The sequence below is a fragment of the Tachypleus tridentatus genome, chromosome 13 (assembly GCF_004210375.1).
Source record: "Tachypleus tridentatus isolate NWPU-2018 chromosome 13, ASM421037v1, whole genome shotgun sequence".
Taxonomy (NCBI): domain Eukaryota; kingdom Metazoa; phylum Arthropoda; class Merostomata; order Xiphosura; family Limulidae; genus Tachypleus; species Tachypleus tridentatus.
The window spans coordinates 183,082,406-183,154,494 of NC_134837.1; the positions used below are offsets into that span (position 1 = coordinate 183,082,406).

Sequence of the window (72,089 nt, forward strand, 5' to 3'; positions counted from 1 at the left end):
GTTCAGAATTCTAAGTTTAGAGAAAATACAATCCCTAATCTGTCTTGACTATATCAGATTCTACTTGGATTTAATTTAACTGTTCTGAGGAACCAAACTCTGGATATGAATGATGTTTTCCAGGAGGATGGAGGTCTAAACAATTAGATGTAGGCCAGCATTTGATGATATCAGCAGTATAGTCCGTAATTAATACAAACACTGTTGTAGGCGACAAAACTTATTTTTTCCTATTAGTATAGTGTCTAAATATACAATTTTGACAATACAGTGTGTGGTACAACATTATATATACTTGAACTAGTAAACATCAAAATAATTAACCTCTGAACAAAGCAGCTACTTACTTGTATCAGAAGTTAAAAACTTCCCACTCGTTAGCACGACCTACGAAAGTCAAGTAACTAGTACTCGAATTGTGGACGAAGATATCTAAGTCGCACAGCAATAGGTTTATCACTCGTTTGTTTTTTTATTCGTCATATTTTTATCTCCTTCTGTAGGAGCAGGAGAATCCGGGAAGAGTACTATCGTCAAACAGATGAAGTGAGTATCGTCCTATATGAATCATGTGCATGATGTTAGCTTAAATACAGAATGGTGTATGCTAGATACAAGTTACGTAGCTTTTTTTTGGCGTACAAAATGTTTTATGTAGACATTAACAATTCAGCTCCTCAGTGAATTGTAAATCGATCTTGAACGGTGTTTTGTATGGTAATGATGCTTTAAGATACATAAATATGGTATATTATAATATGGTTCTGTAGTTTGATTTTTTTTTTTATCTGTCAATGATATAAAATTTTGATTCAGACTGGAAAAAGAAACGCGCCACCTTGTGCTACGTGTTTCTTAAACAGTTATTCATATATAATTAAAACCTGAAACCGTCGATACCCGGTAGAACTCTAAAATTACAGAATTAACTGAGACAAAGGCAATTGTACGCCCCACAAATATTTCATTTATAACGACCATGGTGTCTCTAGTGAAGGCATCATAAGGTGAAAACTGAAATACCTTGTACACACTTGTTTAACTTAAGAACCGGAAGTTAATCTTGGGGTGAGAGTAGCTCAAGCTTATTTGGTCTTCAAAACGAGGCCGTGGTTGCAATCAGTGAAATATTTGTTAAACGTGCGATTGTCTTTGTTTTCATCAGTTGTTTTGTTATTCATAGCTTATAAGCTCATTAAGTAGTCTACTTTAATGTTGATATGCACTATTAAGAATACTGTAATAATGGATTACTAGCTGTTATAAGGGAAGAATTTCCGATACCGTAAATAACAATAAAATTGTATATGTATTTTCTGACATTAAGATTTCGATCTTCAATACCTTTCCACTCAGAATCATTCATGAGATGGGTTATTCGGATGAAGAATGTCTTCAGTACAAACCAGTGGTTCACAGTAATACCATTCAAAGTCTGATGGCCATCATCAGGGCAATGGGTCAGTTAGGAATTAACTTTGGAGATAAACACAGAGCGGTAAGTGGAACTACTGGTCACTGATATGGTATCTGAAAATTTATATTTAATCACGCTATAAAAATAACGAGAGGAAATCTTCAATAGCCGCGGCATTTGAAATTATCTAAGGTAGAATTAGAGTATATTTATTAGCTATAGTTTTGTGCACTAGTATTATCAAGCGTGAGCGCTAGTAGACCTGATTCGATTTTATTACTCATCCAGATCTCTACCAGATACCCTTAAAGTGAAATTCATTTAGGCATGATTAGAGTAAATTAATTTATGAGACTTTTGGTGTGGTAAATACAATAATCGAAAGGGTTTGACCTTGCGAATCCAGAGCTGTTATTAGATCTAAAATCGGTCAAGAGATGACGGAGCTATGAGCTAAACGTTTGTACTTGAAAAAACAACAAAAACTAATAGCCGTTCAATGAGCTGATATGCCGCGGCTACAAATAATTAAGGATACAAGGTCAACTTTTACTGACACAAGTAGTATGGATATTTGTGTTTGTTCTAAAGTTTTGGTTGGATTGCTTGTTTTGAATTTCACGCAAATCTACACGAGGGTTATCTGCATTAGCCATCCATAATTTAGCAGTGCAGACTGAAGGGAAGACAGTTAGTCATCACCATTCACTACTAACTCTTGAGCTACTCTATTACCAACGAATAGTGGGACTGAACGTCATATTATAACACCCCCATAACTGAAAGAACGAGCATGTTTTGTGCGGCGGGGATTTAAACCCACGACCCTCAGATTACGAGTTTAACGCCTTAACCATCTGGCTAAGCCGGGTCCGTTATGGTTCGAGAGGACCTATTGATTCATGAAAACAGGAATAGAAATTTGCGATCTTAATTGCACCTCATGTGCACGTGACTTAAACGTTTAGGTCTGAGACCCAAAGGCTTCAGGTATAGACATGCATATTTCTAAACTACTAACCAGATAGAGGGGTGTTTAAAGAGGTTTACCCATATTTATGAAACAGACAACTGGATTGATTCTTACTTTTATAGGCCCGGCATGGCCAGGTGGTTAAAGCACTCGACTCGTAATCTGCTGGTTCGAAACCCCCCTCACACCAAACATGCTTGCCTTTTCAGCCATAGGGACGTTATAATGTTAGGGTCAATCCCACTATTCGTTAGTAAAAGAGTAGCTCAAGAGTTGGCGGTGGGTGGTGATGACTAGCTGCCTTGTCTCTAGCCTTACACTGCTAAATTAGGGACGGCTAGTACAAATAGCCCTCGTGTAGCTTTGCGGGAAATTAAAAAAAAAACTTTTATAAAGCTTTCGCAACTAAAGATGCGAAACTTGTTCAGTGGCAAGAAATATCGAACATTGAACCATCCAATACGCTAACCACTAGTTCGTGCCTAGTTCTAGTCTTTGTGAGAGAAAGTAATGTCGTCATACAGTCTTTACTGTTCGTAGCTTAGCTTCCTCCTTCGTGACTTTCTTTGACAAAATATGTTTTTTTCTTCTGTGAATCATTAAAGAAACTCTTAATTTACTATACGCTGTATGTTATATAACGAGGAACCTGATATCAGTAAACCCTTTTGTATAAAGAAATATGAGACCAGTATTGTTGTAAACAAACTTCCTATTCAAAACTGGTCCAAAAACAAGCGCTAAACAGCAACATTAGATAATATAAATATTCAATTATACATTTTGTTGTCGTTACTAATGGTGCTTGTTACTCGACGCTGGGACAGATGGAATTCAACCATATAAGGTGGTGACGCCTCATTAAAGAAAGGATTCTTGGAAGATAAGGCTAAAAAATGAAGTCCATATTCAAACTGAGTAACGAACGTTGTGATTATTGCGTGTATTGAGGACAGACAGCAACTAAGTTAAACTGACGTATGTTGAAGCGTGAGAATCGACTTCTGAAGTATCTGATTTTAACTTTTAAAGAAATAATCAGTAAATAAGGACTAAATATCGTGACTACGTTTTATAAAAGCGGCTAGCTAAGCCTAAATATATGGTGAGCTTAGACGGGTATATATAAATAATATAATTGTTACTTGTTTGTTTGTTTTGGAATTTCGCACAAAGCTACTCGAGGGCTATCTGTGCTAGCCGTCCCTAATTTAGCAGTGTAAGACTAGAGGGAAGGCAGCTAGTCATCACCACCCACCGCCAACTCTTGGGCTACTCTTTTACCAACGAAAAGTGGGATTGACCGTCACATTATAACGCCCCCACGGCTGGGAGGGCGAGCATGTTTGGCACGACTCGGGCGCGAACCCGCGACCCTCAGATTACGAAGCGCACGCCTTAACGCGCTAGGCCATGCCAGGCCCATAATTGTTACACAGATAAAGATTTATTAGAAATAATGCACAGAGAATTTTTTCCTGCTAAAGAACGGCATGAACTTCAGTTCAGTTATCAGTGTGAGGTTTTTTATGCGTTCAATAAAGACTAAACAGAAATATACAAAAGTTGTATGATCTTGAGTTATGCCTGAAATAATGTTAGTGAATATCACCACTAGGGCTTTGAACATCTTCACATGTGCTATTTCCATGTACTTTTTTATATTTTAGTAAAGATTGTTTGTTTTTTGAATTTCGCGCAAAGCTACACGAGGGCTATCTGCGCTAGCCGTTCCTAATTTTACAGTGTAAGACTAGAGGGAAGGTAGCTAGTCATCAGCACCCACCGCCAACTCTTGGGCTACTCTTTTACCAACAAATAGTGGGATTGATCGCCACAATATAACGTCCTCACGGCTGAAAGGGCGAGCATGTTTGGTGTGACGGAAATTTAGTAAAGAACTATAACGATTATTTATTACATGTTTATTGTCAAGAAACTTTTCTGTTTCGTTGTTTGTTTCTTGTTCCAATAAGTATATTTAATTTATTACCAGTGTTTATCTGGGTTTCTTGTATCTCTTAAACTAATGTTTTTGGATCATTTAAATGTTACTAGAAGGTTTATAAGCCACACAGAAACTGTAAGATTTGTTTTGTATGTTTGTTTGGTATTAAACACGCACACTTACACGACGTGCCATTTGTGCTCTGCTTACCGCGGGTATCTAAAACTGAATTTTAGATGTAAGACTCACCGATGAGCTAAAGGAGGACTAAAATGACAGTAAAAAAAAAAAACTGTTTAACTTCCGTTTACGGAAGAACACCAGTTTCGTAAATAAAGTGATACCTTTTATTTATAATAATTTCGTAAAATATACTAGTAATTTACATAATTCAAAGGGCCCTGACATGACCAGGTGGTTAAGGCACTCGACTCGTAATCTGAGAGTCGCGGGTTTGAATTCTCGTCTTTCCAAACATGCTCGCCCTTTCAGCCGTAGGAGGCGTTATAATGTGACAGTCAATCCCACTATTTGTTGGTGAAAGAGTTGGCAGTGGGTGGTGATGACTAGCTGCTAGCCATCTCTAATTTAGTAGTGTAAGACTAGAGGGAAAGCAGAAAAATAAACCCCAACAGCTACAAAAACAAAATAATGTCTCTCAAGGTTAGTTCAACACCATACATTAATTTAAAAATTTGAGAACTTCGTGGAACACAGAATTTTAAAATTAATGTATGGTGTTGAACTAACCTTGAAAGATATTATTTTGTTTTTGTAGCTGTTGGGGTTTATTTTTTGGGTTCCATTAAACGTTTGTTTTCTTTTATACGTCTACGTAATTGAAAATTTAACACAAGTGTAGTCGCGGTACGTCTACAGACTTACAACGCTATAAACCGGGTTTCGATACCTGTGGTGGGCAGAGCATAGATAGCTCATTGTGTAGCTTTGTGCTTAACTTGAAATAAATAAACTCCACAAATATTTTAGAAAATTAATCCGTTCTCAGTCTTAAAATAACATTTTTTATTTAATAATTTATTACACACGGATAAAATACCATGAGATTTAGAACAGTTTCATACATTGAACATATTTCGACGTCTAACTGCGTCATCATCAGAAATGGGAAAGGGCGAGAGTGTTCAGTGACGGGTTTGGATCCTGCTGCTCGCAGATCGCCCTAACCACCAATCTGGCCAACAAGTGTTTCATCTTAATTTACTGTTATACCTTGCGTGACGTAATAGTTGTTTAACTCGAGAAAATTGAGGACATCAATAATAATAAAACAAAAACGAACTGAAAAGTTTTAACATAGTTGTACCAGGAAGATAAAAAGGCACTGAGAGATGGTTCAGTCCTTCCCGCAACGTTGTTTGCTTTTGAAGTAACCAATCTTAAACACACACCAAACAATTCCCCACTTTCAAAGTTATAGTTTTCTTTATATCATGTATAAAATCCTCATTTGCTACTTTATAATAAAATGAAAAGACCTTCAGTGTGACCTTGACCTATATTCACACACCTTGGATTAAACGTTTTCAAATTATTTAGTTTACTGTCAATGTAACCTTGACCTATGATTTTCATTGACCTTGAGGACACTCAACCTCTGTACTAGAGTTTAGAGTTACACAGTCCATGTACTGTTACTAACACAAACGGAAATGTAAGCTATAATTCTCTGCCCTTTGATAAGATTATCTTCATCGGGATTCAGACCATGTTTTCGATCAGGGATGGTCAGGTTCGGCATTGACCTTTTCCAGACTCTGGAAAAATGATATTATTATCTTTACATCATTGCTGAATCCTAAGTACAATCCATTATTACACTGTTGTATCACTTACAGTATGTTACATTTTGTTCATTGTCCGCAGTTTTAATTAACATTACCTTTTCGTGCCACGTTCAATTCATGGGGTAATATTTAACTCATGTATTTTCACTAGTTTCACTTATGTATCAACGCATTATTAGTCGATGTTCACAATACAGTTCATCCCGGCATGACCAGGTGGTCAGAACGCTCGACTCGTATTCTCAGACTCGCAGGTTGGAATCCCGTCATACCAAACACGTTCGTCGTTTCAGCTGTGGGGTGCTATAACGGCCATACCCATTATTCATTAGTGAAAGAGTAGCCCGAGAGTTGACGGTGGGTGGTGATAACTAGCTGCCTTCCCTCTAGTCTTACAGTGCAAAATTAGGGACAGCTAGCGCAGGCAGCCCTCGTGTAACTTTGAAGGAAATAAAAAAAAAAAAAAACAAGAGCAAAAAACACAACAAATACAGTTTCACTTCGTAGTCATATTACACACACATAATCCTATTTTTACATACAAAATCCCTTTAAAATAGAGCTTCGTTTGTGTCTATGATTCAGCAAATCTAACACTATTTGGCCTGTAAGTTTCTTATTTATGATGCTTAGAGGGTTAAGGTACTTAGGACTTGGTTCATCATGTATTATGTAACTCTCTAGTTTGTTCATCTTTTCATTTTTATTAATATTTTTCTTATAATATTGAATCTAGTTATCTAGGAGTCCAGTTAACCTTATTAAAAAGGCTACATGGTATAGAAAATTGGGCCAATCTATCAACAATATCTTGCACGAAAGAATTTAGTGACGACGGAGGGGAAAGACAATGTGTAACTAGCGTTACAGCAGTTCAGCCACATTCCACAGTCGGTTCTACATTAGTAAACCTATACACGCATGCCAGAACAAGTGCACGTGGGAAAATGTTTTGAAAATTCTAGGCGAAAAAGAAGCGTTCACCTATCTAAACGAAAAAGGAAAAGAAACAAAGGGTATAACTATGGACAAGTCGAAGTTGCAGTTTAGCTGATAGAAGGAGTCGTTAAGGGTTATAAATGGGAGGCTGGTGATTGCTAGAGAACTGGAGGAACACTATCCTGTCCAAAGTTGCCCCCACTTTGCTGAGAATACAATCCCAGAAAGTCGTTATGGAGTCAAAACGCTTACTGTATTAAACCTAATGTGTCTATTGTAAGAGACCATTGAGAACTACCAGACATTATAGTATCGGACAAAGACAGAAGTAAGGAAATAATGTTATAAACAAGCAAGAGAGAAAATGTTAATGTATTATGTTCTAGTAGAAAATATAAACAACCTTTCTGTTAGTTAGGCCAGTTCTAAGTTCTAAATTTTCTCTAAGGTGCCAATGATAAAAAAAAACACACTCCAAATGAAACAACAAGATTTTACAATGCCAAATTAAAAATATTCCAAAATCAATTGAATAATTAATAACACTGCACAACAAAGTTTTTGCTTTGGATGGTCCTTATAGATTTTTGGCTGCTGATAACGAAAATCACATTCAAATTTGCCCATCACGTACCGTTTCATCGAAATCTTTAGTTTCACCAGGACATTGCTACAATGGAAAAACGATATTAGGGCAACTGGAATTCGTCAATGCTTGCTGACTACTGTTGGACACTGCAACACTGAAGCACCGGACATTGAATACAAACGAAAATCAGGAGCAAAACACTTTTAATTATGTTGAACTTAATAGCGTATTAGAAACATAAACGTTATTGCCGGTAAACAGTTAACTGTCTATTTCTTAGAGTTCCTACGTGATGAAGCAAAACCAAAATTATATTTATGCATACCCACCAGGTACCTGTCACAATCAGCAAAAACTTTTCAGAAAGCAAAACTTTTTCAAAAAATTGTTGTACAATGTAATGTGACGTGTACATAATGTACATACATGTACATAAATTCCAAACCCAATTGGTGTCACGTGCAACAACATTGATATTTTCGTGATGAGAGATGCGCCGCATGTTTTTACAGATCGGACTCCTCTTGACTATTCCCAATAGATCTGTTACAGAACAACGTTAGTTGGTTAAACATCTGGTGCTGCTCGTGTACTATGTATTCTCACGGGAATGTATTCTCACGCTGTTAAATTTTTATAGAACCCTCCAATACCACACCACTAACATGTTTGATGCATCTGATCACCTGGGATTCTGGTTATGTAATAACTAGGGGTTCCATTGCTACCAGTACCAGGACACAGCCATATCCTTTTTCAACACCACACCAACATGCTTGATGCATCTGATCACCTAGGATTCTGGTTCTATAGTAATTAGAGGTTCCATTGTTACCAGGACACAGCCATATCTCTTCCAACACCACACCACCAACATGCTTGATGCATCTGATCATCTAAGATTCTGGTTCTATAGTAACTAGTGGTTCCATTGTTACCATGACAGAGCCATGTTCATTTCAAAACGATACCACCAACATGCTTGACGCATCTGATCATCTGAGATTCTGGTTCTATAGTAACTAGGGGTTCCATTGCTACCGTGAAAGAGCCATGCCCTATCCAACGTGACACCATCAACATGCTTGATACACCTGATCACCTGAGATTCTGATTCTATAGCAACTAGGGGTTCCATTGCTACGAGGGCACAGCTATATCCTTTCAACACCTCACCACCAACAAGCTTGATGCATCTGATCATCTGAGATTCTGGCTCTATAGTAACTAGGGGTTCCATTGTTACAATGACAGAGCCATGCCCATTCCAGAACGACACCATCAACACCCTTGATGCATCTGATCACCTGGGATTCTGGTTCTGTAGTAACTAGAGGATTCATTGTTACCATTACATAGCCATATCTCTTCCAACACCAACATGCTTGATGCATCTGAGATTCTACTGATGAGAGTAAGGCAGGTGAAGAAGTGACAGTAGTGCGTAAATAACAGAAAAAAAGATCAGTTTCAAATGGTTATCTTATTGTGCACAAACAACAACTGCTAACACTTTATCTGCCAAGTTATTCGTTTATATGTATATAAATTATTGTTATAATTAAGCGTGATTACAAATCCCTTCATTATAAACAAAACACAAAACCTGAATTTAGATATAACCATCTTAACATAATGTTTCATTTCAAAATTTTATGCCCCCCAGTGGCTCAGCGGTATGTTTGCGGACTTACAACGCTAAAAACCGGGTTTCGATACCCGTGGTGGGCAGAGCACAGATAGCCCATTGTGTAGCTTTGTGCTTAATTCAAAACAACAACAACAACAACATCAAAGTGTTATAAAAGAAAGGTTATTAATTATATTCAGGTCTGGGATAATTTTTAGTTCTAATCTATCAATTGCTTTGATTGGAAGTTATTCACAAAAAGGCAAATGTCTCTATATGTCTGATGTACAATGTTGAACATGTCAATAAATATGGTACTTTATTTGTGACAATATCGGAAGTGATTAGGCGGAAGATATACTCTAGCCACTACATGCTAGTGGTCGCCACTTTGGAAATTATGACCCAACTTGCCTTAACCGATCTATCTATTTGTCACTATATTTGTGTGAATTGTGATCCATTTTCGACAAGAAGTACTTCAACCTCTTACATCAGGCTTAGCAATATGATCCTTGTGATCAAAATTTGAATGGGTTTTCCAAGTTGCATGTGTTCACCCTGACGCCTGTCAGATTCGACTGAAACTTAGTTAATGAATAATGAGCTGCTTTATGAAAGTTTTAAAGCGGTTATTGCTAGAATGACCTTGAATCAGTAAAGTGTGTACGTGAGTTTCTTGATATGCTTCGCATTGTATGATGTGTGAAGTATTTCTAAAAATAAATAAAAATAACGATTGTCTTGTAAAAGTTATATAACCCATTAGTGTTGGGTGGCTTTGTATTTCTTTATGACGATAAGTTAGTTGTAACCAGTTAATAATTTATTCATCTGTTTATTTCTTATATTTCTAAGTAAATAGACAACTCACCTACATCTAGAGATAACGACCACCCCTACGATCAAAATACACAGTAAGGTTTCACGTAACAAACTACCAGAAAGGGACCCCAGTGGCTAAGCGGTATGTCTGCGGACTTATAACGCTAAAAACCGGGTTTCGATACCCGTGGTGAGCAGAGCACAGATAGCCCATTGTAGCTTTGTGCTTAATTCAAAACAACAACAAAAAACAACCAGCAAGGGCACTTACAGATTTAGATGTCGTCTGAAGTTTTGGATTGTTCAGAAGTGGTTTTGGTTTACAAGTTCAACATAAGATAAAGTTTTGGATTGTTCTGAAGTGGTTTTGGTTTACAAGTTCAACAATAAAATAAAATTCAGGGTCATTGGTTACAAAGACCCTTAATGATTTTGTGCCTCTATTTTGGAGCCCCGCATGGCCAAGCGTGTTAAGGCGTTCGACTCGTAATCCGAGGGTCGTGGGTTCGAATCCCGGTCGCACCAAACATGCTCGCGCCTTCAGCCGTGGGGATGTTATAATATGACAGTCAATCTCACTATTCGTTGGTAAAAGAGTAGCCCAAGAGTTGGCGGTGGGTGGTGATGACTAGCTGTCTTCCCTCTAGTCTTACAGTGCTAATTTAGGGACGGCTAGCGCAGATAGCCCTCGACTAGCTTTGCGCGAAATTCAAAACAAACAAATCTTCTATTCTCAATAAAAACTGTAAAACAACAGCAACAAAAAACCGAAATCTTTATAATATTAAAAAGATAAATTATAATCAAAATATTTTTTTTTGCGATCGAAGAATCAATCGGACGTTATGATTGCACGATCTAGATAGAACTTGAATCGATTTTCTATAGTGGAATGCTTGTAGTTTTATCGCTGCAACTGTAAATATTTAAATAGTTTGACACGATTTTTTTATTGGATCTTGTTTGCCTAAAACTAGTTCTAATCTCCTCACAGTAACCATAACACTAGTTGCTCTGTAATTAGGTGACTGTCAGTGTGTAAATCAGTGAGTGAAATACAACATAACAATTAATGAAGTGAAGGAGTCACATTATGGATCCATGTCTATGACTTTTTGCTGTTTCTGTTCAACAGAGTGAATGTATATACGTAATATTACACGATGACTCTAGGTTCGTTAACCCTAAAGTTGCCGATGCATGTATGTGGACCTTATAGACTTTTAAAACTCATTATTAATGTAACAAAATTATTGTGTGTTCGTGGTGTTTTTTGTTACAAAGTCATTAAAACGTGAGTTATACGTAAAAGTGTAAACAAAGATACTATATATGTTGCAAACGATTAAAATAATCACTCCTGTATTACACATAACAAGGATACCGATACCGTAAACGTTGTAAACAACCCGTTAATTACTGCTTTGTCCGGGTGTGTAAATTTATACAGAAAAATATATTTTTTGTGAGTTCTGTACATTGATTATTGTAAAAGGCAGAAACTTGAACTATTTGATATTATTCAATATGTGGGCCCCTACGGGTAGAAAACGGTATAAAAAGTTCCGTAATTCCAGAATTAATGAAGAAAAACAAAACACAAAAACATAAGTTCAGAATATCGTATACATTTCAGTAATCTCCCGGGTTTCTACGACGATACATGTAATTCACCATGGTAACTTAGTAAGCTTGTTTATTATGTTATTAGTCGCAAAGCTACACAAAGAGCTATCTGTGTCCTGCTCATTACGGGTATCGAAATCCGGTTTTTAGTGGTATGAGTCTGCAGACACACCATTGTGCCATTTGGGGGGCAGCTTTATAATTAGATTATGTTTGTTATTGACAGCATATGACTTTCTTTCTTCGCCTCGATCTCAGTTTATTCATTCTCGCTCACATTTCCTCATCCTTTTCATTGAACTACTACTGAGGTAGGTATTTAATAAGCAGTTTACAGTATTTAAACTAGAGCATCGGGTGTAAACAACATAACGGAAACGTCTCAAAAGTATTTTATTTTTAGTTTTCGAGAATGATGAAACGTAATGTTGACAAAAGCACGTATTTTTACCTTTATAATCAAGTAATGACAGTAGAAAACTCGTCAGAATGTAGATGTGTTACGACTATAGGTTTGAGTGGTTTTATGTAGGAGAGTATATTTCCCTAACATAGTTATGTGTATTGTATATGTCCCTAACGTAGCTGTACATTACAGATCTTGTTTAAAGAAAGATTTGTTTGTTTGTTTTGGAATTTCGCACAAAGCTACTCGAGGGCTATCTGTGCTAGCCGTCCCTAAATTAGCACTGTAAGACTAGAGGGAAGACAGCTAGTCATCACCACCCACCGCCAACTCTTGGGCTACTCTTTTACCAACGAATAGTGAGATTGACTGTCATATTATAACATCCCCACGGCTGAAGGCGCGAGCATGTTTGGTGCGACCGGGATTCGAACCCACGACCCTCGGATTACGAGTCGAACGCCTTAACACGCTTGGCCATGCGGGGCTCCAAAATAGAGGCACAAAATCATTAAGGGTCTTTGTAACCAATGACCCTGAATTTTATTTTATTGTTGAACTTGTAAACCAAAACCACTTCAGAACAATCCAAAACTTTATCTTATGTTGAACTTGTAAACCAAAACCACTTCTGAACAATCCAAAACTTCAGACGACATCTAAATCTGTAAGTGCCCTTGCTGGTTGTTTTTGTTGTTGTTTTGAATTAAGCACAAAGCTACAATGGGCTATCTGTGCTCTGCTCACCACGGGTATCGAAACCCGGTTTTTAGCGTTATAAGTCCGCAGACATACCGCTTAGCCACTGGGGTCCCTTTCTGGTAGTTTGTTACGTGAAACCTTACTGTGTATTTTGATCGTAGGGGTGGTCGTTATCTCTAGATGTAGGTGAGTTGTCTATTTACTTAGAAATATAAGAAATAAACAGATGAATAAATTATTAACTGGTTACAACTAACTTATCGTCATAAAGAAATACAAAGCCACCCAACACTAATGGGTTATATAACTTTTACAAGACAATCGTTATTTTTATTTATTTTTAGAAATAATGTCTGGTAGTTCTCAATGGTCTCTTACAATAGACACATTAGGTTTAATACAGTAAGCGTTTTGACTCCATAACGACTTTCTGGGATTGTATTCTCAGCAAAGTGGGGGCAACTTTGGACAGGATGGTGTTCCTCCAGTTCTCCAGCAATCACCAGCCTCCCATTTATAACCCTTAACGACTCCTTCTATCAGCTAAACTGCAACTTCGACTTGTCCATAGTTATACCATTTGTTTCTTTTCCTGTTTCGTTTAGATAGGTGAACGCTTCTTTTTCGCCTAGAATTTTCAAAACATTTTCCCACGTGCACTTGTTCTGGCATGCGTGTATAGGTTTACTAATGTAGAACCGACTGTGGAATGTGGCTGAACTGCTGTAACGCTAGTTACACGTTGTCTTTCCCCTCCGTCGTCACTAAATTCTTTCGTGCAAGATATTGTTGATAGATTGGCCCAATTTTCTATACCATGTAGCCTTTTTAATAAGGTTAACTGGACTCCTAGATAACTAGATTCAATATTATAAGAAAAATATTAATAAAAAATGAAAAGATGAACAAACTAGAGAGTTACATAATACATGATGAACCAAGTCCTAAGTACCTTAACCCTCTAAGCATCATAAATAAGAAACTTACAGGCCAAATAGTGTTAGATTTGCTGAATCATAGACACAAACGTAGCTCTATTTTAAAGGGATTTTCTATGTAAAAATAGGATTATGCATGTGTAATATGACTACGAAGTGAAACTGTATTTGTTGTGTTTTTTGCTCTTGTTTTGTTTTGTTTTTTAATTTCCTGCAAAGTTACACGAGGGCTGCCTGCGCTAGCTGTCCCTAATTTTGCACTGTAAGACTAGAGGGAAGGCAGCTAGTTATCACCACCCACCGTCAACTCTCGGGCTACTCTTTCACTAATGAATAATGGGTATGGCCGTTATAGCACCCCACAGCTGATACGACGAACGTGTTTGGTATGACGGGGATTCCAACCTGCGAGTCTGAGAATACGAGTCGAGCGTTCTGACCACCTGGTCATGCCAGGATGAACTGTATTGTGAACATCGACTAATAATGCGTTGATACATAAGTGAAACTAGTGAAAATACATGAGTTAAATATTACCCCATGAATTGAACGTGGCACGAAAAGGTAATGTTGATTAAAACTGCGGACAATGAACAAAATGTAACATACTGTAAGTGATACAACAGTGTAATAATGGTTATTACTTAGGATTCAGCAATGATGTAAAGATAATAATATCATTTTTCCAGAGTCTGGAAAAGGTCAATGCCGAACCTGACCATCCCTGATCCAAAACATGGTCTGAATCCCGATGAAGATAATCTTATCAAAGGGCAGAGAGTTATAGCTTACATTTCCGTTTGTGTTAGTAACAGTACATGGACTGTGTAACTCTAAACTCTAGTACAGAGGTTGAGTGTCCTCAAGATCAATGAAAATCATAGGTCAAGGTTACATTGACAGTAAACTAAATAATTCGAAAACGTTTAATCCAAGGTGTGTGAATATAGGTCAAGGTCACATTGAAGGTCTTTTTTCATTTTGTTATAAAGTAGCAAATGATATAAAGAAAACTATAACTTTGAAAGTGGGGAATTGTTTGGTGTGTGTTTAAGATTGGTTACTTCAAAAGCAAACAACGTTTCGGGAAGGACTGAACCATCTCTCAGTGCCTTTTTAGCTTCCTGGTACAACTATGTTAAAACTTTTCAGTTCGTTTTTGTTTTATTATTATTGATGTCCTCAATTTTCTCGAGTTAAACAACTATTACGCAACGCAAGGTATAACAGTAAATTAAGATGAAACACTTGTTGGCCAGACTGGTGGTTAGGGCGATCTGCGAGCAGCGGGATCCAAACCCGTCACTGAACACTCTCGCCCTTTCCCATTTCTGATGATGACGCAGTTAGACGTCGAAATATGTTCAATGTATGAAACTGTTCTAAATCTCATGGTATTTTATCCGTGTGTAATAAATTATTAAATAAAAAATGTTATTTTAAGACTGAGAACGGATTAATTTTCTAAAATATTTGTGGGGTTTATTTATTTCAAGTTAAGCACAAAGCTACACAATGAGCTATCTATGCTCTGCCCACCACAGGTATCGAAACCCAGTTTATAGCGTTGTAAGTCTGTAGACGTACCGCGACTACACTTGTGTTAAATTTTCAATTACGTAGACGTATAAAAGAAAACAAACGTTTAATGGAACCCAAAAAATAAACCCCAACAGCTACAAAAACAAAATAATATCTTTCAAGGTTAGTTCAACACCATACATTAATTTTAAAATTCTGTGTTCCACGAAGTTCTCAAATTTTAAATTAATGTATGGTGTTGAACAACCTTGAGAGACATTATTTTTTTTTTGTAGCTGTTGGGGTTTATTTTTCTGCTTTCCCTCTAGTCTTACACTACTAAATTAGAGATGGCTAGCAGCTAGTCATCACCACCCACTGCCAACTCTTTCACCAACAAATAGTGGGATTGACTGTCACATTATAACGCCTCCTACGGCTGAAAGGGCGAGCATGTTTGGAAAGACGAGAATTCAAACCCGCGACTCTCAGATTACGAGTCGAGTGCCTTAACCACCTGGTCATGTCAGGGCCCTTTGAATTATGTAAATTACTAGTATATTTTACGAAATTATTATAAATAAAAGGTATCACTTTATTTACGAAACTGGTGTTCTTCCGTAAACGGAAGTTAAACAGTTTTTTTTTTTACTGTCATTTTAGTCCTCCTTTAGCTCATCGGTGAGTCTTACATCTAAAATTCAGTTTTAGATACCCGCGGTAAGCAGAGCACAAATGGCACGTCGTGTAAGTGTGCGTGTTTAATACCAAACAAACATACAAAACAAATCTTACAGTTTCTGTGTGGCTTATAAACCTTCTAGTAACATTTAAATGATCCAAAAACATTAGTTTAAGAGATACAAGAAACCCAGATAAACACTGGTAATAAATTAAATATACTTATTGGAACAAGAAACAAACAACGAAACAGAAAAGTTTCTTGACAATAAACATGTAATAAATAATCGTTATAGTTCTTTACTAAATTTCCGTCACACCAAACATGCTCGCCCTTTCAGCCGTGAGGACGTTATATTGTGGCGATCAATCCCACTATTTGTTGGTAAAAGAGTAGCCCAAGAGTTGGCGGTGGGTGCTGATGACTAGCTACCTTCCCTCTAGTCTTACACTGTAAAATTAGGAACGGCTAGCGCAGATAGCCCTCGTGTAGCTTTGCGCGAAATTCAAAAAAACAAACAATCTTTACTAAAATATAAAAAAGTACATGGAAATAGCACATGTGAAGATGTTCAAAGCCCTAGTGGTGATATTCACTAACATTATTTCAGGCATAACTCAAGATCATACAACTTTTGTATATTTCTGTTTAGTCTTTATTGAACGCATAAAAACCTCACACTGATAACTGAACTGAAGTTCATGCCGTTCTTTAGCAGGAAAAAATTCTCTGTGCATTATTTCTAATAAATCTTTATCTGTGTAACAATTATGGGCCTGGCATGGCCTAGCGCGTTAAGGCGTGCGCTTCGTAATCTGAGGGTCGCGGGTTCGCGCCCGAGTCGTGCCAAACATGCTCGCCCTCCCAGCCGTGGGGGCGTTATAATGTGACGGTCAATCCCACTTTTCGTTGGTAAAAGAGTAGCCCAAGAGTTGGCGGTGGGTGGTGATGACTAGCTGCCTTCCCTCTAGTCTTACACTGCTAAATTAGGGACGGCTAGCACAGATAGCCCTCGAGTAGCTTTGTGCGAAATTCCAATAGTGGGATTGACCGTCACATTATAACGCCCCCACGGCTGGGAGGGCGAGCATGTTTAGCACGACGCGGGCGCGAACCCGCGACCCTCGGATTACGAGTCGCACGCCTTACGCGCTTGGCCATGCCAGGCCATTAAAGAAAGAAGGACGACTCCTATTTCATAGAAAAGTAATGGCCGTTACAAACTGACTCGTCACGACTAGTGACACAGTGATAATAAACCAGCTTGTTGAAGAAACTGTTTAAAAACTGGTCTTTTATACAAAGTTACAATCAAGGAAAGAATAATAGTTTACGCAGTTAAAAAAAGGTGATATTCTAGAACCTTCCATCTTGTTTTATAGCTACTTTATCAGATTCAGTATCTCACATCCTTCAGAAATACAGTTATTAACTTAATAATAAAACAAATATTCGCCTTTATACACTGGTGTCGTTGCTATTTGCCATAATTAAAGCTGTAAGTCTCTGCTTTTGGTTGCCCCCCACAATGGAGGATTCACACCGCTAGAAACTGGGTTTCGATACCCGTGGTGTGCAGAGCACGGTTAGTCCATTGTGTAGCTTTGTGCTTAATTTCGAAACCAAACTGCTGTCGGTAAGTTGGAAATGTCGATCGAACAATACTTATCAAATGTATTCTGTTTATGTCTTCACGCACGAGTAATGACACAACCAAACTTGTCTACTGTACGTACATACGACTTGTCACATTTCACTGGATTTATCTTGATCGGGGTCTAGATGGGTCACATATGAAGATTCCACCTCATCCTCCCTCCTGCACGTTGTACGAATCAAATGGAGAACGTGACAGAAGACAAGGTGTTGACATCGCTTAAAGGGACATGACCACTCATGTTGGACGTTCGTCATTTGCACTGGTATACACTTTGCAATTCCTTGTACTCCAGTACTTGTTCATTTTGTAACATATCTTGTATGTATTCACACGTATACACTAAATAAATGATATATTAAATAAGTCTAGCAGTACGTTGCTGACTGCTACACTTATAACACATATTTAGCGATAAGAGGTACTTAGGCTCATTTCCATGTTGTTTTACATAGCAATCATGCTAGTTCATTGTTACGTTGGTTTTCCTGGATTTAAGTGCACGACCTTTTGTCATAAAGTGGTTGTACGTCAGCAGAGTTGTGTATGGCGTTAATCTCACTAGCAGTTTTCATCAGTTTGTTTCGAATATTCGCGCAGAGCAACGTAAAGACTTCTACGAATAGCCATCCCTAATTCCGAACTGAAAGACTAGAAAAAAGGAAGTTAGTGAACAACACCTTCCGCCTACTCGAATCTAATTATGGAATTTCGCCAGCACTCTTATAACGCTCCAAAATAGGCAGAGCTGGTTTACGACAAGTATATTATGAAGGGTTAACCCTTAAGTTATAGTAGGACATGTTAAACAGCCAGGTCACGCATGGCTTTTTTTTATCAGACTCAGAAAAGTCCATACTCAAGCCACGCGCTGACACTATTGTAACACAACCATTCTGTTCAAACATGTGTTTATCTCTGTGCACTAACATGCATTGTTTGTTTGTGCGTATGACAACGTTTTTTGGTTTTTCCCAGCTGACATCAATATTTGGTTTTGTGCTGTCAAGTGGTCAGCGTGCAGGACTGTAGATCAGAGGTTCCGTGGTTCGTGACCTGTTATTTAGAATATACCATAATTTCTTGGTATAACCTATATAGTTTTATTTCTGTTACTAAACAGTCTATCTTCTTCAGGATGTCCTGATAACTGGTCAAAATTACAAAAAATTGAAAGAAAGAACAAAGATAGTCAACGTATCTACACTTTAGTCCCCGTAATTCCAAATCGTCAAGTAGAACAGTGTGTTTGAAAGTTATTATGGTTGTGTGCTTGAGCAGAAAACCTTCGGTGTGTTTCTTCAGTGAAGTACTTCGAGACAGTGTTATGTTTATCTTTTATTCAAATCTTATTCAGTATATAAATCAGTGTATGTTTTTTAATAGGTTAGCAAATAATAAAAAACATTATCTTCTGGAGGTTTTTGTTTGGACTGTTTGTGCTGTGCCCGCTACGGGTATCGAAACCTGGTGTTTAACTCTTCTTGAAAATAGGGGTCATATTTTAATTTGATAAACATTTTTAAGTGTCGTCGTAATGGTCCAGATCAAATTCAAGCCCTCTTACGAAACTGGCTTTTAAAAATATATATATAACGTTTCAGATACATATAATTATCTAACGTACCAAGTGGTAAACACTTAATACATTTAGTGACATTATCACTAACCCTCCCTTTTCTAATTCTAAGGCATCGCAAACACATTATTGTTTTGTATATTAACATAACATATAACATTTTGGGACAACATGGGATTTACTGGTCCATCTAGGCTGTTCCATCCTCTAAACTAAAATATTTTTAAACAGTCTTAAAGTCAGCCGTTATAACAAAACCTATCAAGTTTTTTCTTAAATTCATTTAAATTTGCTGCCTATACAAGATATGAAAGTAGCCCATTCCAAAGGCCAACAATCCTGTTAGAAAAGTAGAACTGTCTCAGCTTAATATGACTCGAACCCTGTCAAAATTTATATTTGTGTCCCCTTGTCCAACTGTTGTCACTATTAAATACAAAAAAAACGATGATGCATCAACACTATCAATTCCTTTTATGATCTTAAACACCTCAATTTCTGCCTCTTCTTTTTTCAAGTGAAAATAATTTGAGATATTTCAGCCTGTCCTCGTATAACAACCCTAACATCTCGGACACCATTCAAGCAATACTTTTCTAACGATTCAATGTCCTTCCTAAGGTAAGGAGCCCAAGGCTGAACACAATACTCCAAATGTGGCATAACAAGTGACATATGCAATGACATTATAACTTCTTTTGAGATGTATTTGATATTTCTGTTGACACCACCTAAACTCCTGTTTGTTTCCTTCACACTGTTTGGATGGCTTTAAAGACTGATCAACTATAACACCAAGATCCCTTTCATTCATGAAACTGTCAAAGTTATTCCCATCCAAATTATACTTATAATTCAAATTATGATAACTTACATCATATAATATATTATAATTAATATCTATCTGTCACTTATCTGTCCAACTCACTAAATGATCTAAATCCTTTTGTAAACCTGTAGCATCCTTCACGACTAGCAACACCCAAGACCTTAATATCACCTTTAAGCAATTTATTAACCACTCCTCGATCTATGTCACTGATGTAAATCAAAAGGAGCAAAGGTCCTAAGACTGAGCCCTGACATATCCCACGTGTGACATTAATCCAGTTTGACTGAATTCCATTTCTTTGGTTCTGAGACTTCCAAGTACTAACTTTGAACTCATAACTCTGTCATTTCTTAAAATACTGGTGATTTAATTAAAGTTTTGGAGGTCGCAGCCTTTCAATTATATTAATTTACTCTAATTCTGCATAAAAAGGATTTCGAATTGTGGGTAGGCTTGTAGAAAGTTTGACGAGTAATCAAATCGAATCGGGTGTAAGTAGGCCCAACGCTTATTGCTGGCGCCCAAAAAATATAGCAAATAAAAAGTTGGGAAAAGGTCTCGAGGATTAATTTATTCCAATTCTACCTAAAGGAATTTTAAGTGCCGCGGCTGCTCAGGATTCCCTCCTGTTACAACTTGAATTTAACTTTTGGTTCCAAAAGGGGTAATTAGTCTGAGTTGTAAAGCCTGGTATAAGGATTAAGGTAGAAAATACAATTTTATTTGTCTGAAGTTTAGCACAAATCTACAGTGGGCTGGCTATATGTGATTGCCAACCACGGGTATCGAAACTCGGTTTCTAGCGTTGTAAGTCCGCAGATATACCGTTATGCCAATGGAGGGGCACATAAAATTGTAGATCGTTTAACGAACTAATGTGATTTTCTTAATTTACGTCGTGTCATGTTCAGAGCAGTTTAAAACATTTTCTGGAGTTATATACTTCCGACCCTCCCCATGATTATCGAACTTTTGACTGTCGTGATTCTCCTTTGACTTTGACCTTTTTCAGATCTGTATTTCGAGCTTGCGGACCGTTTCTTAACTCATACGTTACTACAGAACTATTCGCGCAATTTATGCTGTGACGCCTAACAACAGTAACAGATGGTGGGCGTTAGGGTATTAGTGATTGGCTGTCTTCGCTATGGTTAGTTTGGTTTGTTTTGAATTTCGCGCAAAGCTACACGAGGGCTATCTGCGCTAGCAATCCCTAATTTAGCAGTGTAAGGCTCTTAGGCTACTCTTTTACCAACGAATAGTGGGATTGACTGTCACGATATAAAGCGAACATGTTTGGTGTGACGGGGATTCGAAACCGCGACTCTCGGATTACGAGTCTAGTGCCTTAACCACCTGGTCATGCCGCGCCTCTCTGGTTAGTAGTAATACAAAGGTAGGGTGGTGACACATAGTCACTGTAGAAATTTCTGTCCTATACACGCGCGTGGTGTTTTCTACACCTAAGGAGTTCAGCCTCAGAAAAACAAACAAATTTCCATACAGTAAATCAACTCAAGACTTCTCTACATCTATTAGTGATTTAATTAATACCTTTAATTTCCTCTTTGTGATTTAAACACTGGTAGTCAAACATCCATCATGATAATTTATACGGACAGGCTAACTTGGCTGGAGTTAGAGCTAGAATACAGACTTTTGTTTCTTAATGTAACAAATTCGAAAATTTTCTACGTGAAACTTTTATATACTTCACTTTGGTACGTTACTTATTAGGAACATTTCACACTAGTCTGTTTAAAAATCGTTAACTAATGTATGTTCTTTTTCTGTTGATGCGTTGTTAGGTACATGCATACTAGTTTGATTTTATATTGTCAGAATATTTGAGCTCATGCACTCATGAACCTGTTAGAATTTGTTTTCATAGTGATAAGGTTATGTGAGACGTCAGAAGTGTAACTTAACCACTTAAGTTAGAGAACTATGCACCCGGTAATGTGGGAATTAAAAGAAAGGGAACATAATTGTGAGATCTATTACACTTTATGTCACAATGTTGTTACGAGTTCACTCGCACAAAAACACTTGTGATTCTTGGGGTTTTGACACTACATACACACGTTTTTATTTCACTACTACTTGCGTATGATACTTAGAGTAAGAATAAAAGATGTTTTATGCTAGGGGTGGCCAAACCTGCTTAACATAAGAGCCACATACGATAAACTTCAGATGTTTGAGAGCCGCAAGACATAAGCAAATATTACACACGTTTTTTATTGTTACATGTACATTTTGTTACATAAATTTTATATAAATATTAATAAATACATGTACGTAATAATTTATTCATGTATGTAGTTTTTAAACTGTTAATTTGTATTAGTTTTAATAATCACAAAGTACACATATATACTAAATGTTTTCAAAATCCTGGCTGATTGTTGTTTTAACTATATTGAGAGTATTTAATACGGTAATGAACTACGGAAACATCTAAGTAAAATATCCAAATCTGCATTTTATTAGCATTAAATGAGACTGTCAAAAATAAAGATAAAAGGGGTAAAAACAGATATTTTTAATGATATTTATTTGTCTTAGTAAATATCTGGTCAAAACATGGAAGAAAATGTGAAAAAACAATAAAATTAGAGATATTTTAATCAGATACCAACTTATAAAATTTTAGTCTTATAATATTTTTCTGACACAAACAGACATTGATACAATTATCAGGCTATTTACTGCTAGTAGATGTCTTGTGAGTTTCCTTATTGGTTGTGAGTCGTTGAAATTCCGGATGATATGTTGTCAGGGCTGTACGAATTAGTTTCGCCAGGTGTTGATTTGTAAGGATTGCAGGATGCTTCGACTTCACAAACTTCATTACAGAGTACAGCGATTCACAGCAGTATGTTGTGCTGAAAGTTGAGATGTCACACACTGGTTTTCTTCAGTTCAGGATATTTTATTTCTGGATCTTGCTTCCAGAACTCAATTGTAGAATGGGATTTATGGATCATCTTTAGACCCAGTTCTGTTAGTTCCATTTTTACAGCAAGTGATTCTGTAACCAGAAGTTCGAGAATTGGACAACTATCATTGATCACATCAACCACGAATGAATTTACAAGAAAGGCGAAGCACGGCTTCAGCTTCTGCAAGTCCTCAAACCTGTTTAGGAAATTATAAAGCAATTCTTGTAATTTATCTTTCTATTCTTCCAGTTTGTGGTCTTTCATTTCAATATCAAGGAATATATTTACTCTCCTCTTGAGATTGGGAAAGTAACTGAAGTTTCTTGACAATATGTCTCTTTGAAAGTAATATTTTATTCTGAAAGCTGAAAACTGTTTGAGTAAGATCATAAATAATCTTATCCTTCTCCTGGAGTGCCAAGTTGAGAATTTATAGATGACTCATTATATCAGTAAGGAACATTAGATCTTGCATCCATTCATCATTTCCCAGTTGAGGATAGAATCTTTTCTTCAAGAAAAGTAAGAATGGTCTCCAACAGATCCACAAACCTATTTAAGACATTGCTGGTGGACAGCCACTTCACAATGCAGCATAAAAAAGACATTACTGGGTTTATCTTTAAGCTCCAGTTCTTCAATAAAAGTTTTTAACTCTCGGTGAGTCTTTCCATTTAAGCGTATGGAATTGACAGTTTCACGAACAAGTTTCATAATATCTTCATACTTAAAGTATCTGGCAACCAAATGTTCACGATGAATAATGCAATGAACAGGAAGAAACTCTGGAAAGCTGGGATCACTTTTCATAAGTGCAATTAATCCTGGATTTTTCTTCACCATTGCAGGTGCTCCATCTGTTGCAACACTGACGAATTTATCCAGTGGAATATCAGCATTTGTTAAGGCTCTAGGAAGAGCATTTTTAATGTCAACACCATAAGTTATTTCTTTTAGTGCCACAGTTTCATAAGAGGAAACATAACGAACAAATACCGCCAGTTGTGGGTTGTCTTGTATGTCTGTAGATTCGTCAAGGGCTAAGCTGAATGAAAGGGAATTCTTTAAATCATTTTGCATTTTGCCTGCAACATCAGCACTGATCTTGGAGATACGTATCTCTATAGTGTGGCGTGAAGCTGGTGTTTGTGCTATTAGTCGCTGAAATTTTGTGTTATTTGGATCTAACACTGCAACAACTTCAGCTATGTTCTTCTTAACAAAGTTTTTGTGATTTATTTCGTAGTGACGTTTCAAGTTACTAGCTTTATAATGACTGAGTAAGTCATTAGATACTTTTGTATCTAATTGTAGATAAGGCACAAACTTTTATCTCCTTTAACGGTGAATGTAAAATCTTTCTTCCACTCTGACTTTCATTTTCATACTTTCGCTTCTGACATTTTAATTATGTCATTTCTCTTCACAAAAAATTTTACAGACACTTGTAAAAAATTAAAGTGAAAAGAAACAATAAGCTCGAATACGAGCAACGCAACCAAACTCTACAGTATCACACTAACACCCTACTAAAGTCACTGTCCGCAACGATCACGCCATCGCAAGCCACGCCCACTAAAAACTAACATTTCAGTACCGGCTTGTACGATCACCGATTCTCCAGCACAATTTCTCTGTAATCCTTGCTGATACGAAGTTTCTTTAATCCCTAACTTAAATGTAGCATTAAAATTAGGATTAAAATTTTTCAATATATTACTCACCATGAACATTAAACTTACATTTTAATTCAGTTGACTCTTAGTTTATACCCGGTAAATAATTATAAAGCTTGAAAATTTTTATTTACCTTTTATGTAAATTGTAATGCAAGAAGGAGCTCAGCCAACATATTTCCGAGAGTCGCACATAACATGTCAAAGAGCCGCGGTTTGGCCACCCCTTTTTTTTAAGACACTGCAAAACTTGTTTCGGTGACTTTTTCCACAGCCAGAGAGCGCCACCCTTAGGCTTCAGCAATGTTCATTATTTTGAAGAAACATCTAAAAAACGAACAAGATCGTTGTTTAAATGAATAGAGAAATTATTAAGCTGCTGACATTGCTGTAAAAATAACTTTATTTTAAGTTTTATTTATTAATAATAGTTATTACGTTTGTGGCATTAATTAAAGAATTATAAATTTTGTAAGTTGAGGTTTTGAGGAATTATGAAATAATGCTGGGATTATATTTCTATATAAAAACCAAAACCGAGATGTCTTTCATGACATTCAAACCTAAAACAACAACAAAATTGTCCATTGTTAAGCGTTTTCATTATTTGTTAACTCATAATAGAAAATGTACGCAATAATAGGACTCAAAAGCGTTTGGAATATTACATCTACCACGTGAGATCCAAACGTTTTTGTTTTTTTTTAATTTCGCACAAAGCTACACGAAGGCTATCTGTGCTAGCCGTCCCTAATTTAGCAGTGTAAGACTAGAGGGAAGGCAGCTAGTCATCACCACCCACCGCCAACTCTTGGGCTACTCTTTTACCAACGAATATTGGGATTGACCGTCACATTATAACGCTCCCAAGGCTGAAAGGGTGAGCATGTTTGGCGCGACGGGGATGCGAACCCGCGAGCCTCAGATTACGAGTCGCACGTCTTAACACGCTTGCCCATGCCGGGCCTACATCCAAACGTAAATGAAAAACTAGGTAATTGCTACTGAAGATAAAATTAAGGGTTAGAAACTGAGTACTTTGGTCTTTAAAGTCTCAACTCCTTCTGCCTTTCGCTGTGTGATTTCGAAAGACATGTATTCTTACTATTTTGACATAAATTGTCCCAATAACCTTGTACCTCTACATGAACCTCTACCCTTTAAATAACTATTACGATGTTTTATTTCTCAATTTGTATATCAGTTATTTTTAAAATTTATCTGCAATTGTTGTTACAAATATCTTTATAATTAAAGAGAATACCTATTTCACAATTAAAAAGGTATTTGGCTGTTCATAACAACAGTAATTATTGTTAATTACTGGCAAATAAATTAAAAACAAATGAGAAATAAAAAATACAATTTTTATAATAAATATTGCAATATGTTAAAATTGGTTTTATATAACGGAAATAATTACCTTTTCTTGAGGTTACTAGTTATTCTATGTCATTCAAATGTTACAAATGACTAGCCTTAAAATGTTATTATTTAATGACTTGTTAAGTTTACCAGATAAGAATCACCAAATTCAAGTAGGTGATTAGACTTGAAAAAGTTTTGTCAATGGGGGAGGGTAAAGGTTAGTAGTTCGAATTACCATTACTTTTTGGAATAATTATTTTAACACAAATTTACCAATATTGGGTGGTTTCTTTTTACCATTAGGCAATTTTAGCAACCATCTCTTATGTCAAAATATCAGAGATATCCGCCTTTCTATTACTGGCTCCAGACAGCAAAAACGAGCAAGATTTGAAACCCTTAATTTTATCTTCTTCAGTGACTACTTAATTCGATATTTACGTTTGGATCATGTCTGATAGAGGATGTACTTAATTTGATATTTACGTTTGGATCATGTCTGATAGACGATGTACTTAATTTGATATTTACGTTTGGATCATGTCTGATACACGATGTACTTAATTTGATATTTACGTTTGGATCATGTCTGATAGACGATGTACTTAATTTGATATTTACGTTTGAATCATGTCTGATAGACGATGTACTAAGTTTGGTATTTACGTTTGGATTATGTCTGATAGATAATGTATCCCATACTTTTGACACTATAACCACAGATGATTTCCATCAATGATAAAGACTGATAACGGACAGTTTTTCGTTTGCTTAGAATATCATAGTAGATATCTTGTTTTTATTCTAACTTCCACTATACTATATATCCTATCAATGTTATATAGTGCTGAATTGATTGCCCATATGAAACTGATGTAATTTATAGTGTTATAACTAGTTACTTACACACACATACATATATATATATATATATATCCAACAGAAAAAATATCCAAAATTATATTACAAATCCTTATCAAAAATAAAGTTCAGATATCTGTACCCTGTGTATTATGAAAAAATCCCAAATTATAGCTTTGGACGAAAATTAAACATACGTATATGACGAACACGTTTCTTCTTATATTACATGTATTTAACAAATACGTTTCCTATTGTAACATGAATCTGACTAATATGTTTCTTACTAAATTACATGAATTTGACTAAGAAAAATATTTCCTGGTGTTTTACGTGAACAGTCATGTGAAAAAGTTAGGACACCCTATGAAAGCCTGTGTATTTTTGTAACATTTTTGGATATATAGATATTTAATCTCAATTTAAACAATACTGAGAGATTATAGAAATATAACTAAACAATTAAACCTGAAGAAAAGACTTTTCGAGATCTTCTGTAAATGTAATTCTACAAAAATGCATATTCTAACTGAGAAAAAGTTAGGACACCCCCACATTTATTCCCAGTTAAGATGGCTCAAATCACACACAGGTGTATCACACCAGGTGCACATGATTAGAAGATCGTTACTCAGCATTTTGAATGAGGCTTGCCCTACTTAAACCTCAGACATTTAGTTTAGTGTGCTCCTGACTGTTGAAGTGAAAGTGAGCACCATGGTGAGAGCAAAAGACCTGTCTGAGACCTTCAGAAAGAAAACTGTAGCAGCTTATGAGTTTGGTAAGGGATTTAAAAAGATCCCAAAAGATTTTGAAATCAGCTATACCACTGTCCAGAAAATAGTCAACAAGTGGAGAGCTTTCAAAACAACTGCCAACATGCCCAGGTCTGGTCGTCCAAGCATGTTCACCCCGAGAGCAGACAGCAAGATGCTAAAAGAGGTCTCCAAACAACCTAACATCTTATCACGGGATCTACAGCAGGCTCTGGCTACTGTTGATGTGAAAGTGCATGCCTCCATGGGAGGTGTGCAAGGAGGAAACCTTTGCTCTCTAAGAGAAACATCTAGGCCAGACTGAGGTTTGCCAGAAAGAATATAGACAAAGACCAGGACTTCTGGAATAATGTTCTTTGGACAGATGAGTCCAAATTATTTGGACACCAGAACAGAGGACATGTTTGGCGTAAACCAAATACAGCATTCCAGAAAAAGAACCTCATACCAACTGTGAAGCATGGAGGTAGAAGTGTCATGGTTTGGAGCTGCTTTGCTGCAGCAGGACCTGGACAGCTTACAATCATAAAATCCACCACGAATTCTACCGTGCATTGCAGGGTCCAGGTCCGCTTCAGCTTTACTTTTCTTACAGATGGTCTCACATGATCCTCAAGCACCCTCTGATACACGGTAGGTTTGAGGGGTTTCTTGCATGTACAACCCGTTTCAAGTCAACCCACAGCATCGCAATGGGATTAAGAGCTGAACTTTGACCCGACCATTCCAGGACTCTCTATTTCTTAGTTTTCAGCCAGTCCTTGGTGGATTTAGTGAGTCCTGGAATGGCCGGGTCAAAGTTCAGCTCTTAATCCCAATGCGATGCTGTGGGTTGACTTGAAACGGGTTGTACATGCAAGAAACCCCTCAAACATCTCACAGCTGAAAGGATTCTGCATTGAGGAGTGGGGCAAACTTTCTTCAGACCGATGTCAGAAACTGGTAGATGGCTACAAGAAGCATCTCATTGCAGTTATTTCAGCCAAAGGGGGTAACACTAGCTATTAGCGGTAGGGTGTCCTAACTTTTTCTCAGTTAGAATATGCATTTTTGTAGAATTACATTTACAGATGATCTTGAAAAGTCTTTTCTTCAGTTTTAATTGTTGAGTTATATTCCTATAATCGCTCAGTATTGTTAAAATTGAGATTAAATATCTATATATCCAAAAGTGTTACAAAAATACACAGGCTTTCATAGGGTGTCCTAACTTTTTCACATGACTGTATATGACGAAGACGTTTACTACTGTACTACATGTATTTCTTGTAGAAAATGTTTACTGTATTACGTGTATTTGACGAAGATAAATGTGTACTACTAAATCTCATGATGAAATGTTTCTACTGCCTCACATGAGCTCGGTGGAGATAAATGTTTCCTGCTCTTTTTGCTATGGATTGCCACTTTGTTACGATTGTGCTATATTGGCATTTCACTTGCCTTCTTATACCAATCAACTTTATTTGGGTTGTAACTATTCCTATCGGGTGTTGATGAATATCATAGCAAATCGCTGTTTGTTACTATAATCAATAACATATAGCTTCATAATTAGGTTATGTTTGCTATTGATAACATATTTCTTTCTTCGCCTCTCTCTCAGTTTATTCATGCTCTCTCACTTTTCTTAGTCCTTTTCTCAAAACCATGTCTTGCTACAGTACAAGTATTTGATCAAAATGTTTGTTAATGACAAAACTGTATCAGCACTTATATATGTATAACGTATTTCCTTATCCTCTTTCGTTTGGTAATTTTTAAGGACTTACTGTTGATTTGTGAAATGTATGTTAACAAAACGAGTGTATCTGTTCAGTTTAGGATTAAAAGATTAAATCTCCTTACAAATTTTATTTTTCGTGATTTATCATGAAAATTGCTAAAGTTATCAGAAACAAATACACCTTTTGATTGCATCTTATGTGCTATAAATCTACCTGCAGGTGTTTCACTTATATGTTGATGAAAACACAGGACAGTGACCTTCACCAATTCTTAATTATAAAAATAAAGCAACATAAAATTATTGAATACAATTTCTTTCAACAAACAGATTTTTCGTGTTTTTTTTTTTATGGAAATGATGAATGATATTCAACATACAAGTAGTCACCATAGACAGGAAAATTTCCAAACTTTAAGTCAACCTATTTTCTAAAATGTTTTTAAAAACACGAATTTATCTCATCAGAATAATGCTAAACTATTCTTCTCAATGACTGATACAACTCGTGAGGTTCTACTTCTTTCAGGATGATACTCAACTATTTTTCCCCATGGCTAATACAACTCATGAAGTTCTATCTTCTTACAGGATGATGCACAACAGTTCTTAGCAATAGCTGATGCGAAGTATGATGGAGAAATCACTCAAAACCTATCAGAGGTTATGAAAAAATTGTGGCAAGATTCGGGAGTACAGAAGTGTTACAATCGCTCAAGAGAATACCAGCTGAATGACTCAGCGTCTTAGTAAGATAAAATGATTATTTTGTTAAGATGTGTGTTAAACATGTATCTACTATCAGTGCTTAAGCTACCTGTACACAAAGCTCTCCAGTTCTGAAGTGTTATAAGAAGTATTTGAAGTTTTTATTATCTTGTGATTGTGTTTAGCAGTATTGTTTACAGAATGTCACAATACTAACGAAGTTCAAGGATTTGGTGCTTATTAAAGACAGGGCAAATAGGACAGCTGCCCAAAGCACCCAAGAAATAACAAATAAAATTAGATATTGTGAAACATAAAAAAAAATATCTTTTTTTTTAAAATAAGCAGCTTAAAAACTTTCAAGTTCATGAATGTCATTGTTTTTTAGTCTAATATTTTTAATAATACTACATATTGATTCTTAGTGTTACTGTTTTTTATTCCACTTAGATCTCTTGAGAAAAAAATTATGAAATTTGTGCGAAGTTGATCACATGGGTGGTAGAAGGATACCATGCGAAAAATATAAAAGTACCAAAAAAGCCCCTGAAATAAACCTTTGTCCTGGATCCCGTTTTTCCCAACTTTGGCCTCGTGCTTGTAACCGTGAATAAGTGAAAACAATATAATTATACACAGAAAACCTTTAAATTAAATAATTATAATAATGATAATCTATTATACCTGTCCTAAGACATTAGTATTAAGCCTACTGTAATTTGTAACATTTTTTATTCTAACAAAAAAACAAGTAGTGTTAAAAATATAACAGGCCTAATAACACGTCTTATTATATTATCATTAGGCCTATTATATATTTTTTATTCTAACTAAAGAACGTTCTGTTAAAATTATAATAAGCCTAATAATATGCCTTATGACAAGTATAATTAATTATAATAATTCTTTGACATATTAGAAAAGGCGTTCTCATAATATAATAATAATAAACTTACAAACACTAGGCGCATTGATATCAATCATTTGAGTATAAAACGTACTTTTGGTATAAAAACTATCCATGAGATATTTCGAAAACAAAAAAACCGACATTAATTGTTCTGTACTCTTGAAAGTGCATTATTATTTTATTATTATATAATAATTATTATTAGTATTATTTTATAATTGTTATTAAGACTAATTTAAAATTACTCAACAATCTAAGTATTTCTGGGTGTTAAGTCTTTTCTACCTTTTTTTATTTCAGTTATTTAAATTCCCTGGATAGGATATGTGATCCAAACTATATTCCCACTCAACAGGATGTTCTCAGAACTCGCGTAAAAACTACAGGAATCGTGGAAACTCAGTTTTATTTCAAAGGCCTGCATTTTAAGTGAGAAAAAGTTTTGTTTTGATAATAATTATATTTTTTCCACAAAACCATATTAAAACTTTTATTTTTACAGAGGTTTGCTACAAAACATAATATAGTATGAATGCATTTATGATTATTATCTGTAGCTAAGGAAGCTTAGAAGAGAGTGATATTATTTTTAATAATTTAATAAAAATGATTAATCCTTAAACAATTATCCAGATTTAATAAATTCAGAATTTGTGGTAATAAACTAATGAGGTTTGTCAAGTAGACATACATTGGTTAAACTATTTAAAAATACTTTTATGTAAATTAAAATTTAGAAATTTATTAGAGTTTTGTATACTTAGAATGTTTGATGTCGGAGGTCAGCGCTCTGAAAGAAAGAAATGGATTCACTGTTTCGAAGGAGTCACAGCCATTATATTCTGTGTGTCACTTAGTGAGTATGACCAGGTTCTGGCCGAAGATGAAGAAATGGTACACTTTGTTGTTTTTAATCATGATAAACTCAGTCACTTTTTATAATAGAAAAGCCAAGTATAGTAATATTTCTTGAAACGCAACAATATAATGTTTGTTGGTTTAGTTGACATTATCGAAGGTTTTTCTCCTTATTGTTGTTTTTTTTTTTTGTAGTGGGAACTTTGTTTTTATATTAGTAAAATCTAATAATGCGTATCCTCTTCCTCTTTAGAATTAAAACTGAGTAAAACATTATTCATTTGTGGGTTTGTGAGGAAAAAGTATTTTTTGTGCAGTTTATAATGTATTTGCTGATATTTATCCTATAGTTTGACCACCTACTCTACACCTTAGTTGATCAATTCTTTATATTGACATCTAAGTAATAACAAAAGCTTTAAGGAGCTGCAATGTTGTAAACCAACAAGTTGAACTCACAATCAAACTGTTTACTGTCTGAGAATTGGTGTGTTGTAAACCAACAACTTCAACTCACAATCAAACTGTTCACTGTCTGAGAACTGGTGTGTTGTAAACCAACAAGTTAAGTTTACAATCAAACTGTTTATTGTCTAAGAACAAGTTTAACACCACCCTGGGTTTCAATACCCATGGTGTGCTTAATTCCAAACAAACCAAACCAAATCTTCTGATTTTTGTGTAATTTTATTAACATTAGTCTTAACTAATACATACATGATGGAAAATGTAATAAAACAGTACAGAAAGTAGTTTTTGTTTACTTGTCTCATTTATTTTTTTGATGAACTTGGTTGATTTACAGATTTGTATGTTTAAAATTTTTCAGAATCGCATGGTTGAGTCTATGAAACTCTTTGTCTCCATATGTAATAACCAGTGGTTTGTAGAAACATCGATTATCTTGTTTCTCAATAAGAAGGATATATTTGAAGAGAAAATAACCAAATCTCCTTTAAGCATATGTTTTCCAGAATACCAAGGTGGTATGATTTTTTATGTTTCTAGTTTCCAATAAATCACTGTTATATGTAACTATGCAAGGCTTGCAAAACACAACTAAAGTTTCCTTTAATTACAAACACAACATATCAATATTTATTCAGTTATTTTCACCCAGATATTTTCATTCTTAAAATCTGTATTCTACCATTGATTTTTTATGATAACATTAAACATGTATTTCTGTTGTTTTATTTCAGCTCAGTCTCTCTATTTTTCCTGTAACAGAGTCATTACAAGCCAACCCAATATAAATATTTCAAAAACTGCCCTTCTAGTTTATTTCTCATTAGTAAAAGGAATTTCTTCTGTTAGTCTGTTATTATTTTACCTTCCTAGGCAGGTCTGTGTTGTAATTTTACCTTTTCGGCACTTCCTTTGTGATTCTTAAAAGACGTTCTAAATTTTTCTTTTTGTATTTGAAATAACAATAATTAACATACTGATAAAAAAATGTTACCGTTGCAGGGGCAAACAGCTATGAAGATGCTGGATCCTACATTCAGATGAAGTTTGAAATGTTGAACAGACAGAAGGGCACAAAAGAAATCTACACTCACTTTACTTGTGCCACTGACACAGAAAATATACAGTTTGTGTTCGACGCTGTGACTGATGTCATAATTAAGATGAATCTCAAAGACTGTGGGTTATTCTAAACACGGAAACTGTCAGTGGCACACATAACTCCAGAATTACAACTGTTTCTTATTATGAAACAAAAAAATGTACATAGATAATGAGTAATATATCTTAAAGGGACAAATGCAAGGCCATGAGGCATCATGGGAGGTATCTTGAGATATTCCTGTGCGATCTCCTGCGTTATTTTAGTTATTACTATTTACATAAGTGAACTCAAGTGTTGGAGAATAGAGGGACACTGTTATTATTCAATCACTTCAGTGCACTTCTACCCTAGGCCTTAAAGAACTAATCCTTTTTTTACAGAAATGCATATTTTTATAGGTAGAAAAGAAGTAGAAAGTCAGATAACCCAAGTAATAAAATAAGTGGAACTCCTACCTTTCAAGCAGCGTAGTTTCCATAAACATTATAGAGCCAAACTCTCTCAGAAAACTATATGTAGGTTATTAGTTTTTATAGACTACAGTGTTTCTGGATAGTGTAGGTAAAGCTTCACTTCATTCGCGATTACCAAGTTCTATAGTTTTGTAGTTAATTTTGTTCAAAAATGATAAAAGTTGAATTGAAACTAAGAATTTATTATACAGTTAAGAGTAACTGCCATTAAGATAGCATTTTGTTTCTCTTAGTATGTTGAATACCTATTTTATATCACAGCTATGTGTTGTTTATTTTAAAACTTTGTGTATAGTTTTATAAACGTGCCCAAGTTAGAAGGTTTTCTAAAAAGTGGTATACATTAGAATGATATATTAAAGATTTAACTTGAAGAGTGTCCTCATTGAAATCAGTACTGATTTGAAACCGTGCCACAACGTTCATGTCACTGGAGTATAACAACATTTCCTCATTGAAATCAAGAGTGATTTAAAACAATGCTACAAGATTCATTTCACTAGAGACTAACAACATTTTCTCATTTAAATCAGTACTGATTTAAGAATAATTCCAGAGTTAAGATGCATGCCTGAAAATGGTGCATTATGTTATCCTGTAACGTATTAGTGATTAGTTTCATGTATTTTTCCTGTCACTGACACCTAAAGTTGCTTGCAAAAAAAATTTAAGGATTTGTGGATCAGAAAGTGCACTGTTTAGTCATTTTATTCTAGTCTTGGTTAATATGTTAAACCTGAATGACAGGATTAAAAACCCAGTAATTGGTTCCCTTCTTGTAGGGGAACTTTTAGCTCTCTCTATAAAATGATGTAAGTTACATCTTTTTATTATGAAGTACAGGATACTGTGAACATTTGTTCAAGCTTTTCTATTCATCGCTTCATCCATAGTTAGAAATAATTATCTAGAACTCTTGCTCTTATTTAAAATAGTGATCTAGAACTCTTGGCTTTTATTTTAAGCAGGTATATTTGTGGATAAATGAAAGCTTATTGTCTTAATCTAGAGAAATGTTACATTAAATATCTTTAAATATCACTTAATAGGAACAAAAATACCCGTTAATCTGTGTTTTAACAACTTTGCTTTTGGAATATCTTATCTGACAACTCACACACATGTACTAGTTTTCCACACTGATATTTCCCAACTTATGGGGAATTTAGAATTAAACTTGTTCTTCTTTCAGGTTTGCAGTTTACTTTCTGTTTAGCATTTGATGTTTTACCTTATACAGTTATCAAGGATATCGGCATTCTATATTGGCCTGGAATGGCTAGGTGGTTAGGGTGCTTGATTCATAATCTGAGGGTCGCAGCTTCGAATCCCCGTTACACCAAATATGCTCGCTCTTTCAGCTGTTGGGGCATTACAATGCAATGATCAACCCCATTATTCATCAATTAAAATGTAGCCCAAGAGTAAGCAGTAGGTGGTAATGATAAACTGTCCCCCTCTAGCTAAATTAGGGATGGCTAATGCAGATTGCCATCGTGTAGCTTTGCGTGAAATTTAAAACAAACAAGCATTCTATACGTGCCAACACATCATTATGATACATGTACCATTTTGTATTATTTACTGAGTCTAGTAAATAGTTCAGTGAAATATCATTTTGAGCATTGGTCACTTTATAACATAGTAGTTTTATCAAAACAGAGATATACCTTTGTTTAAATAAAGACGTTCCTTATCAAAACAGAGGTATCACATTTAATAAAAACCACAAAATATACTGGTTCTCGCCCTCTGTGTTTCATATTAGATCAGATATATCAAGTTAGTGTTGCTTAAAACACAAAAATCGATTGATTCTCACCCACCGTGTTTCATATCAGATTAGAGTAATTAACTTTGTTTTATCGCCTGTGTTATATAAGCTGGTTTTATTAATTGTTCAACACGCTCTTTATTTCTAATGTATCTTCACTACGATTTCATAGGGTAGTAAACTAAAACTTCCAGTTCCAAAGGTTTTCTGTAACATTTATTTACTGCCGTCTGGTGTGAAGTTGAAAAAGAAAAAGAAATAAAAGTGAAATACTGTTTTGATTCATGTTGATGATGTTTGAATGCCTTAATCGATATATACATAAGTATTTTTACAGTAGCACTTCCAGGTGTCGCTACTTCAGATTCAATACATAATTTGTTAATTAACTAATTAACAGTTTACGTAAGCGATTTAATTTGACGTGGTAAATAAGTGAAAATAGTAGTTTATCTCTCAAGAGTAACTTTTTATTGGGTTATAACACAATACAGTTGAATACAAGTTTTTGAAGTGACTTTCTATTGGCTTGTAACATAATACAGTTGAATACAAGTTTTTGGAGTAACTTTTTATTGGTTTTTAACATAATACAGTTGAATATACGTTTTTGGAGTAAGTTTTTATTGGTTTATAATACAGTTAAATACACGTGTCTGAAAGTATGTGTGTATATTTAAAAGTTTAAACTATTGATTCTCTTTCATTAACCCTATTAGACTTTTACTGTATAATATTTGTCATAACAGAAATCTCTAGTGAAAACGTGAGGATGTTTGGCTGGTTAACGCCGTCATATGTTGACAGAAAGTCATCCAATCCAAACATGCTATAGGGACAGCAGCAATACTTACTTTATAGATTCAATAATAATGGGGCCCTGCATGGCCAGGTAGGCTATTAAAGCGTTCGACTCGTAATCAGAGGGTCGCGGGTTCGAATTCTCTTCGCACCAAACATGCTCGCCCTTTCAGCCGTGGTGGCGTTATTATATACGGTCGATCCCACTATTCGTTGGTAAAAGAGCAGCCCAAGAGTTGGCGGTGGGTGGTGATGACTAGCTGCCTTCCCTCTAGTCTTACACTGCTAAATTAGGGACGGCTAGCACAGATAGCCCTCGAATAGCTTTGTGCGAAATTCCAAAAACAAACAAACAATCAAAGGACAACCACCGTTTCCAACAGCCTGCGCAGCCTGGTGGTTAAGGTGTTCCACTCACAATGAGAGGGTTGCGGGTTCGAATCCCATCACCAAGCATGCTCGCCCTTTCAGTTTGGGAACATTGTAATGTGGTCGTCGATTCCATTATTTGCCAGTAAAAGAGTAGCCCAAGAGTTGGCGGTGCGTGGTGTTGACTTGCTGTATTCTCTTTAATCTATTACTGCAAAATTCGTGACAGTTAGTGCAGATAACTGTCATAACTGTTCAAAATATAAATATTTATTCATTTTTTTCACAAGTCTGTTTTACTACATGGAAAGGTCTTGGGCTAATAGTTTATTTTTATTTCGTGCAAAACTAAACGACAGTTATCTGAACTAACTGTAGATTAAATCACCTATGTTATCACTTTATGTTTAGTCATGTGTTATCAGTTATACAATTTGAAGAGTAAGTAAACATTTATGAAATAGTACGTTTCTGAAGATATTGTTTAAACATGGCGTAATTTCCCTACATCAAACACACCGGCACTATTTTATAAATAATTTTGACGTCTACTTTGTCAGCCTTAGCAACTTTAGTTAATGCATTTAGTGCGATTAGAAGTATTTGAAAGTAATGAAAAAACGGTTATGTTGAAACGCACGACACATTTAGAGATATGAAGTAACTGTGATATTATATCCTGAGAATAAAACTGTTTCTCTGTCAGTATGTACCACGAATAATTTTACAGTAACTGTCCACTTTGTGTATAGTTGTACCATTGGTGGGTTTGATCAGTTTCTGTATAATGTTATCAGTAACTGTCCACTTTGTGTATAGTTGTACCATTGGTGGGTTTGATCAGTTTCTGTATAATGTTATCAGTAACTGTCCACTTTGTGTATAGTTGTACCATTGGTGGGTTTGATCAGTTTCTGTATAATGTTATCAGTAACTGTCCACTTTGTGTATAGTTGTACCATTGGTGGGTTTGATCAGTTTCTGTATAATGTTATCAGTAACTGTCCACTTTGTGTATAGTTGTACCATTGGTGGGTTTGATCAGTTTCTGTATAATGTTATCAGTAACTGTCCACTTTGTGTATAGTTGTACCATTGGTGGGTTTGATCAGTTTCTGTATAATTCATCAGTAACTGTTCACTTTGTGTATAACTGTGCCATTGATGGGTTTGATCAAGTTCTCATATCACACACACGGTTCCAAAGTTGGGGACCGATTTGCAGTAACGAGACACGAACCAGAGATAATCAGAACACTTGATTAATTGGAAGGTTATGACATTAACTAAATGACATAAGCATTGTGTTTTACATAAGTCTTCATGTAACGCAATTGAAATTTTACTTCCTTGTGTAAATTATCCTGGTATTAGCAACTAGAGCGGGTTGAGTATTATATATTTAAATGATCTTGAAAATCTACAAGTAACATGACAGCCGACATAATGTTTGGGAACCGACACATCAGAACTGACATTGTTTGGTATTTCATAACTAGTATGATGCAACCGAAAATTGACTGCTTTTGAAAATGCATGTAACAGTGTTTTCTGATGGAATATGTTCACACATGCACACCAAATGGATGTGTTCAGATCTGTGATTTTGAACTGTCAAAATGAGGATATACTTTCGTCTTAATAGCATTGAATATAAAATAATATGAACTAACTTGGAGTACCAAAATCATTTAGAAAGAGACCTACAACAAGTCGAGTATCTTTATGGTAAAGAAAGTAATACACCTTGCAATATGTGAGAATTCACAGACTCAAAGGTCAGTAGTAAAAGTCGTCCGCTTGATCCAGGTAAGACTATGCAAAATATTGAAGTTTCCTGGAAAAGCGACGCAAGATACATGCACACAGGTTGCTTCTACAACATATCTGTTCTGACCTTGCATAATAAAATCAACCGTAGAATAAAATGGGTATTCATTCTATTCCATTGGAACATACAGCAGTGAAATCGCTAAACTCAACGTTTATAGATTTATTTGCAATGGGGCTTTTGAAAAAATAGCTGGGACCCATCCTCTTCGTACCTCAATGGATTATAGAAAGTGTCAGGGAGAAGTGGTGTGATTTGGAATTAACAACCTTATGATGGAACCTTTTGCAATGGAAATTCGAAGTGCTTACGAGTGAAATAAAGTAATAGTATGCAATTATATGTTAACCGCAATATATCTATTAATCCAGTTCCGACTAGTTTTCATCCAATAACATGGTTTATCAAGCCGATGGAATACGATAGATAGAGGTCTAGACGTTAACTGTATAATCAACTGCATGAGACAACAACCATGATGGTGTGAAGTATATTAATATTGATTGATTTAGTGTTTTATGGCACAAAGCAGCGAGGCTATCTGCGTCAAACATTCGGTAAAAATGTAAAAAAAAATAAAAATAAATGTAGTAATAGTCATAAATGGTAATGAAGGTAAAACAAAAAATATAAAACCAATGTTGACACCTAGTCTACAATGTTAAGATAGAAGGCAGAGTATAAGAAGTTGTAAGGTATTTACTCTAGCAAAAAGGTAATGATCATAACCCGCCAGGAAGACTAACAGGTAAGTTCAAGAACCACCGTCAGTCACCTGAAGTTGGTCTTTCCAGTCCTGGTTCCGGGTTATGTGTCATAGCAACCAGTATCAAAATGTAAAAGAATAGAAGTTTTAAAGGATACATAGCAAAATTGTAACAATGAATAGTCAAATGTCCAGTAAAAAGATAAAGTCAAGTAAATGGAGTAAAATTTGTAAAAGTAAATGAAGGTAAAATCAAAACGGCAATTAAAACAGAAAATGGCATAAAAACCAACGTTGACATCCAGTCAACAAAGTTGTAAAGAACTACCTGTAGCAGAATGGTAATGATCTTAACCCGCCAGGAAGACTAACAGGTAAGTATAAAAACCACCGTCAGTCACCTTAAATTGGTCTTCCCAGTCCTGGTTCCGGGTTATGAGTCAATATGGCCAGTACTAAAAAGTTAAGTAGTAAAAGTGTGAAATGATATGCAGCAAAAGTATAATAACAACTCGCCAGGACGACTAACGAGTAGTTCAAAAAGTAGCGTTAGTCACCTGAAGTTGGCCTTTCCAGTCCTGGTGTCGAGTTATTTAATGTTCTGACCATTGTCCAATGCCAAATTGTAGGAGAGAGATTAAAACTGTAAAAAAGGAACCACAATTAAAAAGGTGTAATGAATAAATATGCAACACTTAAATGAGATTAAAAAGATTAATGGCCATTAAAAAATTAAAAACATTATCAAGGTGGACAGAGTTACCATCACCAATAACTCTGTCCAATGTTACAGACTGACCCTGGGAAAAAATATGTTTAAAATATTGCCGTCGTTGAGAATTGTAACGATGGCAAGAAAGTAAAACGTGGCTGATAGTGATTTGAGTGTTACACAAACTACACATTGGTGCATCAGTTCCAGATAAAAGAAAATGATGAGTTAAAAAACTGTGACCAATGCGTAGCCTAGTGAGAACAACTTCCTTCTTCCGAACTTTACAGAAGCTAGATGGCCAAAGTCCAATTTTGGGTTTGATTTGAAAAAATTTGTTGTCACGTTGCTCACTCTAAGTGGACTGCCAGCTGGCACGGAGCCGAGCCTTGAAGACAACACCATAGTCCATGTACGGAATAGGCATAGGAGTGATGGTGCTGAAGCAGACATATTTAGCTGCCATATCTGCAAGCTCGTTCCCGCGAATACCAACATGGCCTGGTATCCAGAAAAACTGGATTGAAGTAGCTGCTAATGAGAAATGGGCTAGTCGGTTTCGAATATCAGCGAGAATAGGATGTGAGCTAACGTGTAGCGAGTTCAAGGCAAGTATAGAACTAGGCGAATCAGTATAAATAGTGCAGTTGGAGTACTGCTCAGCTGCAATATGATCCAGGGCAAGAGATATGGCATACAGTTCAGCAGTGAACACAGAAGCTGTAGAAGGGATTCTGCGCGCAACTACTGACCCATAGCAAACCATAGCAGAGCCCACTGAATTACCTGATTTGGAACCATCTGTATAAATGGGAACTGAATGATTGTTTGAAAGATATTCATTGAATAAAAGACGATACTTCCAATCTGGAGTATCTGCCTTTTTTTAGGTGACTGAAAGAAAGGTCACATTTGGGGGCTGTAATAAGCCATGGTGGGATGGGCCAACCTGTGGAATCTGCAATGTTATCCAAGGACATACCCAATTCATCCAATTGCGCCCGGATGTGAAGGCCAAACGGAGCAATGACAGATCGTCTGTTCTGAAAAAGTACTGCCCACCGAGGAAGGAAAACACATTTCCAGGTGGGATGCTTTGGTAAGGAATGAAGTTTTGAAGTATATTGTAAAGTTAGTTGCAAACGGCAAAGGTGTAGAGAAGGTTCATGAGATTCAATGCATATACTTTGAACTGGAGAGGTACGGAAAGCCCCAGTGCAGAGTCGAAGTCCTTGGTGATGAATGGGGTCCAGCATCTTTAAGGCCGAGGGTCTGGCAGAGCCATAGACCATTGATCCATAATCGAGTTTCAATCTAATAAGAGCACAATATACCTTTAACATTGAACAGCGATCTGCCCCCCTACTGGTAGAAGAGAGAACACGGAGGATGTTCAGTGCTCTTGTGCATTTGACCCGAAGCTGTTTTAAGTGTGGTATAAAGGTCAGTTTACGATCAAAGATAAGCCTCAAGAACTTGGTCTCCGGGACCACTGGCAGCAAAACTTCACCGATATGAAGTTCAGGATCAGGGTGAATACCCCGTCGACGGCAAAAGTGCATGCATACAGTTTTGGGAGAGAGAGAAATTAAAGCCGTTCGCCAGAGTCCACTTCCGTACACAATTGAGGGCGGTTTGTAGTTGCCGCTCAATATATATCATGTTTGACGACTGATGTGAGATGTGAAAGTCGTCGACATACAGCCCATTCGCAACAGTGAGAGGGAGTTGTTCAGTGATGGCATTTATCTTTATACTGAAGAGTGTAACACTCAATACACAGCCTTGAAGGAATCCAAGTTCCTGTACAAAAGAACGGGAAAGTGTCGAACCCACACGAACTTTGAATCTCCTGTCCATTAAATAAATTTTAATAAACATGGGTAGATGGCCACGTAACCCATATGTATGGAGGTCTCGCAAAACGCCATACCTCCATGTTGTGTCGTAAGCCTTCTCAATGTCAAAGAATATTGATACAAGATGTTGGCGGTTGAGAAAGGCTTCTCTGATAGATGTTTCAAGACGAATTAGGTGGTCTGTGGTGGAGTGCTGTCGACGGAACCCACACTGGGTGGGCGAGAGGAGGTTGTTTGATTCAAGGAACCAAACAAGACGAGCGTTAACCATCCTTTCTAATGTCTTACAGAGACAGCTCGTCAAAGCAATTGGACGGTAGTTTGAAGGAATTTTGGGATCTTTCCCAGGCTTAGAGAAAGGTAAAATAATAGCCTGGCGCCAGGCATCAGGAAAAACATTCTCCTGCCAGATCCGGTTGAAAACAATCAGAAGGACATATATTAATAATTTATCGAAATGTACTTATTATCAATTGTATATTTATGTTACTTAGAATGGAAAGACTTAGTAATGATCGTCATATAGAGTATAACTGGACGTGGCGACATAAACTATAATGACGTGGTAAAGTTCTAAAACGATTTAATATTACGTTCTCAACTTCTGTATTGTTTAGTAATTTGCAATTTTAATAATTAACAGATTTAATAGTTTGTAGCTTTAGACACTAAAGGGCTGATAGCGGAATCCTTTGTTGCAGTAGATGCCATGTTCTGGAGACCAAGATCGGGAACACCCTGGATTCGATCCCGCGATGAATATCTTACCAAGACATCTAACTATAATTAACTATAATTTCGTATAATAATGTGAAGTCAAAATTAGGAAAACAAAACTTGGTCAAGAAAAACCGTGCTATGGTAGACTCTGCCCATCAGTTACAGTTACAAATAAAAGATATGCGAGAACCACAAAGTAATGGTGACGATGAAACGAGCACTAAGAATGGTCGCCAGCTCTGGGATGTGGCGTCTTTCCTGTTATTACTGGTAGCAAATCACAGTTATTCCTGGGCGTAGTCGACTGCCACTTCTCATGAAGTAGATTTTATTATGTAACATATTTAAAATCCAATTGTAGATTACTTGTTGTTCTCAAGTTTAACTTGTTGACTGCCAAGTATTTCAGCTGCTACAACACAACTCTAATGCTTCTTAATTTTGTAACTTTTTTCGTGACGCCATTTTGGATCGAAAGTGAAACAATTTGTGAGTAGGCCAAATGCATATATGGTGCTGACATATAGCGTTGAACTTAGGTATTATTGAAAAAGAATTAACTCGTCCGTGGCACTGTGTTACCGATTCGGCTTGGACGAGTTATCTCGTCTACGGCACTGAACAGGTTAATATGCAAAGTAAAAAAAAAATAACTCAATTTTGTGGTAAATTAATAGTCAAGCTATAAACAGCTTAAACAACTAGAGTTATTAAGAACTAATCTGTCAGTATCTGAAAGGACTAGGAGTTTTTAAGAACTAATTTCTCAGTATCTGAAACGACTAGAGTTTTTAAGAACTAATTTCTCAATATCTGAAACGACTAGTTTTAAAAACTAACATGTCAGTATCTGAAATGACTAAATATTTCTTAAGAACTAACTTGTCAGTATCTGAAATGACAAACGAGTTCTCAAGAACTAATTTGTCAGTATCTGAAACGACAAACGAGTTCTTAAGAATTAATTTGTCAGTATCTGAAACGACAAACGAGTTATTAAGAACTAATTTGTCAGCAACTGAAACAACTAAATAATTCTCAAGAACTAATTTGTCAGTATCTGAAACGACAAACGAGTTCTTAAGAACTAATTTGTCAGCATCTGAAACAACTAAATAATTCTCAAGAACTAATTTGTCAGTATCTGAAATGACTGAAGTTTTTAAGAACTAATTTGCCAGTATCTGAAACAACTTCCTTGTCCTCCTTCAAAGTTCGTTTCTGGTTTTTGATTAGTTGGTTAAACTATTATCACTTGTAACAATTACGTAGTTTTCACTAGTAAAAACTGAGTTGTTTGTTACCATTTTGTATTTATCTTAGGTTATGACTCACTATATTTAAACCTATTTACTATCTACTTAGTTTCGACACCCCGAACAACTGGGTCGTTAACATTAGTAACAATAGAGTAGTTTGTTACTATTTTGTATTTATTATTGTTTAAGACTTACTGTATTTAAACCTAGATATTATCTGCTTAGTTTAAAACTTTATTTTATATACATAACACTGAGAGTAAAATTGTTTTTTCTTTTGTAGCACCGAATTATATCTTATTAAATTACAGTCACGAAATCGAGGGAGCGCTGCATGCACATCATGTATTTTGGTATGTTATAAAAACAAAATGTTATCTTGAAATTAATAAATTTAAGTGGCAGTATAATTATTTTTAAAAGGTTGCGAAAAGTTTGAAACATTTTATTGTACTAATACAGTAATATAATTGCAATATTATTAAAAAGTGAAATACACAACATGTTACAAAAATAGTGCAGTGGGGAATGGGGTCTTCTAGGTTTTTAATTAATGGGGGTGAAGAAGTGTGCTTCGCGCATGAAACAAATTTATTTGTTTACGATATTTTGTATTTATCTAAATCTACAAGGTTTATACGAAATAAAACAGTGCTGTTTACTTGAACCTGTCAAGTACAATTCTAAATGAATCTGATACCGTTGCGGGACGTCCCAATAACTATGAGGTAAAACCTATTCAGTAACACGTGATACCCATCAAATACCTCCACTAGAAAACACATTTTGAGTCAAATGGTCTGATCAAAAATGACAAACCAATCGATTTACCTGGTAAGAGACACCAAATATAGGTACAGTTTTAAAACCAGTGTATAAGGGACAAGTATTAAACCTGAACACGATTACAGTACAGGCACTATAAATATCTAAAAACAAACGAAGGAACTGACACAGAAAACCTTAACACATAAACACTGATAGGGGGATGAAAGTCTAAGATGGGGATCTGAGGAATGACAGGTCCATTTCCCAAATACCTTACCCCCTTTGTAAGGCATAGAACTATCTCTATTCACTTCTCTCTTGCACACATGGAAACACTGTACATACTTTCCTAGCCCTAATTTCAGTTTTACATAGTTTAATGAAGTTTTAAAAATGGTCCACGTTGGCACGCACACACACACGTTGCAACTTTAATTATATATATTTGTATTATGTTGATAATTAGTTAAGTTCATAGTCACATATTTAAAACACAAGAACTTATTAATAAAATACTGTTAAGACATGATTCTAAAAACTAATCAGCAGAGGACACAGCAGATAGCCAAATGCATCTCTGCTCTGACACAAATAAAGAAATCTACAGTAACTTGAACATTTGTTGTTGAAGAAATAAGCAGTCCTGAGTAAAAATCTCAAAAACAGGCCTATAAAAAACAAGAAATAAGCTGGATTTATTGATTTAGTTCGTGGGAAATCGACTCCCTAATGGAACTGTTTACCAAAAAATGTGCTTGGAAAACTGAAAATAAATTCGATTTAAAATGGTTAAGAATAATTGCAGACTTTTAACACAATATTTTAAAATTAGACTAGTGCTACTGTTAAGTGTTTATAGTTTACTCAAATGATAGATAAAAACTGTAATGATGCACTTAATACGTGATACTATATTCCAACAAAATAAGCGCATTAGTAATTTTATAGTACCGAGTCTGATCCAGGGCTTTCAATACGTCGTAAAATTTACAGTTTCTACATCAAGATATTTTACAGTCACAGCTAAACCCACCCAATAACTTCTGTTTTAGTATGGTGGACAACACGAACAGTCAGAGCTGAGATCACCTATAATGACACTTGTTTACTTTTTACATAAAGACATATTAAGTTACTACAATATCATTATCATGATAACGTTAAAACATTTATTTCAGTAATAGTTGAACCAATTATACAAATGTGCACGTTCGTTAGTAACAGTTAAGGAAGTGATATGTGATATTATTTTGTACTATTTTACCACATGCAGTACATATCTTCTGTTGTTTTCCACAGCTTTCCATCCATCTCTTCAGGTTGTGCTACAGACAGAGCTACACAAAGAAAATACACTTTAGTAAGTAGATTAAAAAACTACACTAAAAATAAACGTAGAAGTTTTGTTACCAAGTAGTATCATCACAGTTGGTGTTTTTATCTAGTAACAAAAGTAGTAACATCGCAGTCGGTGTTTTCATGTAGTAACTAAAGTAGTAACATCGCAGTCAGTGTTTTCATGTAGTAACTAAAGTAGTAACATCACAGTCGGTGTTTTCATGTAGTAACTAAACTAGTATAATCACAGTCAGTGTTTTTATGTAGTAACTAAAGTAGTATCATCACAGTCAGTGTTTTCATGTAGTAACTAAACTAGTATAATCACAGTCAGTGTTTTCATGTAGTAACTAAACTAGTATAATCACAGTCAGTGTTTTCATGTAGTAACTAAACTAGTATAATCACAGTCAGTGTTTTCATGTAGTAACTAAACTAGTATAATCACAGTCAGTGTTTTCATGTAGTAACTAAAGTAGTATAATCACAGTCAGTGTTTTTATGAAGTAACTAAAGTAGTATCATCACAGTCAGTGTTTTTATGTAGTAACATCACAGTCAGTGTTTTCATGTAGTAACTAAACTAGTATAATCACAGTCAGTGTTTTCATGTAGTAACTAAACTAGTATAATCACAGTCAGTGTTTTCATGTAGTAACTAAAGTAGTATAATCACAGTCAGTGTTTTCATGTAGTAACTAAACTAGTATAATCACAGTCAGTGTTTTCATGTAGTAACTAAACTAGTATAATCACAGTCAGTGTTTTCATGTAGTAACTAAAGTAGTATAATCACAGTCAGTGTTTTCATGTAGTAACTAAACTAGTATAATCACAGTCAGTGTTTTCATGTAGTAACTAAAGTAGTATAATCACAGTCAGTGTTTTTATGTAGTAACTAAACTAGTATAATCACAGTCAGTGTTTTCATGTAGTAACTAAACTAGTATAATTACAGTCAGTGTTTTCATGTAGTAACTAAACTAGTATAATCACAGTCGGTGTTTTCATGTAGTAACTAAACTAGTATAATCACAGTCAGTGTTTTCATGAAGTAACTAAAGTAGTATCATCACAGTCAGTGTTTTTATGTAGTAACTAAAGTAGTATAATCACAGTCAGTGTTTTCATGAAGTAACTAAAGTAGTATAATCACAGTCAGTGTTTTTATGTAGTAACTAAACTAGTATAATCACAGTCAGTGTTTTCATGTAGTAACTAAACTAGTATAATCACAGTCAGTGTTTTCATGTAGTAACTAAACTAGTATAATCACAGTCGGTGTTTTCATGTAGTAACTAAACTAGTATAATCACAGTCAGTGTTTTCATGTAGTAACTAAACTAGTATAATCACAGTCAGTGTTTTCATGAAGTAACTAAACTAGTATCATCACAGTCACTGTTTTCGTGTAGTAACTAAACTAGTATCATCACAGTCAGTGTTTTCGTGTAGTAACTAAACTAGTATCATCACAGTCAGTGTTTTCGTGTAGTAACTAAACTAGTATCATCACAGTCAGTGTTTTCGTGTAGTAACTAAACTAGTATCATCACAGTCAGTGTTTTCGTGTAGTAACTAAACTAGTATCATCACAGTCAGTGTTTTCGTGTAGTAACTAAACTAGTATAATCATATCCATAGTTTGTGGTAACTGGTAGTGATATTATTGTGTTTTGAATGTTAAGGTTTTATGTGGGAAATATTTTTATATTTACTGGTTTTTGTGTAGTGATGGTACAAGTGTCTTCTCTTAACTGGTCTGTATATAAATCAATTTCATGTAATTGTTAAATATATAGTTAGATGTTTGCTGATAATACCTATACAGTTAAGTTATATTCATTTTGTTACTCATGTTTATTATTACTGAAAAGAAAAGATTAACACTCACCATTTTCAAGTCAATATCTTGTGTGGCAATAGTTATACATTCAGTCCACTGAAAAACAACAACAATTGCATTGTATAAAACTAGTGACTTTACAAATACACATGCACATATTTAAATGTGTATTTTACACATTCACGTGTGAGTTAGGCCATTCTTAATTTTATACTGCTCATGTACACAAGTTGCAAGTGTGTAATTTATTTACATTGTAATTTACTTAAAGAAATGTAATTTGTAACATGTTTATAGCTAAACATTCCTGAGGACAAATGTAACGATTTTTATTTATCGTAAAATAATTATATCTTAAAACGTGAAAGCTGTTACTGTTTCATTGCAATTAACTACACAGTGGGCTATTCTGGTTCTGCTGAATGCAAGTATTGAAACCCAATTTTTAGTGTTATAAGCCTAAAGGCTTACCACTTCACCACCTATAGGCAAAATGTAAACGTCAAATCACTAAATATTTATAAATTACTCTGTTACTGTAAACAGCCTCTGTTTTTCAGGGGAAATACACTCGTTGCAAACAAAGTTTTATGGTACAACTCTTAACCAGGTGTTTGTTAACAATTAAATAATTCCATACAAACCAAGAGTGTTAGGGTTAGAAGTGGATGTTGCCTATTAAGAGGTTCATCACATTTAAATTACAGATAAATTTATGTGAAGGAAAAACAAGTAAAACTAGACAAAAAGATCATTAAGAAATGACCAAAATAAAATACTGATAAAACATTACTAGAATTAATCTTTGATTGTTCATATTTCTTTAAGATGTGTCTTCTTTTTTCACCAGAGATGAAATTAAAAACATAATCTATGATGTGTTGGTCTGACTCATTCTTTTTTAGCCATATCCTTTGCTGATAAAACAGAAAAGAAGTCTTTGATGCATATACACAATGAAACAGTTGGTCTGCTGTGTGATACTGAATAATGAATTTGAGAACATTTCACAACATTATTTATGCACGTAAACTAATTTACGTTTCTACTACAGGGGGAAGTAAAAGAGGTTCAAGTAGTACATATATATAATTATGTTATTTCTTGTTGTGTTTAGCATACCTTGTTCACCCATTCACTTGTTCCAGTGGAACACAGCTTTGAGAGAATCATCTCTTCCGTCAGATCACTGCATTCAGCCATTTTTATCAGGGTCTGTAGCAGAAAGAAAATGTTTAACTTGTTAATTTGTAAATAACCACAAGGGAAATACCTTGCTACCAGGACAGGCTGTGGGGATCCTACAACAAGACTCTAACAAAATACCTTGTTATCAGGACATATTGTGGGCATCCTTCAACAAGAGTTTAACAAAATACCTTGTTATCAGGACATGTTGTGGAGATCCTTCAACAAGACTTTAACAAAATACCTTGTTATCAGGACATGTTGTGGGGATCCTTCAACAAGACTTTAACAAAATACCTTGTTATCAGGACATGTTGTGGGGATCCTTCAACAAGACTTTAACAAAATATCTAGTTATCAGGACATGTTGTGGGGATCCTTCAAGAAGACTTTAACAAAATACCAAAGCCACATTGGGTTATTTGCTGTGTACACCAGGAAGAAATGGACCCTGTCTTTTAGAATTGTAATTGTGTAGATTTACTGCTGTCCCACCAGGGGACTCTATAATAATATTTTGTTTGTTTGCTTTTGAATTTTCGTACAAAGCTACATAAGGACAACCAGTGCTAGCCATGCCTAATTTAGCAGAGTGAAGGCAGCTATGTACGAGGTCTGTTAAAAAAATACGCGGACTGACGTCATAAAACAAAATGTACTTCATTTAGAAGTTACAGGTCTGGGACCCATTCAAAGTACTCTCCTCCCCAAAGGCACACACTTATCCCAACGGTGTTTCCACTTGTTGAAACAGTCCTGGTACGCTTCTTTTGTAGTGTCCTCCATCTCCTTCGTCGCATTTGCCTTAATCTCGGGAATCGTCTCAAATCTTCTTCATTTCAAGGGTCTTTTGAGTTTGGGGAACAAGAAAAAATCGCAAGGACCAAGGTCAGGTGAGTAGGGGGGTGGGGAAGAACAGTGATCGAGTGTTTGGCCAAAAACTCACGAGTTTTGAGGGCTGAATTTCGCAGCAACGCGGTGCATCTTCAATTTTTCGGTCAAAATCTCGTAACAAGATCCAACTGATATCCCACACTCTTCAGCAAGCTCCCTGACAGTCAAACGTCGATGTGCCCGCACCAGGGTGTTGATTTTGTCGACGTGTGGGTCGTTAGTTGACGTGGAAGGACGTCCAGGACGCTCATCATCTTCAATGGACTGTCGACCATCCTTAAAACGTTCATGCCACTTGAAACATGCCGTACGCTTCATAGCAACATCACCGTAAGCCGTGTTAAGCATAGCAAAAGTTTCAGTCGCAGATTTTCCAAGTTTAACACAAAATTTCACAGCAAGTCGTTGCTCCTTCAGGTCATTCATTCTGAAATCCGCCAAACGAAAAATCGCACTTCACTTAAAACCGCGTAGCTAATACACAAATGAAGATATCTGCAATCGGGAAATGGCGTCGTAGTCAGCTGATCTGTGCGAACCTAGCGACATCAAGTGGATTCCCTTGGAACCAACTGGAGCCGCGCGATTCAAACAGTCCGCGTATTTTTTGAACAGCCCTCGTATGACCACCCACTTCCAACTCTTGGGCTACTATTTTACCAATGTATACTGGGATTAACCATAACATTATAATTCCACCTGGCTGAAGGGACAAGCATGTTTGATGTCACGGGGATTCGAATCCAGAACCCTGATTCGAAAGCCTTAACAACCTAGCCATGCTGGGCCTTCTATAATAAGTCAGTGACTTCTTTTTTTCTCTCAAACTAATCGAGCTTAGCCTGAAGCATACAAATTTTTAAAACTATCTGTATATATTTTAATAAAATATAAAATTCACTTTAAGTTTTACAGTCAAATATTTTTTCTTTAAAATGATATTGTGTTTATAAACAAACACAGATATACGAGAAAAATAAAAACGTTTATACTCACTTTAATTGTTTGAAATATTTTGTATTAATATCTGTCACAAGTGGTCTAAAATTCTGCAAGATGCATTTTAGTTATAATTTAAATAAGGAAAAACGTAACACACTTCTTACCGCTTGAGAGACCGCCCTCTGTATACACTGATATCTGACTGGTTGTTCTGTAGAAAGAAACAGATACGTGTGACCGAAGTTTTTGTAAGTTATATACCATTACTGTGAAACAATATTGAAATTGTAAACACAAGTAAAGACGATTCTTATTACATTATTACAGAAAACAGCAACAACAATTCATTACATTATTGTAGATCGAACTTGCAATATTAATATTAACGAATACAAATAAATCACAGCACTACAGGGAAACAGAAATAAGTAAAAGTGAATAAACTTACCACAGAAAAAGTCTTTAACTGCTTGAGATACTGGTGTCTATAAGAATAACAAAAATCACAATATGTACAACACTCAATATAACAACACGTAACCTTATATCATAAACACTGGAATACGTAAATACTACATACATGAGAAATGTGTATACCATTCTACTAAAAATAACATTAACATAAAAGCAAAATTTATCAAATCTTGTTTCATTTTTCTTACGCTTGATTATAAACCAAATAGTCTTTTGCCGGGAATTCATAAAATCTTTTGTCGCCAGGTTACGCTGTAATGATTTTAATATTATTTTTTAAATCGTACAATATTGACAAAAAATCAGAAAACATAAAATGGCGTTCAAAGTAATAATATTCAACTATGAAAGGCCCATTAAAACATTTGCGGTTAAGACAGTGTCTTCATTTTGACAGTACTCCTTTAAATACAAGATTTCTAGATTAATACGAAAAAAAAAACAAAACGCAATTGCAAACACCGAAATTTGCAAGTACACTTGTCTTAGGCCTAAAATTAGTTAAGCCTTAACATAAAAGTGCGGCCTAAACATTACTGTATCTAATACTATCAATAAATAAACAGTTATTCTACGACCTAACGTTAAACCTTTTTGAAAACTCTGATAACCTTTTAATTTGTTGTACAAAATCAAGAAAATGTGTTCTAAAGCATATTTAAATATGTCTTCTGTCTACATCCGTTGAGTGGTCGCACTGTATTTAAATAAGGTGCTCGTACGTTTTCAGAACAAACAATAACTAAATATTATTATAACAGATTTATGTTTCATAAAGTTCGATGCTTACCAAACTTTGACCCAGATTTGTGCATTCCTAAGAGTGGAAAAGAAAAATACGTCAAAACTAGTTTTTATTGTTTAAAAACAATTATTTACATATTAAGTATTTATATGTATTCTTATGTCTAAGTGAGGAAAAATTGTAACACCGTAACTTCAAAATGTTTGAATAACTATGTTAATCAATGTCATTTTTTACGCCTTCATCTAATTACCCGAAACTTGTTATTCTAATATATAAAACCCTATTGTTTAATACCAGAAAGCTGGTAACAGTAATTTAAATATAAGGTTAGGTTTCAATATATAAATGTTTCTAACAATCAGGTCAGAGATCATTCTTGGAATGTTCAACAGTTAGGTCAAACAGTAATTAAAAATACAATATATACAACTGTTGTTCTTAACGTAATATTCTTTAGAACAACAGTTAGGTCAAACAGTAATTAAAAATACAATATACACAACTTTTGTTCTTAACGTAATATTCTTTTGAACAACAGTTAGGTCAAACAGTAATTAAAAATACAATATACACAACTGTTGTTCTTAACGTAATATTCTTTAGAACAACAGTTAGGTCAAACAGTAATTAAAAATACAATATACACAACTGTTGTTCTTAACGTAATATTCTTTAGAACAACAGTTAGGTCAAACAGTAATTAAAAATACAATATACACAACTGTTGTTCTTAACGTAATATTCTTTAGAAAATCGACTTGAAATGAATTTTTTCTTCCAACTCTGACGATCTTTTTTACACTTTATCAGTTATTCCATGAAATACAATAGCTACTTGGACAAAAGACAAAATAAAATATAGTTTAAAGTTTCGGTATACGGCCATTTCCTGAAATGTTTAATGAATCAGTAGAGGGTAAATCTAAAATAATAGAGGAAGTAAAAAAACTGTACTTTTGTTTCCTGATGACGCGCAGAAGTTACCGATGTTAAACTTCTGTTGAAGAAGTATTCAACCAATGATTTTTTTTATAAAATTTAAAAATGAAAAGTCAAAGATTCGGTTTGTGTTTTAGTGAACACTCCTGAAGAAGTTGTAAAGCGAAATTTTGAGTGTCTAATTAAATATTTTTATTTTTCTACTATTAATATGTCTTCTGTATGCACTACGGACATTAAATAATGACTTAATGAAAAATGTGTGTTCCAATATATCCTGTTTTTATTTGTATAGTTTAGATTTAACAAACGAAAATTAGGTTTTACAATACATAACTTTTCACATTACCAGTTCTTGAGACACCAATACAGGTTTATATATATTTTTATATGTGCTTAAGCTTCAGACTGATTAACACTGTGTCCAATTTAGAAGTCTAGATGGTTAATTAAATGGAAAGTATCGAAATATTCCTCACCATTAAATAACCAGGAATTCCTTTCTCAATCCGAGAAACCTTGCTGTTTTCTGCCACACACTCAGCCCACTATAGGTTGAAAAATTGATAAAAAAACACAATTTAAAAGTTTTGTTTTAATGTAAATATCACCGTTTTCTAAGCCTCGATAATGGCACGAAACAGTATTTATTAACATATTAGTTTATTTCGACACGTTACAAAACAACAACAAAACCCTTGTCTTTCCCTCAGAAAGATTTATTCACCTAAAACTTCCCCCTGCATCGTAAAAGAAAAATAAACACACCTTGAGGAAATGAAAATAATTTTCAACCAAACTCTAATAAAACTCAACAAGAATTGTACAACTTGATCAAAAACGATTCGTGTAATATGAGCGTTACTTACAAACAAAATGACAACTGTCTTTTATACATTAGACAAGTTATTTGAGGTGTTAATAAACAACTACAGGCAGAAGGCCTCACTCACATTGCCTTATCACACAAATCCTGAGCCCTAACATCTAGCAGAAATTATTGAAATACATCTAATTTATTTATTTTAAGAAGTTATTAAAGTGACTCTGTGGTAAATGTAAGATTCAACAGCCCATAACAGTATGTCTGCAGACCCATGATGCCAGAAACCGGGTTTCGACACCAGTGACGGGTTAGAACATACAATCCTTTGCGTAGCCTTGCGCCTAACTACGAACAAACACAGAACCACAAAAACGTTTTGACCTACACGGTTAAGTTAGTTTTTGCACCATATAACCTGATGTGACCTGTATGGTTATTTTCATGATAAAATTATTAAACAATATTTTATTAAATATACCTTCCCTCTAGCGGTTATGAACAAAAGTATTTTTGAATATACCAATAAGGTGTACAACCCTAAAATTCCTGACCTCAACGTTCCTAAAAATGTCCTTTCACCTTTCATTGGTGAAAAAAAAAGGTAAAATCAAAAACATTCTACAATCAACTTATCCACAACTCAGTCTACGAGTAATCTTCACACCGAACAAACAGATATGTAATTTTTTTCCCATTTAAAAACAGAATACCTCCTACTTTCGCAGGTAAGCCTATATGTTTAAACAACTCGAACGTTAGCTACTAGAATAAGCGAGCATGCACATAATAACCCTTTCAATAACTCTTGAATTTATAACCACTTGGGCAAAGACTGTAGCCAAAAACCAAGCAGAGAAAGTTTCAGAGTAATAGATTTAGCGAAAGATGAATAAACGCTAAAAACAAGGTCTGATTTGTTTTTCGAATTTCGCGCAAAGATACTCGAGAGCTATCTGCGCTAGCCGTCCCTAATTTAGCAGTGTAAGACTAGAGGGAAGTTAGCTAGTCATTATCACCCACCGCCAACTCTTGGGCTACTCTTTTACCAACGGACAATGGGATTGACCGTCACATTATTAAGCCATGGGGGCATTAAGGGCGAGTATGTTTGGTATGACGTGGATTTGAACCCGCGACCCCTCATATTACGAGTTGAACGCCTTAACCCACCTGGCCATGCCGGACCGAAAAAAAGTTTACATAAATGGTGGATACAATTCCTGAAGGTCCAGCATGGCCAAGTGGGTTAAGACGTTCAACTCGTAATATGAGGGGTCGCGGGTTCAATCCACATCATACCAAACATACTCGCCCTTTAAGCCGTGGAGGCATTGACGCTCAATCCCATTATCCGTTGGTAAAAGAGTAGCCCAAAAGTTGGCGGGGAGTGGTAATGACTAGCTGCCTTACCTCTAGTCTTACACACCTAAATTAGGAACGGCTAGCGCAGATAGCCCTCGTGTAGCTTTGCGCGAATTTCAAAACAAACCAAACCTAAAAATTCATAGTTTCAGGTCAGATAACCATGGTAATAATTTAAAGAAGAGTTGCTAAACGTGAGATTTGAGCGTTCCTACAGTTGAAAATGAAACGTGAAACTAAAATAACTTAATTTTGTATGTAAAGAGACTGAATACTGAAATGTTCAAATAAGTGTTCACAGCAAACGTAAATAATAAAACTAAACAACTGTGCTTATCAGATAAAACATCATGTCTCACAAAGATGTACCTTCAACAAAAGATACGAAACTCTGTAACCCGAGGGTTTTCGAAAGATGGATGTTTGTTATGAGTTTGGCCCTGAAAAACAAAGACCAATCTGTCGAAATCGCTAGGCTTATAGAGATTTGTAATTTTGTGTTGAGTTGATTTCTTTAACCTACGTATTTTTTCTAATACCACAAACCCTTATTTTCAACAGACGTGCATCTGTAACTAGCAACTTACTGACATAAAAAGCCAGTTACTAAGCTGATTTTACTTTCCTTAACCAACAGAATCGTTTCTGGTTACTCTTCAGGGACGATCCCTCTTTCAAGATGCAACCACCAGCTATTTATCCACTCGTGAGTACATTATACATAATGATATATCTCTACATGTCAATATAGATGTTCTAACCTGTTCTGTCTGACGTTCAACAGATTCACTTGTGAAGTCACAGATGAAGTTGAAGAAATGTTCAATAGTGACGTCAGGAAATGTTTTATCTTGACACTGTTTTAGCACTGACAGCTCCTAGAAGGAAACAAATAATAATAATGACCAGTGGTTCAACTATACACAAAGTGGACAGTGACTGAACCATTTTAATTTTCAAGATTTACTTACTTAAGACCTGGATATATCGTATGTTTCCATGTGAGGAATTTAATGACTATAAAATATTATAAAACTATTCTAACTGATAGAATATGAAGAATTATTTATATGAAGAACATCTCAAACAGCTAAAATGGAAAGTTTCAAACAATATTTATTGACAGTTGTACATTATACAAGTATTAATATTTTGAAATGGAAAGGTTCAAACTGTATTTATTAATAGATGTATATTACACAAATAAATATATTTTGTGAGGGAAGTATCACTGTTAAACCTCACAGATTTATTTTAATCAAAATATTCGATCAAATAACGTATACAACACAAAGATTTACCTAATGTTTCATATTTACTTCACTGTTACACTAAGCACGTAGAAGGAAACTGTTTAATCTCCGAAAGATATTATTAGTGCAAATGCGTCATTTCAACATATTTATAAACAAACCATATCAACAAAACATTTCTAAAAAGGTACCATTTTGGAGCTCGAGTAGACACCTAGATCAATAGAAGATTTTTAATGAGGTACCACTTTGGAGCTCAATAGACAACCAAATCCAAAACAAAAGTTCTAGAGAAAAACATCCGTTTGGAGCTCCATCACCAACCTAATCCAAGAAGAGATTTCTAGAAAGGTACCATATTTAGCGATCAGCAACGTGAAACGCACGTACAGATAGAAAGAAGACCTGATTGGACAGTATAATGGCAAGTAAGAAGATCAAAGATCCAAGAATTACCAAAAACAAAACTGTCCTTTACAAATCAAAAATTCATTATTACTCACATTACATAGAATGAATCCACGATGACAAAATATAGATTAGAACGTAGTCACGATAGGGAATAAAACAACCTATTCCAAACACGTGTAAAATGTGACGTTTTCATAGTCTATAGACACCTCGTATAAATTATTAATAGTTATTACGTTTAGAGTTCACATATAGTGGAACAAAATAAACGACCATATATCTACTAATTTAATTCAACGAATTTTCAGCCATTCTAGTCTATTTCATTGTGAGCTGCTGTCTCTTCCGAGACTTCCAACATTTATTATATAAATATAATTAAAGTGTTAATAATTTCAATGCTTATTTTCATCAATAACAAAATGGACGAAACTGTAAAAATAACAACTGTAAAAGATTTTACCGAGTTAGAGCAGAAAATAATACCTTATCTGAATATCAACGTTCTGAGAATTCTGAAGATTTAAAACGTGTTTGCTAAATCACCTCCACACATAACTGCACTATTAACAACGCCCCCTGCTAGTATAGCGATAAGTCTACGGATTTACAACGCTAAAATCAGGGGTTCAATTCCCCTCGGTAGGCTCAGTAGATAGCCCAATGTGGCTTTGCTATAACAGAAAAGCACAAAAAGCACTATTAACAGCATCGAGAGCTTTTGAAAACACAACGTCAATCACGTGATCTGTAAAAATGAATTTGATTGGCGGATGTGTTATCCAAACAAACATTTTAATATAGACAAAAATTAAAGGGTAGAAACGCAATAGACAAATAAATATGTGACCTAAAAACAGTATCCTTGAACATTAAAGGTCAAAGGTCATGTCAAACGTGTTACATCACTGAAATCTTATGGCGTGCTATATCTTCCTTCCCAACTACCTTTCATTAAACGCTGTTTCTTCCATCGATCTTATAGCATTGTTTTTTGACCTCATATTTTATATACCCAGTAAGACGGAGGTAAATTTGCAAAATTAAACGCTAATATTTGGGGTCCGACTCCCCAAGATAGAACACAGCACATAACACAATGTAGCTTTGCTCTAAAATCAACCCACAAATACTAACCAATCTCTAAGTTTGCTTCTATAATTGATAGAGTGGCACCGTCCTCAGGTGGCGTGCACATATCCATAAACGATACACGTACCGTATCTGTATCATTGATTAATCATTTTTCTGTGTATGTGTTTCGGATCATTTCGCTGAGCTATACAAGGGCTGTCTGTATTAGTCGTCCCTAACTTTAAAGCCCTAGGTTAAAGGAACGCAGCTGGTCAACAACACCCATCGTTAATTCTTGAGGTACTCCAATCAAATAATTGTATTTTATATTTACTGTTATAACACACTCCAACGACGACAAAGTGCGAAGCGTGATTTTGAGGCAACGGCACATGAGACACGGATCCTCAGATTCACAGTCTGGTAACTATGTCACACCCGAACCACCTATTTGTAAAAAAGAAAAAAATCCTAATGTTCCAATACAGCATTTCTTTGGAGAAATATTCGACAATTTCTACCACATGACTCTACAAGCACGCATTAATAAGCACAAACTCCTTTAAAACTTGTTACAAGTTTCATCGACAGATGGAAGCAATGCATAGCTACAATGCAAATCACATGATTCGCTGTGCTGCCAAGGAAGGGTTTTGTTTTTAGTGCGTTTTTTTTTTTTTTTAATTTTGTGCAAAGCTACACGAGGGATACCTGCACTAGCCGTCCCTAATTTAGCACTGTAAGACTAGAGGGAAGTCAGCTAGCCTATTACATCTAACAATTCCCTGTGTCAATTGGAGACAGACTGACTGACCACTAGTGTCCTTTGGACAATAACACAACCTCATCGATGAAAATTATTACCTCAAGAAAATATGAGACTTCAGTAGGTAACTACATAATAAAGTTATTATTATAGTACACTATTCATGAACATTGGAACTGTGTACATTTAATCTTCATAACTTCAATTAACAAACATATAACTTTATGTTAGTGTATTTCGCATCTCATACACCGTAACAACTGTTTAATTTTATACGTTAGACTAAGTGAGCATACTTTCATATTTTCTAAAATAGCTTAAGACAACGTACGTTAATTACATTTATTGTTATCGTCTCATGTCAGTACAAAACAGTACTAAGAGTGATGTTAAAATTAACAGTTTCTGTCAGTACTACACAGTACTAAGAGTGATGTTAAAATTAACAGTTTCTGTCAGTACTACACAGTACTAAGAGTGATGTTAAAATTAACAGTTTCTGTCAGTACTACACAGTACTAAGAGTGATGTTAAAGTTAACAGTTTCTGTCAGTACTACACAGTACTAAGAGTGATGTTAAAGTTAACAGTTTCTGTCAGTACTACACAGTACTAACAGTGATGTTAAAATTAACAGTTTCTGTCAGTACTACACAGTACTAAGAGTGATATTAAAATTAACAGTTTCTGTCAGTACTACACAGTACTAAGAGTGATGTTAAAATTAACAGTTTCTGTCAGTACTACACAATACTAAGAGTGATATTAAAATTAACAGTTTCTGTCAGTACTACACAGTACTAAGAGTGATATTAAAATTAACAGTTTCTGCCAGTACTACACAATACTAAGAGTGATGTTAAAATTAACAGTTTCTGTCAGTACTACACAGTACTAAGAGTGATATTAAAATTAACAGTTTCTGTCAGTACTACACAGTACTAACAGTGATGTTACAATTAACAGTTTCTGTCAGTACTACACAGTACTAACAGTGATGTTACAATTAACAGTTTCTGTCAGTACTACACAGTACTAAGAGTGATGTTAAAATTAACAGTTTCTGTCAGTACTACACAGTACTAAGAGTGATGTTAAAATTAACTAACAGTTTTATGGCAGTTGTTACCTATCATAGTTTATTTTTCCCAAAGCTGTATGTAACAACTTATATTGATACCTTATAATAGTGTACTGACATAAGGAACTATTATGGTTCATACGGTTTACTTTGGTGTGGTTTTCTAATGTACCGTAATGTAAATAAGTAATTATTTATAGTAAAATAACATCTATTAAGTTGAATTATCTAAACATACTGAACTTGCATGAACGTATAATAGAAAAGCACGTTTGATCACTTACATATTACAGAACTACATTACAATTTATAAATGTCTTAGTTGTTTTATAACAGTTCCATAAACAAACTATCAGATTGGTTTGTTTTGAATTTCGCGCAAATCTACACGAGGGCTATCAGCGCTAACCGTCTCTAATTTAGTAGTGCAAGACTAGAGGAAAGGCAGCTAATCACCACTACCCACCGCCAACTCTGGGGCTACTCTTTTACCAACGAATAGAGGGATTGACAGTAATATTATGACGCCTCCACGGCTGAAACGGCAAGCATGTTTGGTGTGACGGGGATTCGAACCTGGGACCCTCAGATTACTAGTCGAGTGCCTTAACCACCTGGCCATGCTGTACCTCGTTTGTAGAGAAGAGGCAAGGTTATGATTGAAATATTGAACAGTAACACAGGAGAATAAGGTTATGTTGGACATCTTCAAGAGTAATATATATATAAAAAAAAACAGTACCAATAAATTTGAAGAGAGCCACATAGGCTATGTTGGACATTTTCCAGAATGGTATAGCAAAACGAGATTACATTATTTCTAACCTGTTACGCCCCTGTAACTGATAGTAATCACCATTTCAACTTACTTTAGAGTTTTCAGCTTGTTTTCTAATGAAACAACATTATTTTAAAGAAGGAGCTAGTACAACAAGTATCGTATTCTCAATAGAGTTGGTATACATTTTACTTCTAATAATCATCCTCGTCTGTTAGGACATCATAGGTAGTTGCTTAGAAGCCAAGTTTCTAATCAAGAAATACATGACATCGTAAGACACGTATATATATACCTCGTACTTAGCTGTATCGATATGGTCTTCTGTATCATAAATAAGGTGTTTAGCTAGAGTTTTTCAAGAAGTTGTCTCTGTTATTTTTTACATAGTGACAATATTGGACGCTTTAAGCTGCTGACGTTTTCGTTCCATCCCTATCTGGCTGTCTTCAAGTTTATTTAATTTAGTTGAATTGATTACACTCAGCCTCTGTTATGACAATTAGAAATCCATATTTTTGCCTCTTTGTAAATCTGACTGTTGTGTCCTAGAGCCACAATGTTTATAATTGTCTGCTGATCAACATTGAAATGCAAGGTAGTCAGATTATTCTTTCCTACAAGCCAACCTTCCAATGCAAAACAAGAAAGTCATCTTTGTCCACAAAGCCAACTTCTAATGCCAAACAAGAAAGTCATCTCTATCCACTAAGCCAACTTCCGATGCAAAACAAGAAAGTCATCTTTGTCCACTAAACCAACTTCCAATACAAAACAAGAAAGCCATCCTTGTCCAATAAGCCAACTTCCACCTGCATGCGTTTGTTACCTCTCACGCTGACAACAGAAACATTAACTCATCAAGTTGAAGTGTATTTCAACTTGTTTGTCATCCCTCAAAGAGTTGAGTACTATACGTATATCGAGCTATTAAAGAAGATTTTGAAAATCAGTAATTCGGATTGTTCTGATAAAATTAGGATGTGCTGTTATGCACTTTACTTTGTGACAGATGTGACACTTGAAGTAAAGGAAAGTCTGTAAACCGTAAACCTTTTATGTAATATCAGAAACGGAGAAAAAAAATCATTTTCTTCTCAACGTCACATATAAGAACCTATTTGTAAAATGGTAAATAACTGTTAATACAGTGAACAACAGAATACATAATCCACACTTAAGCATCACATCATAAATTGTATCTACCTACGCTTGTCTCGGCCACGACTTTCTTGAACAAGTTGACTGTTTTGTTGTTTAGCACCCAGATCACAACGAGCTATTAGTGCTCTGACCATTACTGATATCGATACCAGAATTTAGTGTTGTAACTGGAGAGGGGGTAGACAAAGTGTTGAGTTTTAACTACTCTCCTTCCGCTCCAGGATTCTAAGTCAGGGCTATTGGTGAGATTTCCTTGTTTATGTACCATCCAGAAGAAAATTTTTATTTTCCACAATTCCAGATGTGTCACAACATCTCTTTTGAATAAGTGAATTGTTCCTGAATTGCCATACAAAAAAAGCATTTTCCGTTAAAACAGTATTTTCTTCATCTTGTGTCGTTCCGTAGCAGTAATAGTCGATTGTCTGGGGTCCAAGTTCTGTTCAGAATAGAATGGTAAACTAATATTTAATTAATTACTTGTGTCTAAACATAGATCTTCTGTACTTTCTATTGTCTTGCTGATTTGGTTTGTTTTGAATTTGGCGCAAAGCTACACGAGAGCCATTTGCGTTAGCCGTCTCTAATTTAGCTAATCTTCACCATCCACCGCTAACTCTTGGATTACTTTTATCAACGATTAGTGGGACTGACCGTCACATTATAACGCCCCATGGATGTAAGAACGACCATTTTTTGGTGGGACGGGGATTCGAACCTACGATATTTACACTGTGAGTCAAATATCCTGTTGGAAAATCCAGCTTTTTCCCACGATTCAAGTTTGTTCCATCATAATACTCAACGTATGTTATGTCTGCCCAACTGCTGTTCCCGTACTTAGGAAACTGCAAGGATCACCATCTTGCAAGAAATTCTAGTATATGAAAGTGGAAGGAAAATAGTCTTATGCTTAACATTGACACTGATGCATTTATAACACATGGACAACATATTTCAAACAACGTAATTCAAATCAGAAGACTCTGAATTTGTCAGTCTCGACACAGAACACGGTATGTTTCGGCCATTCACTTACTCGTAATTGGTAACAAGCACAGTTCGTGTTAGTATAAATATTGTTTTGTTTTTGACCGCCAAACCCATACCTTTCGGTGATCAGCCACTAGCAATACGTGTACAATTAAGTAAGTTAACTGTATGCAATTACTTATTCCAGTATATGTTACTTCTACTGTTCCTTTTCTAGATGCCAAAACAGAAGAAGTACAACAGTGAAATATTAGACTCGTGTGTGCTACTGTCCTTTGAAATTCAGTTGTGCAAGTGGTTTTAATTCTTAGAAAATTAAAATATAATATTGTGGAATGTACTACAATAAACATTTTCAGTATTATATATTTTAGTTATAGTCCTACCCTTACACTGCCGTACACTAGCGTTCAGTACAAACGTTTTTATTTGGATTTGGAATTATTTTGGGTGCTCTAAAGCCAGTTTTTAACATTTATGTGGTTTTCTAAGATAAGCTAGTACTTTAACACTTCGTTGGTTTCTTGGAATAGGTGTTGTTGACCTTTAAAAATGACCTCTGGTGGGACAGCAGACTTACAACGCAAAAATAATCTGGGTTCGATTTCCTGCAGTGGACACAGCAGAAAACTCAATATGGCTTTGCTCTAAGACAAACAAATTTTTGAGAACTCTCTTTTAGTTTATGTTCAAACGACTGGCGTTTACAATCGATAAGTTCTTATGAAGTGGTCGACATAGACAGTGGTCTCTAAACAAATATATAGACGTGTTTTAACTTGGCCTTATCTAATATCGCATAACAATTGTGTACGAACGGTTTATCAACTGCAGAAAGCCAGTTTTTTTGTGTTCTCTGTTATTCAAATACGAAATAATGTATTTCTTTTACAATATTCTAAAACATCATTACTGTGGTGATTTTCTATCTTATTCCATACTGCAATGACCATTGTTGTAATCAAATTATACAACCAATAAACTTTCATTCTTCGAAACTATACAAAGTTGGTGATACTTGTAATGGTAAGGTTCGCTCATGGAACGTATATTATATTGTTCCTACGATTACTGTACATTAAGGGGGGAGTAGACTACTCTCGTGTTGTAAGAAGATTATAGAATCGTTTGTTGGATTTTTTAATTAGCACGTGATACGTTACATCTGTAATGATATAACTCATGGAAAGGAAAGCGTGACTCAACAATTTTCGATGAACCCATCAGTAAATATGAGACGAGAAATAAATGTTATATTGACATCCATTATGAGAATTATTTAGAAACATAACACAGTACCAAAATAACATCCGAATTGATAAATGGGTAAAAACACTTTTCAGGAAAATCTTAAAGAAAAGTTAATCTAATTCTTTTATTTCTTCGCAGAAAAAAATATTTATTTAGGTTTACATAGTAAGATTAGTAAGGTTTAGCTTTGTATAAAAAATGAGGGATCCTATAGTGGAGCGAATAAATAAACTTAAAGAACGGCTATACAAGAATAATAATAAAAGGACAAATTAGAAGACTTTGACAAGTTTACTTACAACCACCAGGTACAACATAATTTCTTCCAATTCTGTATTCTATCTTGTATGGTCATTTTATAAATTTATCTTAGGCTTAGCAATACTTCGTAATTTTGCCATCATCTATTTACAATTAGTGAAACAATAATTGATTCTGTTGTCGTTACTATGGTTTTCATAATAACGCTCGATCTCACTAAAAGAAGATGTTATGAACGATCACTACCACGAGAAGAGAGCCTGTTAACTCCTTTCTACAGTATAAATGCGATTCTTTAAATGTAGTCCACAGGTTTTAATGTTGTTAATGCATCGTAATTGAAAACTCAAACTAACGTACATACAACAGGAATCCATATAGATAATGAAGAGTTCTACGTAAAAACGTTATATCTGAAATTAGTTTTAAAACTGAATACAGTTTATCATTATCCGTTTTGATAAAAATTTATATATAAAAAATATTCACGGGCTACTGTTAAGATTACAACGTATTCCCTTAATAAAAATAAATGTTAAAAGACTGAGGCAATATATGCTTGATTTTACTGTCACTAGTGAAGCAAGGCAGTGAGCGACATTAGAACAGAATTAAGCGATGTAGTCTTACTTACCCTTGCTGTCCATCTTTACCAAGATAGGTTATGTAACTATGCGACATTAGAACAGAATTAAGCGATGTAGTCTTACTTACCTTTGCTGTCCATCTTTACCAAGGTAGGTTATGTAACTATGCGATATTAGAACACAATGGAGTGATGTAGTCTTTGCTTACCCTTGGTGATGCCTTATTTTCTATACATTCATAACGGATGTTGTTCCCTGAATAAACAAAACAAAGAAAACTGAATACATAACAAAAACAAACACACAGCCACTCAACTAATGCAACAAAAGAAACACAAGATATTCAATTCGTCACAAATTTCATCAAAAGACTAAAATATATATTAAAGAAATGTCTTGGTTTAGGATCTCAACAGCAACATTTTGATAGAATTTTATGATCAAATCTATTTTATAGGTGGCGGTTCTCATTATTCACCAGTTAAACACAATATTTACTCAAAAATATTAAACCTAAATGTGTAACTTTATAAAAAATAATATATAAAAAGACTAATTCGGTTTTAATATCATCTTATATTGCGAATTTTTCTTGTTAGCACTAAAATGATATTCGTTTCTGAAATGTATAGTTTAATAAGACGCATAGAAAAACTTACCACATATAAATTCCAAGATATTTTTCTCTTGCAGTGCAAACTAACGACAATAAATACATAAATAAATGCTATAGGTCAAAAATGCAAACAAATTTATTTAGAACTGTATTTCTAAAGTTTTAATTATATAATTACAGTTCGCTAAAATAATTCTCAATGCTATACAGACTTTCAAAAATCTCACGAATTTATCGCCTATTTTTGCTTTCTGAAATAATGTTCTGTTTCTAAACTTTCTTCTCCTTTTGAATTTCATTTAAAAATAATTCTATAATTAATATCGTTAGTATTGTTTGAGTAAACATAATTTAATATTTAGAAACAATATGTAATATAGTTTATAAAAGTACAACCGTATGGAACATTCAGGTGGTCAAACAAAAAATGAAATAAATACGTTACACAAAATAAAATGAGTTTTCTGATTTTACATCAAAAGGAAAAAAAAACTTTTTAAAAGTTCAGGTAACTAAAAAGCTAAAAATGCAGTAACCGCAGTAATTCACGAGTTCAATGTATGCTGTGATTCAATTTACAAGGTGAAGTATTATTATATTACATCACAGTCTAAACTAAAAAAAAAATTGAAAACCGTAGACATTTGATCTTCATTTTTGATAACTCCCATATGAGTAGAGTTTAAGAAAGAAATGTAAACAAGCGAAGAAAGCAAACTTATGTGATATTTCTAGATCTAACCCTACTTGTACTACAAGTTGTAGGCTTAGTAAAGGCCTACTATGCAAATCAGAACAGTTTTCGTACAACAACCAAGAAAAAGCGCATAAAATACAGTAATGCCTCAATACACAAGTCTACACAAGCACGATACAGGTTTGAAATACAGATATCGACTTCAATAATCCCGAATTTAATATAGTTTTAATCGTATACCTACATCACGCGAGAGAACAATATTCAAATACATATATAGACTACTCACCTTATGACCTTTCACTTTCTCGTCTCCAGCATCTCGACATTCCTAAAATAAAAAGTTTTTTAATTTATTTTATTAGTGAAACCTACAAAAGAAAAAGTAGGCTAATAAAGGTATCCGAATTTCATTTGGTTTTGAAATTTATACATTATTCCAAGATTTAGGGCACTGATTTTCGAAAGCATACATCAGGAAACCTCAGTGGTAAAAAAACGGATATTTACCCTGACACCAGGACAAAAGTACGAGAAATAACATCTAAATTCGTAAAATACAAAATGTCGAAAAATAGTTTATTTAATTAATTTTAGTTTTTGTCCACGTCATATTACAATAAGGAAATGATTAAACAGTTTCGTAGTCAAAAAGTCACAATGGACAATAAAACTGGCCTACGAGCTTCAGAATTCAAAATTGTGTAAAAATATATACCAATATGAAGTGTTAGGTGTAGAGATAAATTGTTTGGAACAAAAAGTTTGCTGTCAGATAATTTCGCCGAACTTAAACATTGATACAGAGGGAGACAATCTTGTTTTGTTATTTTTTGTGTACGTTTCACTTCTTTCACGGCCCGGCATGGCCAAGCATGTTAAGGCGTGCGACTCGTAATCTGAGGGTCGCGGGTTCGCATCCCCGTCGCGCCAAACTTGCTCACCCTTTCAGTCGTGGGGGCGTTATAATGTGACGGTCAATCCCACTATTCGTTGGTAAAAGAGTAGCCCAAGAGTTGGCGGTGGGTGGTTTATGACTAGCTGCCTTCCCTCTAGTCTTACACTGCTAAATTAGGAACGGCTAGCACAGATAGCCCTCGAGTAGCTTTGTGCGAAATTCAAAAACAAACAAACAAAAGAAACATCTTTCACATTTCTTTCTTTCGTAATATTTGAATACACATTTTAGAAATAGCATTATATGCAGTGAGTAAAAACGTCCCCAATAAACGAAAAATTAGTATAATCTTTATAAATTTAAAATAATTAACAAAATAGAAGTACAAAATCAAAAATTAGTTGTTTTCAAGTCTGACCTAGAATAATGTAAACTGATGTCTTGGGCAGGTTGATTGTATTTGTTACAACGTGTTCTATTGTTGGACGTATTCTTTCAGGTTATTTGATCAAAATAACGCCAAATCTGGTCCATATAACGATAATGAATTTATTTATTTCTTCAATAACGTTTGATACAGTATATGCTACGTCCATTTGTATTCCCAACTTCACCGAAACTTTGAGACTAATGGTGCGTGCACTTAAACTACGTCTCAGCTTGAAACATTTCTCTCGCTTAACTAACTAGTCAATAACATATACTATCACTGACCAACCTGTTGACGAACAGAAGCACTAACTCTCATTCTCCAACCCACTACTAACACCGAACTAAACATTGCACTGAGCCGGGGCCTAGCATGGCGTGATAGTTACTGTTGTTGTCTCGTAACTTAGGAGTCGAATCCCCCCTCTCCGAGCATGCTCGCCTTTTCAGCTGTAGAGGCGTCATATTGTAATAATTAATCCCAGTATTGATTAGTAAAGACTTTGTGATGGGTGGTGTTGACTAACTATCATCCCTCTAGTCTAGGCCAGACATGATCAGGTGGATAGGGTGCTTGTCTCTTGATCTGAAGGTCGCGGGTTCGAATCCCTGCCCCAACGAACATGCCTTTTCTGCCGTGGGGGCGTTATAATATTACGACCAATATCACTATTCGTTGGTTAAGGAGAGTAGCCCAAGTGTTGATGACTAGTTGGCTTCCTTCTAGTCTTTCACTGCTAAATGAAGAACGGCTAATGAAGATAGCCCCAGTGTAGCTTTGCGCGAAATTGAACGAACAAACTGGTTGGTTCACTGTTTCACTATATTACTTGTTTTCTGTTAATTACAAATAACTTCTAAACGTCGACTTAATTGCCAGCTTCCTCTAAAGAAACATTAAAATTAAAAAATTGAAAATTTATCTTACAGCAACATCGATAATATTACAAGGAAAGATAGAATAGAAAGGTTATTGTCAGAATAATTCTATTTTATTTCAAGCCTTATACGTTAGATTGTGAATTGTCAGTAACGAAACTGTTTCAGATTATTAGGCCTACTGAAACTGTCTTCTGCTGTAGTAAATAACTTTTAACGTTCGATCCAACTAAGCCTAATTAACTTAAAGAATAGACGTAAAAACCAACCTACCTTAATATACGTTGGAGGGTATATGCCTTGGTTGTCTGTGACTGTATTTTTTATCATGCACAGTCCGAACTGTTCAAAATAATTCATAATATTAAAAACGCTTACTGAGGATGATGAGTTTATAAAAAATAATCATTCGTTTTTGTCATAAACAAACAAAATAATCTAAATTAATTTAATCGTCAAGTTTCTATAAATCAGATGCGTTTCTTAATTAAAAACTTAGTTTCTCTTGATGACGAGAAACCCAATAAAAGTGTTAATACCCATACAAGCCATTCTGAGATACAAAAGCTTAGGTCGCAGTTCTTCACAGTAAATGAAAATCAGATGAAAAAATGTTTTTATTCTTATTTGACAAAATGTTTATTTTGCTAGTTAACAAGCAACTTCATAATTCAAACTCGATAAATAAAAAAAGCTAATTTCAAAGTTGGAAAGTTAAATATCGTAAGTTTGTCACGTGATGTTGGAGATGCAGCTTTTAGTTTTTTGTCTTAAAATATTTCCAGGCACTACTTACGTGTTAGATGAGTAATACAAACACACACACACACAGGAAATGACAGAACATTAAAACTAATTACCGTTAATAATGAAGTATAAATCATATATGTATGAACATGAGCTTTAGTTACGTTATAATATAATTAAGTAATACAATAAATCATTGACCCTTGGTGAAACTAGAATATGTTCTGCATACGTTATATAACAATATCTTTGCCATGTAAATTTTTACAAGCTTTCTACGTCATGACAGAAAAATATATTCTTGGCAATATTTACTTTACGTATATAACTATTTATATTTTGATATAGTACGAGGTCTGTTCAAAAAATACGCGGACTGTTTGAATTGCGCGGCTCCAGTTGGTTCCAGGGGAATCCGCTTGGTGTCGCTAGGTTTGCACAGATCAGCTAATTACGACGCCATTTCCCGATTGCAGATATCTTCATTTGTGTATTAGCTACGCGGTTTTAAGTGAAGTGTGATTTTTCCATTTGGCGGATTTCAGAATGAATGACCTGAAGGAGCAACGACTTGCTGTGAAATTTTGTGTTAAACTTGGAAAATCTGCGACTGAAACTTTTGCTATGCTTAACGCGGCTTACGGTGATGTTGCTATGAAGCGTATGGCATGTTTCAAGTGGCATGAACGTTTTAAGAATGGTCGACAGTCCATTGAAGATGATGAGCGTCCTGGACGTCCTTCCACGTCAACTAACGACCCACACGTCTGACTGTCAGGGAGCTTGCTGAAGAGTGTGGGATATCAGTTGGATCTTGTTAAGAGATTTTGACCGAAAAATTGAAGATGCACCGCGTTGCTGCGAAATTTGTGCCTCAGAACTCGTGAGTTTTTTGGCCAAACACTCGATCACTGTTCTTCCCCACCTTCCCTACTCACCTGACTTTGCTTCTTGCGATTTTTTCTTGTTCCCCAAACTCAAAAGACCCTTGAAAGAAAGAAGATTTGAGATGATTCCCGAGATTAAGGCAAATGCGACGAAGGAGCTGGAGGACATTACAAAAGAAGCGTACCAGGACTGTTTCAACAAGTGGAAACACCGTTGGGATAAGTGTGTGCGTTGGGGAGGAGAGTACTTTGAAGGGGTCCCCGACCTGTAACTTCTAAATAAAGTACATTTTGTTTTATGACGTCAATCCGCGTATTTTTTGAACAGCCCTCGTATATCAAATATTGTTCCAAATGACGTAAATGTGGAATACATTTTGTGGGAATTAGTTTGAGGTTAAGATAATTTTTGGTCACATCCGCTGTACTATATATATATATATATATATAACGTGACGTTTTGGGACAACATGAAACATACTGGTTCATCTCGGCTGTTCCATCCTCTGAACTGAATTAAAACTATTAATCATTATTTTAAAAAAATCTTACAGCCAGCCTTCATCATTACTATACTTATCAAGCATTTTATTAAACACACTTAAATGTACTGTCTTCACAACATCCAAATACACCCATTTCATTGGTCAACCACCGGTTAAAATAATTGTCTTTGATGACTCCTAGTCTACCAACATTTATACTCTGCTCCCCTAGTCCTAATGTTGTCACTGTTAAGTACGAAAAAGAAAGACGATGTAGCACTATCAATCAGATTTTCCTATCTCCCTATTTTCAAGAAAAAACAATTTGAAAGATTTCAACCTCTCTTCATATGACAACCCCTCCATCTCAGGCATCATTCTAGTTACCCCTCTCTGAATTTTTTCCAATGATTCAATAATATTCCTAAGGTGGTCTAACTAGTGACCTATACAATGAAATTAAGATCTCTTTATACTTGTATTCAATATTTCTATGGATACAACCTAAAATCCTTTTTGACCTACCACTAGCAACAGCACACTGCTTGGATGGTTTTAAAAACTGATCAACTATTACACTAAACTCCTCTTCTTACATGACACTGTTAAGGTTATTCCCATCCAAACTATTCTTATAATTCAAATTTTGATAGTACATGTGCATTATCTTTCATTTATTATAATTAAATCCATCTACCATTTGTTTGTTCAACTCACTAAATGATCTAAATCCTTTTGTAAAGCAGTAGTGTCCTCTTCACAGCCAGCAAAACCCAAGACCTAAATAATATCTGTAAATTTAAGTAATTTATTAACCATTCTTTCATCTATGTCACTAAGGTAAATCAATAACAGCAAAGGTCCAAAGACTGAGCCTTGAGGTACCTCATTTGTGACATTAATCCATTTTCATTGAACTCCATTTGTAACAACCCTCTGTGCTCTTCCCTCTAACTACTCTTCTATACAATTTGCTATCGTATATTCCACATCCATAGAGATAACATTTTTACATACCTTTTATGTGGTACCTTATCAAATGTTTTCTGAAATACAGATGCATCAAATTGATACTCTTATCATAATTTATCTAAAATGCAACATTTTCAAATAATGTCAATATATTTGTAAGGCAAGATTTTCCTTTGTGAAACCATTTTGACTATTCAGTAAAATTCTAAACTTTGCTAAATTACTTTGTTAAGCAACATTTATTAGTCTAAAACCTTTCCCACAACTGATGTAAGACTAATGGATCTAAATTTGATCCCTTCAAAATTTGTTGTTTTTTAAAATTTAACCAAAATATTATTATTCCTGACTTTCATAAGTAGTAAAACTTGAAACCTAATAGGGTAATAATCACTTGCACCTGGACATTTTCCACTTTCCATTCTTTAATTGTTTCTGTACTTGAAATTAACAATAAACCTAATATAGACAGCTCTGTTTTCAGAAATCTTTCTTTCTCATGGTATGACACTAGCACTTCTCAATTTACATGTCTGAAATTAAAATCACTCATAATTA

At 35.0% G+C, this 72,089-nt stretch overlaps 2 protein-coding genes across 3 annotated transcripts in view; one reads left to right on the forward strand and one right to left on the reverse strand.

Annotated features, from left to right (window-relative positions):
• Positions 1–418: 418 nt before the first annotated feature.
• LOC143238025 (guanine nucleotide-binding protein G(i) subunit alpha-1-like) lies at positions 419–36,000 on the forward strand. Of its 2 annotated transcripts, none has more exons than XM_076477913.1 (7): positions 419–546; positions 1,357–1,498; positions 30,016–30,173; positions 31,343–31,471; positions 31,807–31,936; positions 32,730–32,886; positions 33,371–36,000. In XM_076477913.1, exons 1-7 carry the CDS (start codon positions 542–544, stop codon positions 33,559–33,561), a joined length of 912 nt encoding a protein of 303 aa, XP_076334028.1. In that variant the 5' UTR covers positions 419–541; the 3' UTR covers positions 33,562–36,000. The 2 variants fall into 2 exon arrangements, with proteins under 2 accessions (XP_076334028.1, XP_076334029.1); XM_076477914.1 differs by having other exon boundaries at positions 32,730–32,883.
• Positions 36,001–45,891: 9,891 nt separating this feature from the next.
• LOC143238162 (uncharacterized) overlaps positions 45,892–72,089 on the reverse strand; it is a 34,629-nt gene continuing 8,431 nt past the window's right edge. The window contains exons 4-15 of the mRNA XM_076478141.1: positions 68,714–68,782; positions 66,524–66,565; positions 65,581–65,620; positions 65,130–65,176; positions 56,064–56,180; positions 53,594–53,662; positions 52,218–52,244; positions 51,402–51,438; positions 51,118–51,164; positions 49,052–49,144; positions 47,978–48,025; positions 45,892–46,082 (exon numbers count right to left, since the gene is read on the reverse strand). Of these exons, the coding sequence (XP_076334256.1) occupies positions 46,071–46,082; positions 47,978–48,025; positions 49,052–49,144; positions 51,118–51,164; positions 51,402–51,438; positions 52,218–52,244; positions 53,594–53,662; positions 56,064–56,180; positions 65,130–65,176; positions 65,581–65,620; positions 66,524–66,565; positions 68,714–68,782 (648 nt within the window). The 3' untranslated portion in view covers positions 45,892–46,070. The remainder of the gene's footprint in view (positions 46,083–47,977; positions 48,026–49,051; positions 49,145–51,117; positions 51,165–51,401; positions 51,439–52,217; positions 52,245–53,593; positions 53,663–56,063; positions 56,181–65,129; positions 65,177–65,580; positions 65,621–66,523; positions 66,566–68,713; positions 68,783–72,089) is intronic.

Excerpts from the sequence above, each read along its gene's own strand:
- LOC143238025 (XM_076477913.1), top strand. Across the intron at positions 1,499-30,015 it reads TTGGAGATAAACACAGAGCG|GATGATGCACAACAGTTCTT; the intron begins GTAAGTGGAACT and ends ATCTTCTTACAG. Across the intron at positions 31,472-31,806 it reads TTCAAAGGCCTGCATTTTAA|AATGTTTGATGTCGGAGGTC; the intron begins GTGAGAAAAAGT and ends TTGTATACTTAG.